Below are 60948 nucleotides of genomic sequence, written 5' to 3'. Positions count from 1 at the left end.
AATGCGTGCGGGTGTGTTCGTGCGAGGTGAGGTGAGGGGGACGCGGGGTCGGTTCCGTCGCTTGGTGGTGGCGAGGTCTTAGATGGGGCGCCTGCTGAACGGCTTCGTGGCGGCGGCATGACATAGCCCCCCGAGGTGCTGGTCCCCGTCCCGGGTTGACTGGAGCACCTTGCTTGAGCCGCGCCCACGAGGAAACGCTGCGGGGTCCGGGGGGTCCGTCCGGCCCTCGTGGCTGGTCTCGGGGTGGGTGGCTCCGTCCTCTGCAGCTCCTGCGGCGGCCTCCTCCTCCACTCCAGCGGCTCTCCCTGTACCTCGGTACCTGCGGGCTGGGGTACAAACTCAGAAGCGGAGGGGTTTAGGGGCCGTCGTCCGCGCCGTCCCCTGGCGGGGTCGGGGCGTCTCGGGGGCCCGGCGGGGCCCATGTAGGGTGCGAGGCCCCCCAACACGAGGGGTGCGGGTACTCCGGGATTACGGGGCCTTCGAGTGACGGGGTTCTCTCTCGCCAGGGCCGCTTTCCACGGTTTTAAGCGGCGGACGTTGACCACCGTCTCTCGATCCCTCTCCCCGCCATAAATTAGTACCGTCCAGGGGGAGATCTGTCGCACCACGGTCCAGGGTCCCCGCCAGTAGGTCGTCAGTTTCCCCACCTGCCCGGCCCCGACGCGAGGGGTGTGTAGCCACACCTTAGCGCCTGTCAGGAATAAGGGGGGTACCATGCGGGGTCGGGTGCCCTGTTCCTGCCGCCGATGCGCGGCTTCCCCTTGCGGGTATGCTCGACCTCGGGCTTCTCGCAGGGTCTCCAACAGGTGTTCCACGGGGCGGCTTCCCTCCTCCGGCTGGGGGGAAGGGACGCCGAATAGCAGATCTGCGGGTAAACGAGACTCACGGCCGAACATCATTAAAAACGGGGTTTGTCTCGTCGACGTGTGTACGGTGGTGGCGTAGGCGAAAAGGGCGTAGGGGAGGTGTTCGTCCCAATCCCGTTGATTTGCGGCCGCCATACGTTTGAGTTTCCCCGCTAGGGTCTGATTCATGTGCTCCACCATACCGTTCGCTTGGGGGTGGTACGCTGTGGTTCGGTCCTTCTGGATTCCGAACTCTCGGCACAGTGCCTGGAACAACTCGGCCTCGAACTCGCAACCCTGGTCGGTGAGGACTCGTTCTGGGATCCCGTGCTTAAGTACGTAGTGTTCCACGAATGCCCGGGCCACCACCAAGGCCGTTTTATCAGGGATGGCCACTGCCACGGGGTAGCGGGTGAAATACTCTACTGCGACTAGGATATATCGGTTGCCTCGATGGGATCGCGGGAATGGCCCCTGTAGGTCAATCCCGACCAGCTGATTCGTGCGGCTGACGCGGAACGGCCTTAGGGGTACCTGGTATCGTGCCGGTTTCGGCCCGCACTGCTGACAGGCGCGGCAGCCCTGTACCCAGGCCGCCACGTCTTGTGCCAATTTGGGCCAGAGATACTGGCGACGCAGGGTCTCTCGAGTGCGTCGTTCCCCATCGTGGCCCCCGAGTGGGTGGTCATGCACCAGCCGAAGCAGCTGGGGTCGCACCTGGGCAGGAACACAGATGCACCCCGGCTGGCCGGCCTCGGTTAACTCCCGTACCACTCCGTTCTGCACACACAACCGGGCATACAAACCGCTCCAGGGTCCTGGCAGGGCGCTCTTTTCCTCCCGCAGTGCCGCCTCCACTGCCGCCAGATCGGGATCTCGCTGCTGGGTCTGTCTCAGCTGCTCGTCGTTCAGGCCCTGGAAGGCGCAGCCGACGTCCTCCTGGATCCGTCCGATCGGGTCCCGAGCCGCGGGTCCCGCGCTTGCCGTGCGGTCGACGGGATCCTCGGTGCCACCTGTGAGGGCCTCTGTGGCGCACACTGCACTCTCTCTCGCTGGGGGGGGGTCAGTGGCCGCGGCCGCTCGGGGGTCCGTTGCCTGCCGGCAGCGTCCCCCCGTGAAGCACGGGCAGGCCTCCTCCGCCCTTGTCTCAGCGTCCACCGTGGGTCGCCTCGACAAGGCGTCCGCGTTTGCATGCGTCCGGCCAGCCCGATACTCGATTTGCAGGTTGTACTCCTGCAACTGCGCCAACCACCGGGCCATCTGCCCCCGCGGCTCCTTGAATGTGAGAAGGAACTGCAGAGCATAATGGTCAGTGCGTACGCGACATTTCCTGCCGTACAAATACGGCCGGAACTGCTTACATGCGAAAATCACGGCGTACAACTCTTGGCGGGTCACGCAATAGTTCAGCTCGGCCCCACTCAAGGTCCGGCTGGCGTACGCGATGACTCGTTCCGTCCCATCCTGTACCTGTGACAACACCGCGCCCAGCCCGCTGCTGCAGGCGTCGGTGTCCAAAATAAAATCGGTGGTAAAATCGTGGAAAGCGAGGGTGGGGGCGTGGGTGAGGTGGTCTTTGAGAGTGGTGAAGGCCGTCTGGCAGGCCCCCGTCCACTGGTAGGGGTGCTTAGGGGAGGTGAGTTGGGTGAGGGGGCGTGCAATCTCGCTGAATCCCTTTACAAATCGACGATAATAGGTGGCGAGCCCCAAAAATGATCTGATCTCCGTCAGATTCCTTGGCCGTGGCCACTCCACTACGGCGCGTACCTTCTCCGGATCGGTGTGCACGCCTGCCTCGCTGACGCGATGCCCGAGGTACCCCACCTCGCGTTGTGCGATGTAACACTTACGTGGCTTGAGCTTGAGATGAGCCGCTCGCAGTCGCTGGAACACCTCTCGTAGCCTGGACCAATGCTCAGACAAAGATCTACTGAACACTATCACATCGTCCAAGTAAATCAGGCACTGTTCCCATTGCAAGCCCCGCATCACCAACTCCATCAGCCGCTGGAACGTCGCAGGCGCATTGGTGAGTCCGAACGGGAGTACTCGAAACTCGAATAGTCCCATCGGGGTGGTGAATGCGGTTTTCGGCCGATCCTCCTCCGCCTTCTCCACCTGCCAGTACCCGGACGCGAGATCGAGGGTGGAAAATTATCGCGCTCCGGCGAGGCTGTCGAAGGTGTCATCGATGCGGGGTATGGGGAAGGCATCGCCGAGCGTGACTGCATTTAGTTTACGGTAATCGACGCAGAACCGGGTTGACCCATCCTTTTTCGTTACTAGTACCACTGGGGCTGACCAGGGGCTCGCCGAGGGCTGAATTATGTTATCGCGAAGCATGTCCCCAACTGCCTCTTTGATTTGGGCGCGTTCGGGGGCGCCCACTCGGTACGCAGGGAGTTTGATGGGTCGGGCTGCATCGGTGTCAATTTGGTGCTTAACAAGATCGGTCCGACCCACGTCCGAGTCGTGCTCACTGAATACGTCGGCATACTCCCGCAGTAACTCGCGCAGCCGATCGGCCTCTCCCTTAGGTAAATCCGCCCATGGTACATGTAACGCGTCGAGCAGGGGAACGACCTCGGCTCGGGGAGTCGGGCCGACTCGCCAGGCCAGGTCCTGGTCACCCTCAAGACGCCCGGGGTCCTCAGGCCAGAGTGCGAACACCGAGTCGTTAGAGTGGCGTGCGTGCAGGGGGTGTACGGTGGCTATCGGGGTGCGCCGCCGCAGTATCGCTGGGGTACTGTGGGGGTTAAACATCCGCATAAACAATCGGTCCCCATCTGCGTTTACCAACGTGGCGGATCCCACTATCCCATACCGTTTTGCCAACTCCGGGTGAGGAGTTAGCATTACCTCTCCTGATGGTCGGAGCGCGGGGTCGGTGGGGGATGTTGCCACCGGCACCAGCATCTCGGTGAGCGGGCCGATGGTGACTGCCGTCGCCAGGATAGCGACCACAGGTGCAAAGCGGGGGCGCGTTGGTTCTCGTCCCAGGAACGGTATCCGCTCGCCGTTGCTCTCCATGGTGGCGCATCGCTGGCGGGGTTGCACGTTGAGTCCCAGCCGTTCTAAGAGGTCGGTACCTGCGATACACTCGTGGCACAACGCACTCGACACGTAGAACTCCTGGGTGCACACCTGACTGCCTATGCGGACCTCTAGGGTGGCTCTCCCCAGCAGCCCCATTCCGGCTCCGCTCGCCGTGTGCAGCGCGCGGTCCGGTGCCTGCAGGTGACGCACGTCGACCCCGATCGCGCTGCAGTGCGCTGCGCTCACGAGCGAGGCCACCGCCCCCGTGTCCAGCAGAATTCGGGTACGCACTCCGTTTACCTCCCCTTCCACCAGCGACGTGGCCCCCGTGATCCCCGCCACCAGCTCCCGCAGCCAGTCGCCAGGAGTCACCGTTTCCGTGGGCGTTGTTGCTGGAACCTGTGTGGAGATCACTCGCTCGCCATTATTCTCACAGCTGGTTTGGGTCGGGTCTACGTCGATTTCATCCCCCGGTGGTCCCCTCTCTAGGGGGGCCTTAGTGTTTGACCTTAGCTCTTGTCTAGCTCGGGCGACCTGAGGACAGTCCCTCCTGAGATGCCCTCGCCGATCGCACACATAACACGTCCTGGGAGGGGTGGCGGCTCCGTAGTGGGCCCCCTGCCCGCTCCCTCTCCCTGTACGCAGTTGTTCCAACTCGGACTCTAATTGAGATACCTTCCCGGCCAGCCCCCCTACTGTGGAGTGTAGTTCACCCATCTCAGACTGGATGGTCTTCACATTTTTATTCGCTTCCTCGCGTGCTTGGGTTATCATATTTCCCATACCGGCCTGTAACTCGGCTACCCACCCCGGGGTGGTCTCGCTGGGTCTCTGGGGCTCCCTTTCCCGTCCCCTTACTGCGGTGGCGCGCTCTTCCTCGTCGTCGGAGAGTAGGCTCGCTACGGCGCACTCTCGTCCCCTCCCTCGAGGCTGCGCGCGCTCACCCGAGAGTTTCTCGCATTTGCGCGCGCGCTCGACGAGGGTGTTAAAGGAGAGGCGTGCACCGTCGACATTCGGCTGCCACCACGGGGTTTGTGCCAAATATCGCTGGACCTTCCCGGCGGCGAGGCCCTCAATTATTTTTGACTCGTACTCCGGGTACGCGAGCTGGGTCAGCGTGCGCACGTCCTCAGCGTAATCTCGCAAATCCTCGCCGGGTCGGCGATGGCGTGCCTCTAATGCTGCCTGCGCCTCCTCCTCATCATAGGCGCCGAAGCGTCGTTCGAGTTCGCACATTAATTCTTCCCACTGAGTTTGTGCGCTTGCGGGCAAAGCTTCCACAAAGTCAGCTGCCCGCCCATCTAAATGTAGCTCTAACTGCTGCAACGCCTCCTCATCTGACCACCCATTAACTTTTTTAGCCCCCCTGATGCTGCGGGCAAACGATTTCCATGATGGAATCCCTTTGCCCGTAAATGTGCATTTGATTTTAATCTGGGTTGGGGGGCCTCTTTCCCTTGGGGGTGCGGGGGATCGTCCCGTTTCTGACACCAATATGTGAGGGTCGCTAGCCCCCGAGATCCCTCCCTCGGTACCCCTATCGGCCGGGTTAACCTCATTACTCGCCCCCTCGCTGCTAGGCGAACCGCTGCTGCGTTCTTCACCCATGGGGTGAGAGCCGTCGCTCCAGGATTCCCCTCCCCCGCGGGTCCGCGTAGTAGGCATGTTTAATTACGTACGCGCACACCCACACACAGCTCTGCGCGGCACTCACTCAACCCTGACCACTCACGCTAGGATCGCGCACCTGTATTATACACGTCGTGAACGTGCGCGCACACACGCATACAGCTCCACACGCGATACCCACTCTTGCGCCGCTCTGCGCCGCGCTCGCCGCTCACGTTATGATCGCGCACCTGGGGTACGCTGATTACGCACGCCGCGAGCTTACGCATACACAGTACCACACGCGTTCACACTTATAACACGAGATCACACGAGGCCACGATCAGCTATTAATGATTTATTGTCTGCTACGTGGGACTGGTTGTTGAGTCAGTATGAATCGACGAGGCTGCCTACTCTACTAACCCGGAACCTATTCCCTATTTATCGTTCACGAAACACTTTTACCTCCTTACTCACGGTTTGAGGCACTCGACGTTCCGTGGGTTTTCCTCGCTGCTTGCCTCGACACGTCGCACGGACGTCCGGAGGGCAGAGCTGGGGCAGTCCTGGACGTTGGCTTCTCGGAGCAACAGAGCGATTTCCCCTTTGCGCTCCCCATTTATCCTCCCTACCTCAAAGGGAATGCGACTCTGGACAATAGGCTCGCGACCCTCTCGCATGCGCACCGCCGTTCCGGGCGCTTTTGATATGCTACTTAATGCTAAACCTGCGCGGCGCAAATTCCAATCAATCCGCTTTTGATATACTAATTAATGCTCAACCTGCGCGGCGCAAATTCCAATCAATCCCTTTCTCACGCAGCCCCCCCCCCATTATCGCAGTTTATGCGGCGGCGTCCGTCACAAAGGTGCGCCGTGGGAATTTGTGCACGGCTCCCCGCGTGACCCCGCTCTCCCGATTACTCATACTAACAGCCTTATCCTTTAACTCCCCTAACAATGGTGCCTGCGTGATGATGCTCCTCCATCACAATGCTTATTCCCTCTGCCTGCCCCGTCGATACTTGCGTGTGTGGGGTGTGTGAGATGCGTTTCCCCCGCGGTGGCCGAGTGGCCCCTCGCTGCGACCTTGCAACCTTAAGGCCGGTCGCAGCGCCGCGGTGCAAAGTAGCGTCGGGGGAGGTCGTCCAATTCCCTGGTCGCCGGAAACCGTGAAAGTTTAATCCCGATAAGGGCTTCTCGGATAAAAACCGGTCGGCCAGGTGACCTCCCCACGAGCTCTATGGGGGGGGGGGGGGAATGCGTGCGGGTGTGTTCGTGCGAGGTGAGGTGAGGGGGACGCGGGGTCGGCTCCGTCGCTTGGTGGTGGCGAGGTCTTAGATGGGGCGCCTGCTGAACGGCTTCGTGGCGGCGGCATGACAACTGCGACAATGGAAACCTAGACATTATATTGCTGACAATATACTATGTTATATCATGGGACCTTTTTGCCAGTATCAATGTATGAAAAATAAGAATTGGTGTTACCCTTTCTGGCAGTTTAAAGAGGTGTTAAGATGTTCAAACACCAAATAGATACAGTTTTGCAAGGCATCAAGTCTGCATTATCCACAGAAACTTGTGGAAAAACATGCAAACAAAAATTGTCTTTTGAACTCAGCCTACATTACAGACAGCCCTCTTCATAGCTTAGTCTCGCCAGTGTTAGACTAGATAGCGCCAAAAGGTGAACAGTACAAGACAAAATGCGCGTATCAGAGCATTTATAGATACCTGCCAAAGGTATGTATTTGATGTTTGAACATCTTCACACATCTTTTATTGTCAGAAAACGTGAAACTTATTGTTATTTTTCACACTTTGATACTGACAAAAAGTATCCCATGTTAAAGCTGCTCACCCCAGCTATAAATGCTCTGAAACATACTATGTTTGCTAACATACTGTGAACATTTCCAGACGTGTTGCTAAAAATCCTATTCGTTATACCTAACATGTGCAGTGACTGACTCAGAGACACTAAGAGTAGGAGGCACTCTTTTTATTAACACGGCCTGACAGTAACACTTCGTAACTACGGTTCCCAGTCAGGACAGCTGGTAGACTGCCTGACTGGCGACGCCGAGATGGTGAAGGCGGAGATGATGGTGAAGACTTCAGCAGCACGACGGGATCCCACTCCAAACGACAGCCCCGAGGTCCCTGCCCAGGGCCCCTCTTACACTGTCAGCGTGGCCTGGCTCCGCTCCTGGCCACGCCCCCTTCTGGAACCTACTAGCGGGTGCTCGATCGCGCTTGGTCACGGCGGGGCTTACGGCATGGTACTTGGCTATTTTTATTTTACGTCAACCACACCGTTGGAGAGCCAAATCCTCCGAAAGTGCGGGAACACACAAATAAACCCACAAACCCCGCCACAAACCCACACACAAACAATTTGACTTTTATATAGATAGATTGTGTGGTTTTAAATAGTACTGGGGTTTTAAATACTACTGTGCTCACCATTGATGGGTGTTGAAAAAAAACCCACATCAAATCGTGGAGGGACGTGTACAGCATACCAAAGTGACGAAAAATAAGCTTTAATCCTCGTTTATCTCTCTCTCTAGCTCTGCTCACGTAATTCCAAGTCGCGGGCCCCTGCCGTGTTTCTATTAATATCACCCTTCGGAAATCCCCGCGTTTGCAAGGCGCAAATAGGGCATACTACACAGGTAATGTGATGTAACACAGACACCGAGAGACGCCGTGGCGACGCTGGGTGTGAGCCAAGGACGCGTCATGCGCGTTTTGCTTGGAACTGTACTGCGAGAGGAGACGAGAAACGAAGAATAGAACCAGCGAGATTACAGGTGAGTGGGAACAAGGAGACACGGGACAGCCGAGGAGGCTGGGGCCTCTGAGTCCTGAGCAGAAGCGTGATACAACATCGCAAATCCAAGGGTTACTGAGGAGTATGAGAATAGGTTTTCCCCTTTTTGTTGGCAACAAAACAGGTATAATATTTAGACTTAAAACTTTCGTGACTGCAGGAATTAATATTCTTGGTTCTTTCGGTAAAGTCACGTAAATAGAAAAAAAACCCCCACGACGTTTCGATCGCAACACAAGCGGTCTGATGAAGACCACTTGTGTTGCGATCGAAACGTCGTGGGTTTTTTGCTTTAATTTTATACTTTATGTTTTCTATTTACGTAGCTTTACCGAAAGAACCAATAATATAGGTGTTAAGATGTTAAAACACCAAACTGAAACCTTTTACAAGGAATAATGTCTGCATTAACCCCAATACCTGTGGTCAGGATGCAAACAAAAAATATACTCTGCTAATATATGCATTGTCTTTGAAACGGACGCCAAAAGGCATACAGGAGTAGTTAATGAAGTGTTTTTTTAATGTGCTGAATGTTAATGAGTAGTTAATTATGGGGTAGTTTATGCGTGTCGATTGTCAACGTATATAGTTAACACGTAAGTAGTTAATCTGTGATGAGTAATGCGTGTTTTATGAGTGCAGAATTAACTAGTGAGTCGTTAATTCGTGCTGAGTAATGAATAAGTGGTTAATGAGTGCCTAACCTAGTGAGTAGCTATCCAGTGAATTGGGGGTTGATGCTCGAGTCGTTAAGTAGAGTGGTCAGTGCGCCTGTTCCATGTTTCAAGTGATCATGTAATTGTCATCTGCCCATAGCAGTATACGAATTTTAAAACTCTCCAGTAGTAGTGGTGTGACTGTGGTCATGCAGAACAGACTGAAGTACAACGTATATCGGATGATGCAATGCCCCCAGATCCACAAATACGAAAGATACATCACAGTGGTCCTCACCTGGTAAAATAAAAATAGTTCATAGCAGTTCGTTTTAACTTCCTACAGTTCATCTTCGTGTAAAAATACCATTACGATCTATATTTACTATAACCATCTACCTTATAAGTGATACTTTAACAATGCGAACTCAAGCTTGGAGAGAGTTGAATGGAGTTCAAGAGAACTCACAAACGCCTCCTGGTTGTGAAAAACCCAACGCAGAGGTTCCCTGGGATTGATCTTCCATAAATCTGCTCATTGTCCACCCTCGCCCGCACACCCCATGGCAGCAGTAGATGCGGATACCCGATGCACAAATGGGAACTTTGAAGCTCTCCAGCAAGTGTGCGACTGTGGTCATCCAGAACAGAGGCCGTAGTATGGCGTAAAACGATGTGATGCTCAGATCCACAAATATGAAGGACATCGCAGCGACGACGATGATGAGACACTACTTCGCTTGCTCCTGACGCAGCGGTTATCTGGCTTGGCCATCTGAATGGCTAATTATAGTTGTTGCGCCTCCTTTACATCAGCACGCCATACACGAAAGAAGAACAAGTTGGTGCACGTTCCTCTCCTGCTCCGAGTCTCACGTGACAATGTAATGCTCGGAATCCACCCTCCCACATCGCGAGGCGACCAGAGTGAACGAAGAATAACACAGCAACCAATCGCATGGAGACAAAGAGCTTGTCCAGCACGCTGATTGGTTGCCTGGTAAAATAGGATTTCCATGTTTGTGTGTCTTGAGTGTTGGTGTCCTTCCCCCACACTTCTGATTAGCATGGTTGGCTACGTACGGTGGTGCATAATACGTTCAATACACCGACATAAACACACAAAGATCTATAGACTCGCACAAAGATCCATAGACTCGCACAGAGGCCCATAGACTCACACAGAAACACAAACTCACACAGAGACCCATAGACCCAACACAGAGACCCATAGACTCACACAGAGACGCATAGACTCACACGAAGACCCATAGACTCACACAGAGAGCCATGGTTTGTTGTCCTTTCCCCGGACCTCCGATTAGCACGGTTGGCTACGTACGGGGGTGCAAAAAAAGTTTAACATGTGTAGTGAGCGACTTCCGAGACAACTTATTTATGTCTCACACTTTAGGCACAATCACTTTGACTACATATATATACATACATGGCTACGCATAGCTGACTCATCTACACAGCCCCATCGTCGGCATCTAACTATATAGCTGGCTGACTAATATAGTGACGACGACGATGGGAGCAGTGCAGATGATCGGCCACGCGGCCGGACAACGAAGAGAGATGACGACGAAGACAGCGATTGCAGCCAGGACTCGGACCCCACGACAGCCCGAACTTTTGGTCACATATCCCTTATATACTTTTCAGCGTGGCCAGGCCCCGCCTCCGGCCACGCCCCTTTCTAGAACCTTTGAGCAGGTTCCCAGATCTTCCCGACTGATTGCGCCTTTTACCTTTAACCCAGTTACGCCCCCTTCTAGTTGGTTATTATACAACGCACCCATACTCGTGATTACCCCTACTGGTGTGAGTCTATGTAGGTAGATGTATTAACCCTACTGGTTAGTACACCTACATACATAGACTCACACAGAGACCCATAGACTCACACGTAGACCCATATAATCACACAGAGACCCATGGTTTGTTGTCCTTCCCCCGCACCTCCGATTATCACGGTTGGCTATGTATGGTGGTGATACATACGTACATAGGAATCTGCACTGACAAGCACTGCCCAAAGAGAGAGCACGCTGCATATTTGACACCGATGCAGACCGCATACGCGTTTCAGACAACTTTGCAACGCGGATGTTGGTGGACAGAAATTAGTGCAATACTCATACACAGACTGTTTATTTCTTTTAACACGTTTTGAAGTCACGTGTTTCAACCCAATGCATTGTTGGATATCTAAGATTATTGAATTCGACTGTCTTCCTTGTGCTGTAGAGAATGGCCAATGCATTAAATGTAAACGAATAATTCTAACGTGCGTGTCTATGACCACCATATAAATAAACTTAAGATTGGAGAACCTTTACTGATCCAAGAGATGCCAAGAGGTGCTCCCCACTAATTATACATAAACCAGCGCCAGGGTTGAACGAGGAATTACCGACGCTGGAAACACCACGGATAATTCCTCAGCACGGGCTTGGCTGGCATAATGTAAAGGCCGAGAGCCCTGATGTTCCACTTCCTGACAGCCACTCCAGGAAGCATATGGATGAGTAAAAGACCAATGGTTCAGCCGTGGAATAAAAAAAACTAAACACAAATATTAACTGTTTAAATTTAACTAGGTAAGGCCCCACTTAGCTATGTAGCTCTTTTTCAAAAGGTACCTGGCTATCACAAATGATAGCAGCAAATACTCTAAACGCGTGATGTTGATTCTGAATGTGGAGGGAAAAACCGGAGGACCCCGAGGCGAATCCATGCGACCACTGGAAGAGAGACATCGCAAACTCCAAATATACAACAGGTGTCAATGTCGGGAGTTAACCTACGAGCTCCTGTATACCAGGCAAGGTAGTTAACATCTTTCAAAATTTAAAGAGTTAGAATGGGAAGTGAAGACGGTTAGAGGGTGGAGAAAGAGATGACGATGAGATTGGAGAAAGAAGGAACTTGGAGATGCTGGAAGGTTCAGGAGGAGGGGGAGATATTAAGGGCGCGTGATGTGAGCACGTACCTCTTACGGAGATAACGGAACTGAGAGAGATGTGCAGTGAAACAGAGTTGTAAATAAGAGTGCAGTGTCGTGTTAAAGACTCTTGGACGATGTTCTGCTATAACGCGGTGGTATTTGCGTTCCTGAAGAACACCACGTTATGTAAAAATCGTGTAAAAGAAATCATATATAATATATGGTGAAGCACAGTCCGTGATAACACGCGAGATGCGTACGCAGGCTGAACAAAGACCGAGGCACGTCGGTAGCATCTAGAAGTATCCAGCAGCATCCCAATGCCTTGTATGATGATGCTATGTCAAGGCATAGCGCGACGTAGTTCTGTTTACTCGATCGCGCTCTATCCAATTCGCATCCGCGTTATAAATGTAAAGGTGTAATTGGGTGAAGACGCGCCATCCCCATGCAGTTAACCGGTAGTAACGGCTACATGCCAACAGGGGGCAAAAGAGGGGCTGAGCTCCAGTGCTAAGAGACAATGGCCCATGAGGGCCCAACGGTTACCCTATGGAAGGGTATGTTTAAAGGGACAGACCCCAGACCCCAGGAGGGGAGCTGAGGGATGACATCACCCCCATATCCTTCTCGAAGATTCGGGAAGGAAGGTGTGGCCAGGGCGGGGCAAGCCACGGCCCTGCATAAAATCTGGACCCTGATCGGTCCCGGCAGTCATCGTCCAGCTGAAGACAAGAATCCTCCTGAAGAGAAGAGCCCAAGGGCAGAACCATAGCCCTGGCTAGGGTTGGCTCTAGCTGTAACCAGTGAAGACTGAAGAGAAGAGCACAAAGGGCATAGCCATACCCCTGGCTAGGGTTGGCTCTAGCTATAACCAGTGAAGACTGAAGCTTCCCTCAGTGAGAGGCGTATTAGTCTGGAGGGCAACCTCCATTGTGTATCGGGTGTGAGGGGCCGTTGCCCCTTTGTGTTAAGTGTTAATTGTTAAATAAATTCCGTGTTGCTTCAGAAACTCTCTCCTTGTCATTCAACTCACTACAACTGGCGTCAAAAGTGGTCAAATCTACGACTATGGAAATAAAAAGAGTTTCCCAATACATTCATCGCATCCAATTGGTGTAATGAAAACAAACACACGGCATTATATGAGAATGGAGACTGTAGCCCTCCAAGGAATCGACGTGTGGACGTCTTTTACACAACAAAAACAAAGATCCCCCATATAGACTTAATAGACTGTTGGGGCAAGTGCTGTTAGCGAGCACCTATGAAGGCTGGAACAACACAGGAGGGGTGGGTGGCCAACACCACGCCCGGTCGCCTTTGCCTCCTGGGTGGCCCAGGACCGGTACAAATAACCGTCACTGGTGTTGGCCGTGAGCGGGAATTGAACTCGGGTTGTCAGGTTCAAAGCACAGCGCGCTAACCACTACAGTAACGCTCCCCATGGACGTCCTTTACACTTAACGTTAAATCTGGTTTAAATAGGTGGTCACCATTTCTCCTGCCTATGCCTTAAAAACTGCAATCCTCCCTTGGTTGACATTGACAGCAGCAGGAGACAGAGAAAATGGGAAGATGGGTCAGATTCATATATATATTTGTATTCCCATTGACCCTCTTCTTTTCGTTATATTGGGTCACGGTTGTATCCTCGAGTTACTTGCAGTTACTTGGGCAATCTCGTTTGTAAACCTCTGCAGGTGGCTTAGGTAGTCTTGTCATTGGGGATATGGCACGAGGAGGCGTCACTTAAAATGTAAATATTCTTTTCTTTTAAACAAATGCATGGGTAGCCAGCACAGATATGGAGTTCATCATTACCTTACCCGAAGCATGTTGATTACCACCTATCAGAACCAGATTTACCGTGAAGTAATACAGTTGATCGTTTTTGTTTAGCGCTGGGTAACTGTAACAGGTGACTACATAATAAATTATTTGTGAAATCGTTTATACTGGATAGTGTTTTCACGGCAGTGCCCAGGACTTGAAATATTTAAATATGCATTCCACTACCTCCGCTTATGTCACTGTCATGGAAACAGTGAGAAAGTATGTTCAACGGAGTGTCCGACGGGTTATTCGAAGCTATCCGCTAGTTTAGCTTTGTCACTGAGCGTTTAAAGCAGCGCGTTCGCCTCCAAAATCAGTGCTACAAAGGGACCTCCTTCCTGCGTATTTGCACTGCTTATGCGTTCAAACGGATTGTGGCTCTCCTCTTGACGGATCTGAAACCGTGGATTGTTTAACATATAAATTATAATCCTGCAACATTATCATAGCATAATCATAGTAGTATAATTAGTAATTGTATTGATGGTTTGTGTGTGGAGTACTATGTACACCAGGACATCTCAGAGCACCGTGAATACCATGAGAAAATTACACCACTTCTTCTCATCTCGTCTCAAACATCTTCAAAGATTACCCCTAGAGCAGTGCTGCTTTTTAACCTGGGGTGGTGCATGATGCCCTTTCAGGAGGTGCGAGACATGGCCAGATTTTTTTAGAAGGTAAATAATCGAAAACACAAATCGGGCATTAAGTACAACTATTTTTCGATTTAAAGCTTTCGTGACTGCAGGGATTCATCTTCTTGGTTCTTTCGGTAAAGTCACAGCGAAGGGGAAAAAAAAATAATGAAATTATTTTATTATGTTTTATTTTTATTATTTTATTATTTCCCTTCTACGTGACTTCACCGAAATAATCAAGAAGATACAACTATTTTGTTTCATCAAACCCTATCTATTCATTAACATTATACATTTTTATCTTGACTTAAAGCTTTTGTGACTGCAGGAATTCATATTCTTTGGGTCTTACGGTAAAGTCACGTAGATAGAAAAAATATATCATGACGTTTCGATCGCAACACAAGCAATAGTCATCAGGTGAACAAATTTAGTGGGAGACCTGCTACAGCAGGATGTTATATAGGTTTGAGATGGGTGCAGCCCAAGGGTAAGTGTGGGGGGGCTAGAGATGGAATTTGCGTGACAATGTAATATCGGAGAGCTGATATACCTCCACGACTACGAAGCTCTGGAGGTGGCCATTGTATTGTGAGAGATTAGCATGTCAATCTGTTAATGTAAGATTAGCATGTTAATGTGTAGTGAAATTGTGGATGTCACTGTGGGGTGCCGGCCCGGGAGGGCCGTGGCGTTCAATGTACTTACGAAATTCAACCCTTTAGCTAGAACCGATTTTAGGCTGTCAGAAATTTGGCTGTTACTCTGATTCATTGTTATCAATTGATTGTTATCAATAAGAGTAACAGCCCAATTTCCGACAGCCTAAAATATGTTCGAGCTAAAGGGTTGAATTTCGCAGTCACCCCTAAACACATCCCAGTTGATGATATCATTGCCCAGGTCGACGTAGCACTTAAGGGTTTGGAACACATTCCTGCAGACGTGGCAAGATGGGAAATCGCTGCAATCCTCAAAAACGCTGGGACACCTATTTGCAAAATCAGCAAGGATCAGCACTTTGAGCTTTCTCAACTAAAAAAGAGAGATGACATAGTCAATGCCACTGTCATCATGGACAAAACCACATACAATATAAAAATTCAGGACCTACTTAATGATGGCAGCTATACCAAAATCAATATAGATCCTACCAACCCCCTGGTTACAAAAACTAACAATATCATCACTGATTCGACATTTTAATATAACCAAACAAGCAGCTCTCTCTAAAACCCTCAGCTGCTAGACCACCCATTTTATATGGCTTACCAAAAATCCATAAAGAAGGTACACCACTCCATCCTATCGTCTCCACCATTGACTAACCCACCTACAAACTGGCCCGATTTATGTCTGAGACCTTACATACATTCACTGGTAAGATCACCTCAGCTGTACTTAACTCAGCTAACTTAGTATCTCTAATTAAAGACATCTCACTATCTCAAGATGAGTTGCTTGTCAGTTTCTACGTAGTATCTTTGTTTACCAAAGTTCCTGTGTCTGACACCATTGCAATAATTGAAGATTTGGTCCAACAAGGACTGAATGCTGATGTGCATGTCCTGGTTAGACACTGCCTCACCAACACTTACTTCACCTGGAATGGAACATTCTACAAACAAGTTGGGTTCTCCCTTGTCTCCAGTTGTAGCCAATGTTTTCATGGAAAATTTTGAGACTGATGCCATCCAGGCATCCACACTACGTCCTTCCTTGTGGAAGAGATAGATATATGACACGTTCGTCATCTGGTCACATGGCCCGCCAGAGCTGGGCCAATTTTTCAACCACATCAATTCCATACACCAGCCATCAATTTCACCATGGAGGTGGAAAAGGATAGCAAGTTACCATGCTTAGATGTTTTAATCGAAAATAAACCAGATAGCTCAATGGGACACTCTGTCTACAGGAAAGCCACCCATACGGATGCCTACCTAAAACCTGACTTCCACCACCATCCAGCCCAGAAGAATTCCCTCATCAAAACTCTACACCATAGAGTTCGTTGTATTTCCAACCATCACCACCTAGCCAGTGAACTGGAGCACGTACACCAAGCCATCAAGATGAATGGATATCCGGACTACACAATCCGTAAAGCTATCACCCCAACCGTTGGGAAAGAACCATCTGAGTTCCCAATCAAAACCATCACCTTGCCATACATAGCAGGGGTTACCAACATTTTTTCCAAAATCATGAGCAAACACAAGATCCAATTTCGATTCAACACTGTACGTACAATTGGTGATCTGATCCCATCTGTGAAGGATGTGATCAGTGACATGCAATACCCCGGTGTTTACAAACTAAGCTGTGTCTGCAGCAGTAGTTACATTGGGAAAACTATGTGACATGTCTTGGACCGTGTTCTTGAACAGACGGCAGATCTGAAACACGGTAGGGCCAATACCTTGGCCGTGGTTGATCATTGTTTTAACGCTGAGTACCATGACGAAGGTACTCTGCAAACCCACTCGCTATTAACAAGATTCGTTCATGAAGCCATCCAGATATATAAACACAGACACATTTTGAACCGAGAAGATGGATACAAACTGAGCAATCATTGGAAGGACTATTAACCAGTTTAAGTCATAACTGGCTGTGATGTTTCCATCCTACCTGCCGATGTTAACAGTTATTTCCAACTCTCTGAGTTACATTACCAGGTTAAATGTCTTCACATTAACAGGCTAAATGTAAGTTGTTGCTTGCGCTGCCTGTACTTTATTTGTGTTTCCATCATTTACCTTCTAACAAAAAATATGGCCACGCCTCGCCCAGGAAGAGCATATCGCTCCCCGAGGCAGTGCTTTGTGCACCTCAAGTTAAGAAGAAGCACAGCAAGCAGTGAATGTACAGCAAGCAATGAATGAGCGACCGCTGTCACTATATAACTTACTCATTTGGAATATAAGACTCGGTGAGGATACCTGTGTAAAAACAAACGTAGACATGACAATACGTAATACGAGTATGTGTATCATGTTAAATATGTCATAGGCTGCCTATTGCACAACACGGTTAATCCACACTAATATCACGACACATGTGGAACTTACGGAGTCAAGTAATGGGGTGTGTAACAGCAATATACAAATATTTGTGGGGAGTGCAGCGGTTAGCGTCCTGTACTACGAACCCGGCGACCCAAGTTCGATTCCCGATCATGGCAAACACCAGTGACGATTATCTGCACCAGACCTGGGCCTCCCTTAGCTCGACTCAGTCTCAAATGATTACCTAGTGGGGTGTGTTGTAAACATCGCCACTCGGGAGACAAAGACGGCCGGGCGTGGTGCTCGCCACCCACCCCCTCGTGTGCCACAGTGCCGACCCTCATAGGTGCTGCTACTTGCGAACAGCACGTGCCCCAACCGTCCGTTCCAGGTTATACGGGGGGCCTTTGTCTTTGCACAGCAATATGTGAGGTGTCACTTGTGGGTTGTAGCGTGCCGTGCGTCAGGTGACTATGACGAGCGAAGTGGAGCAATACAAGCGGCTGGTGAGGAGCTGCTTGGATGACATCAAGAAACTCGACAACAAGTGAGTTGCTGAGAGGGGGAGAAGATTTTCGTGAGATTCGGACAGCTGACACTCCCAACTTCCGTGCTGATGAGTCACAATGACATACCGTCGCATCATTCCTTTCATAAACAAGTAAAATGTTTTCAAACACAAAAAGCGAATTTGCTGTCAGAAAGGCGGGTTCTCTCTTTAGAATGAAGCCGTGCATTTGAGCTGTATGAGGAGGCCCGCTCACGATGAGGCAACCTGGTGGCATCCCGTGGGGACTGCTGCACTCTGGCCAACGGCATTTCTGTAATAAATGATAACCACGCAAATCACTTCCCCTTTGTCTGCATTCGGCATCTGTTCTATCTGCTCAAAGACTGTCTCCTCATCACAGTCGTGAGCATGTTGGCCTGTGGACTTTATTGGTGACTAAATCGGCTGGCTGGGCTCTCAGTTTAACGAGCAGCAGTCCATCGCTTCTTTGATTAGTTTTGATGACACTCCTTGCTGTTTCATCATCAGAATAAATATGAGCAGACCAACATGAACGTAAACGTTTACGTTTAGAAAAATGCCCAAAAATAAATAAGCCCACTTTGTTGAGCTGGCATTTGTAATGGCCAGGTTGCTTCTGAAGAATAAGTTAATACTCAGTGGAATTTTCCTGGTAGGATGGGGCTGGTTTAGTTGTATTTGTATGTGTTTTGGTGATTTATTTACCTTTCTTGTATTTTGCACTCATATCGTGTTTGTGTGTGTTGTGTTTGTTGTTGTAACGTTCTTACCTCGTGCCCCGACTGGACATCTGTGATAAAAATCTGTATTGCTCATCGGATTCCACCTGCGGTTTAAAAAAAATATTTAGATTCTGATAAGTTCACTAAATAACTGAAGATATCTCTCAGAAGGAAACCTGTAAAATACGACAGAACGTATGCCTAGGGCAGCTATTAATTGTGATGATGCTACATTGGCAATGCTGCACACGCACCAATAACTCAACACAATCGTAAATAACACCAACCCTTTAAGGACAAATAGATAATAGGTGACATTTTACGCAATGACCTTTCTTCGAAGCACATGACATGAAATACAATGCAATGACTAAGTAAATATACTTTTTAAGTTTATTGTATGTATCTTTTTGGCAACCCTGCAAGTGGATTATTTGATCATTATATTTCCAATGGTGATGTTTTTTGCTTTATTACGATAAATGTGCAATTAAAGTTTATTGAAACATTTATAACCATATTTCTTATCAAAAGAACTAAAAACATGATAACTTCCGCTTGGTGTAAATTGACATCGAATGAAAAAGCAACGTAAGTGGTGAGTGGTCGCTGCGGATGTACAGCAGGGGGCTCTATCCAAGATCTGGATACAGTGCCATTGGCGAGCTCCTCCGGCAGGCAAGGCTGCGTCGGCTGGGTCATGTAGTCAGCATACCCAGCTGCCGCATGCCCAAACAGCTTCTGTTTGGCCGGATAGAGGGACTTAAAAGGGCGCGGCACGGGCTAGAGAAGAGTTGGAGTGATGTGGACTTGCCGGAGACTGGTACCAGTGGTGTCAAGATCGGCCTCTGTGGAGGAGGCTCGTGAAGGATGCTACTGGGTAGTTGGAGGCATTTTCCCTCCAACAACAACGGGGGGCAGGGGAGCGACGCTCACATCAACAAGCGTAGCGCTGGACCACTAAAACACAGCAAGTTGGCACAGTGGTGGGCATAGGTGGTGCATCAGCCATTTATCTATATCAGTCAATCGTTGACACCTGATTATGTTCTGTGGTCTCCTGTCAGTGAGCCTTCACGCAGCCTCGGAGTGCACCTGGCCTAGTACAAGCGCCGTGATGACGTTATTGTCACTTCGAGGCGAATGGCAGCTGTTGTTGTAGGATCAAACGCCCCTACCCTTCTTCGTCTGTACCTCGCAGGCTGGACATGACCACGTTCAACCCTCCTATGCAGAAGCTCCGTGTCATTAATCTGCAGCTCTTGATGCTACCCAAGAGCATAAGCGAGGAGGTGGCAGATGTGATGGCGCAGCAGGGAGCAGCTGGTCAGTGATATAGCACACACACAGCTCACACACTGCACACACACAACACAGCTCATACACACAGCACACACAAAGTACACACACAGCAAACACTCATCGCACACACAGCTCACACACTGCACACACACACACAACACAGCTCATACACACAGCACACACAAAGTACACACACACAAGTCACACACAGCACACACACAGCTCACATAAACATAACACACACACACGATATTTGTAGAAAACATTCACATTAGCACTAGTCTCAGCTGATACACAAGCAGACGCATGAACAGGTTTACACAGACACGATTACATTCATACGCATACAAATATGCATCTACAAGCATGTGTACAGTGCCATGTCGTCATGCATGTGTAGTGCTGAACTTCACGCGACAGATTCTTGCTTTTCCGTCGTCACTTTATTTCGCTAACACCATACAATTCAACATCGTTTCAGCATGCTCTCCGTTCGCTTGCTGCGTTCCGCCGGCCTCGCTCGCTCCGCTTCTCCGTCTACGTCAACTCTCCTCTCTGCTTCTCGTGCACAGTTCAGCCGCTCTCCTGCAGCTTCTCCGTCACACTCCAGCCGCTTTCTATCGGCTTCTCCGTCACACTCCAGCGCTACGCTGTGCGTCCCTCACTCCACTGCTACCCTATACTTCTCTCGCTCCACTGCTTCGGCTCCGACCGTCTTCATCCACTCCCAGGTGCGAACTCCCCTCAGCTCCCAACACCCCTGTATTTATGCCCGACCCAATTAACTCCCAATTAATTCGTTGGCGACCCCCTCGCCCCTAGCCCCCGCCGCCACCTGTCTCTTTTTCAAGACTCCGCGGCGCCAGTTCATGACAACAACTACCAGCCAATCACGGTCCCGTGTCCTTAATTGCCCCCAACCCGTCTCTGGCCTACCCCTTCGAGCCCTGGCAACAACGCTCGTCTTCATATGCCCCCACTGTACTCTACGCACACGTGCTCACAATCTCCCGTGCATGGCGCGTGTTTAAACCACTACACATGTGTAATGAAGCAACTTCTGAGACACGAATTGTAGAGGGCTCCTTCTTAATTTCACGACACTGCACGGTCAGGGTCACTGAGTAACATACACACTGTGCTACGTATAACTGACCCACTAATATAGCCATATCGGCGATGTATAACTCCATAGCTGACTATACAGCGACGATGGGGACTCTATAGTGGATCGGCTATACGGCGGCGATGACGATGAAGAGATGGAAGTGAAAACAGCGACGGCAGCCCGGAAACGAACCCCCACGACAACCCCGAACCCCCAGTTGCCTCTCCCATATATATCCCCTAGCATGGTCAAGCCCCGCCTCTGGCCACGCCCCACCTCTGGAACTCTCCTGCAGGTTATAGGAGCTTCCTGATTGATCCCCACCTCTGACCCTTGGCCCAGTTACGCTCCCCTTATGGTTGGCCGTTGTATACCACACCCATACCCATAGTTAGCCCCCATGATCAACAGATGGCACCCTGTCACTACACATGTACACTAACATAGTTAACATGTACACAATGGCATGTAGTCATGTGAGTGAACTTACGCAGGGTAGCGGTCTCCTATAGGTGTTGACATCATCCAATTACTCACGAATTTTACACAGGGAAGACGAGTCACGTGACATCCTAAAGTCTCTGTTTAGCAGCTATACGAAGAGATGCATTGCTGTTGCTCTGGAAACGAGGAGACCGATGATCATCGATGTTCGGTCGCCGTGTTGATGGCATTCTCACTTAACAACAGAGTGGGTCCACGTGAAGGCTGCTATCTTTCACTGCTCCTGACCCAGTTATCTAGGCATGAACACCTGAATATGAAATTTCAGTTGTCGTTCTGCATCTACATCAGCGGCCATAGGAAATAAAGAGAACATTAAGAGACGCATAGATAAGTGGTCCTCATGAGCACTACATGGGGTAATAATGATGGTGGCTATGATGGTGGTGATGATGAACAGATGGTGATGATGATGAGTTCTGGGCCCTTTGTTCGCGACCACTCTCAATCTATCAAGATCACTCAAGTTGTCTATACTACCTTGATGGAATGCCTCCTAATGTGTTAGAACGAGTCCTGAAACTTGTGTGCGGATGAGGGGTGTTGTGTGGTGAGTGTATCCCCCGAATATGCGTAGGAGGAGTGTCAGGCGCAAAATCTTGTTTTGAGCTTGCGAGATGCTCGCTCGTTCACCACTATTGCAAACACTAGATTGTCTCTCTGTTGTATATGTCTCTCTTCTTCCTTGTCCCTATGTATCTGTGTCTCATTCTGTCAATGTCTCCGGGTCCGTTTGTGTGCAATGTCTTATTATCCTCATTAAATATCAATGTCTGTGTCTCAGTGTCGCCATACCCTTAAGTCCTCAATTTCCCATCCGTGTGTCCACATGCATCTGTGTCTATGTCTGCATGCCTCTACGTCTTCATGCCTGTGTCTTCTTCTGTCTCTGCCTGCGTCTGTATGTCTCCGAGTCTATGTCTGCATTCCTCGTTGTTCCCACGTCTCCCTGTGACTTGTGTCTCTTGCGTCTTCTCACAGAGCTCTTGGCCGAAGTGCTCACATCGACATCGGACAAAGACTCCCCGGCACCAGAATTGTACCTCACACTCATCGAAACAACTGTGAGCGTTCTGATGAGCTACACAGACAAGAGCCCAGCGTTTGGTGAGCAGCACCAAGCGAGGGTGGTGGGGCACAACAGCACTGCCTCCAGCAAGGCAAAAGGGAGGAGGTCGGAGTTAAAGTGCATCGCACAAAATAGGGAGGCGCAGTGGTGATTAGAGTGGAGTAGAGAGTAGTTATTGGTGGTGATAAAGGAATGAGAGAGTGGTTGTTAGTGGTGATAGAGGAGTTGAGAGTGGTTATGAGTGGTGATAGAGGAGTATAAAATGGTTGTTAGTAGTGATAGAGAAGTAGAGAGTGGTTATTAGTGGTGATAGAGGTGTAGAGAATGTTTTTTTGTGGTAATAGAGGAGTGAGACAGTGGTCATTCGTCGTGATAGAGGAGTAAAGTGTGGTTAATTTTGGTGATAGCGGAGTGAGAGAGCGGTTATGAGTGTTGATAGAGGAATAGAGAGTGGTTATTAGTGGTGATAGATGAGTAGAGAATGGGAGAATAGGTTTCTCCCTTTTTTCTGCCAACAAAACCTAAACTTTTTTACGAGCAATCATGTCTGCAGTAACCACAATACTTGTAGTCAGAATGCAAAAAAAATACTCTGATAATATATGCATTGTCCTTGAAACTGATTGGTCTACACCAGAGACAGCTTACTTTTGAGCCTAGTCTCAAATGGTGTTCGACCAGAGGACTCCAAAAAGCGTACAGATCTAAGATAATGTACTATCAGAGTAATGAGGGCTCGGGGTAAGCATCTACATCATGAGGCATCCTTTGCCAATACAAAAAATAGGAAAAACCTATTCTAATTTCAAGGACAATGCATATATTATCAGAGTATGTTTTTTTTTGCATTTTGACCAGAAGTAGATATTGTTTATTAGTGGTGATATAGGAGTATAGAGTGGTTATTAGTGGTGTTGGAGGATTAAATAGTGGTTATTATTAGTGATAGAGGACTAGAGAGTTGTGATAAAGGAGTGAGAAAGTGGTTATGAGTGCTGATAAAGGGGTGAGAGAGTGGTTATGAGTAGTGATAGAGGAGTGAGAGAGTGGCTATTAGTGTTGATATAGGAGAATAGAGTGGTTATTAGTGGTTATAGAGAAGTAAACAGTGGTTATTCGTGGTGATAGAGTAGTAGAGAGTGTTATATTCTTAGGTTTTTTCGGTAAAGTCACGTAGGTAAAACATCAAAATTAATGAAAATAAAATAAAATAAAAATCACGACGTTTCGGAGGCAACACAAGTCTCCGTCATCAGGTGGGACCGTCACAGCCGAATTAGCTGCATCAAGTGAGGCAATGATTCAAGAAGTAATACCTTATAAGCAAGTTGAAGGGGGGAGGAGAGGGGGGGGAGCTCATCAGAATGTGGTAGCCAATGAATGGAACGTATCGGGAGGGAGGGGGGCGGGGCTCAAAGACAGCACGGAGTGCTAAGTACAACGCATCGGGAGGGGGAGGGGGGGGGGCCAAAACAATGGACGACGGCTTGGACGCGGTTGCTGCTGCACACGCCAACACAATGGACAGAGCGGGGGGAGGGGAGGTCTGATACACATGATAGACAAAAGAACGAAAATGCCCATGTTTATACCAATGCTGGCTGAACAATGAAGAGAGCACTGCCAAAAAATAACTGGGGATGTTAACACTCGGTGAAGTAAAGTAAAATAGTGCCTGTCAGATAAGATGGTCCAAAAAAGTGTAATTAAGTATTTTTTGCGTGGTTGATAACATCTTTCCAATGATTACTAAGTTTGTACCCATCATCACGGTTGAAATTATGTCTGTGTTTGTATATTTGTATGGCTTCGTGTACAAACCTTTGATGGTAGCCGGGAGGTTTGCAGAGAACCTTGGTCTCGGAAAAGACAATTTCATGAGAGCCCACCGAGTTGTAGCAATGATCGGCAACGGCAGAAGAATCAGTTCTGCCGTGTTTCAGATCTGACTTGTGCTCACGGACACGATCAGAAACATGACGTTTCGTTTCTCCAATGTAGCAATCACCACAAATGCAACTCAATTTGTAGACTCCAGGATACTGTAAGTCAGGAACGACATCCTTCACAGATGGAATCAGATCACGGATTTTATGCACTGTACTGAATCGGACTTGGATCTTATGTTTGTTTAGAATTTTGGAGATCTTTTTGGTCACGCCTGCTATGTATGGTAACGTGATGGTTTTGGTTGGAGTTTCAAGTGGCTGTTTCTGTGTGGTGGGAGAGACAGCTTGGCGGATAGTACGGTCAGAGTATCCATTCATCCTGAGGGCCCAATGTACATGTCTTAATTCACCGGTCAGGTGGTGTTTGTCAGAAATGCCATGGGCTCTGTGGTATAGCGTTTTGATGAGAGAATTCTTTTTGAGAAGGGTGGTGGTGGGAATCCGGTTTCAAGTAGGAATCTGTGTGGGTGGCTTTCCTGTAGACAGAATGTCCCAAGGATCCGTCAGGCCTCCTCTCAAACAGAATATCCAAGAATGGTAGTTTACCGTCTTTCTCCACTTCCATGGTGAATCTGATGGATGGGTGTCTATAATTGATGTGGTCCAAGAAGTGGTTCAATGCTGGGAGGCCATGTAGCCAGATGACGAAAGTGTCATCCACATACCTCTTCCACAGGGAAGGACGCAGGGTAGATGTCTGGATGGCGTCTGATTCAAACTTTTCCATGAACATGTTGGCTATAACTGGTGACAAAGGGGAGCCCATAGGGGTACCCTCATTCTGTTTGTAGAAGGTGCCATTCCAGGTAAAATAGGTGTTGGTGAGGCAATGCCTAACCAGCGCAGGTGCATCAGAATTCAATCCATGTTGGACTAAGTCCTCAATTATTGTTAGGGTGTCCGGTACTGGGACTTTGGTAAACAAAGATACTACATCAAAGCTGACGAGGATGTCATCAGGAGATAGTACCATGTCCTTAACCATAGAGACTAATTGGGTTGAGTTGAGTACTGCCGAAGAGGTCTTGCCTGTGAAAGGGAGCAGAGTATCTGATAGAAAACGGGCTAGTTTGTACGTAGGAGAGTTTATCGTCGACACAATGGGTCGTAGCGGGGTGCCTTCCTTATGGATTTTGGGAAGACCGAGTCTGGGAGGTCTTGTCGCCGATGGTTTTAGAGAGGGACGTTTGCTTGGTTTGATTAGGGAAGTCGAACTCGTGATGATACTGTTGGTTTTCGTCGTTAGGCTAACCAACAGTATCATCATGGAAGTGGAGAAAGACGGTAAACTACCATTCTTGGATATTCTGTTTGAGAGGAGGCCTGACGGATCCTTGGGACATTCTGTCTACAGGAAAGCCACCCACACAGATTCCTACTTGAAACCGGATTCCCACCACCACCCTTCTCAAAAAGAATTCTCTCATCAAAACGCTATACCACAGAGCCCATGGCATTTCTGACAAACACCACCTGACCGGTGAATTAAGACATGTACATCGGGCCCTCAGGATGAACAGATACTCTGACCGTACTATCCGCCAAGCTGTCTCTCCCACCACACAGAAACAGCCACTTGAAACTCCAACCAAAACCATCACGTTACCATACATAGCAGGCGTGACCAAAAAGATCTCCAAAATTCTAAACAAACATAAGATCCAAGTCCGATTCAGTACAGTGCATAAAATCCGTGATCTGATTCCATCTGTGAAGGATGTCGTTCCTGACTTACAGTATCCTGGAGTCTACAAATTGAGTTGCATTTGTGGTGATTGCTACATTGGAGAAACGAAACGTCATGTTTCTGATCGTGTCCGCGAGCACAAGTCAGATCTGAAACACGGCAGAACTGATTCTTCTGCCGTTGCCGATCATTGCTACAACTCGGTGGGCTCTCATGAAATTGTCTTTTCCGAGACCAAGGTTCTCTGCAAACCTCCCGGCTACCATCAAAGGTTTGTACACGAAGCCATACAAATATACAAACACAGACATAATTTCAACCGTGATGATGGGTACAAACTTAGTAATTATTGGAAAGATGTTATCAACCACGCAAAAAAGACTTAATTACACTTTTTTGGACCATCTTATCTGACAGGCACTATTTTACTTTACTTTACCGAGTGTTAACATCCCCAGTTATTTTTTGGCAGTGCTCTCTTCATTGTTCAGCCAGCATTGGTATAAACATGGGCATTTTCGTTATTTTGTCTATCATGTGTATCAGACCGCCCCTCCCCCCTCTCTGTCCATTGTGTTGGCGTGTGCAGCAGCAACCGCGTCCAAGCCGTCGTCCATTGTTTTGGCCCCGCTCCCTCCCCCTCCCGATGCGTTGTACTTAGCACTCCGTGCTGTCTTTGAGCCCCGCCCCCCTCCCTCCCGATACGTTCCATTCATTGGCTACCACATTCTGATGAGCTCCCCCCCCCCTCTCCTCCCCCCTTCAACTTGCTTATAAGGGATTACTTCTTCAATCATTGCCTCACTTGATGCAGCTAATTCGGCTGTGACGGTCCCACCTGATGACGGAGACTTGTGTTGCCTCCGAAACGTCGTGATTTTTGTTTTTATTTTATTTTATTTTCATTAATTTTGATGTTTTACCTACGTGACTTTACCGAAAAAACCTAAGAATATGATTCCTTGCAGTCACGAAAGCTTCAAATCTAGAATTAGTAGAGAGTGGTTATTAGTGGTGATAAAGGAGTGCGAGAGTGTCTATGAGAGGTGATAGAATAGTAGAGAGTGGTGATTAGTGGAGAAAGAGGACTTGAGCGTGGTCATTCGTGGTGATAGAGTAGTAGTGAGTGGTTATGAGTGGTGTTAGTGGAGTGAGAGAGTGGTTATTAGTGGTAATAGAGGAGTGAAAAAACTGGCTATTAGTGGTGATAGAGGAGTAGAGAGTGGGTATGTGTGGTGATGGAGTAGTGGAGAGGTGCGGGGGAAGGACAACAAACTAAACACAAATGCGGTTCTAAACAAATTAGTTTTCAATCTGTATGATTTACAAGTTCATACTTCCAGTGTCATCCTAATTTTGGAAGAGCATTCTAGATGGCGCAGAAGTGCATCTGCAAGTGTGCTCTGCAGTTACAATCTCTGTTTTATGGCTCGCCAATTGGCTCCTTGACGAGATCAGCAAGGTATTGTGGTTTATTTGTGGCAAGTCCTTTGTGTGTAATGAATGTGACCTTATAATCTATTCGTTCGGCAACCGGATGCCAATGCAGCTTGGCGAGCACTGGACGGACATTTTCGGATCTTGCAGTACCCCATCACAACACATGCCAAATGATTTTGCACACGTTGAAGCTTGTGTAATAAAAGACTTGACCACGATCTCTGGCTCAGTGTCCTTTATTTGGTCCGTACTGTATTACCCACATGGCTGTCTCTTCTTTGCTCAGTCCCCACAGTGCCGACTCCGATGTCTCTCTCTTCTCCACCAGCAGCCCCTCTGTTGGCCTCTGTCGCTCCTGTAGCCCCCACAGCAGCTCCGCTGCTGTTACTCACTCTCAGCCCCCTTGGCTGTAATCGCTGCTGCTCACTCCGCAGCGCTGACAGCCTCGTGCTGTCTCTCTCTCTCTTCGTCGCTCCTGCGACTCTCTGCAGCCACACCGCTGCCTCTAACACACAGCCTTCCTGGCTGTACTCTCCTCTCTCTTCGTCGCTCCTGCGACTCTCTGCAGCCACACCGCTGCCTCTAACACACAGCCTTCCTGGCTGTACTCTGGGGTCGGCTCCCGCTGGCCGGCGGTGCCCCCCTCCTCTCGTTCGCCCTCGTGGCCTCACCCTTTTCCATTCACAACCCGACTGACTTCTCTTTCCGGTTTACCCACTTAAGGACCCCAACCTTTCACCCACGTCACCTGGCTCCGCCTCCCCGTGACGTCACATCCGGAAGGTCGCTCACGCCCGCATTACACCTGGTAATGTTTTTGCCAGATGTCCCATAGATTAGCGAGTTGCTGTAATCGAGCCTTGTCAATACTATGCTACACATCACGGTGTTGGCTATGCAACGACGTAATAGAGGTCAAATGTGTCTTAGAGACCTGATATGAAAATTATATGAAAATTAACGACATATTCTGGTCAAGTGTGGTGCTAAAGGTCTTTAGATGACTAGAAAAAAGTATCCCGGTGACTGCGACCGCCGCCACGCCTGATCTTCCCACACATTTTTTTGCCTGAGTGCCAACCAGCAACGACTCCGAATTTTCTGGATTAGATAGCATTTAGAATTACGTGCAAACCACATATGCACCACTCGCGTGCAATCTTCGAGCTTACCGAGGCTCTCCATATCTCTCTGACTTCACCACTGTGTATAATTGTGTATCATCAGCATATTGATGGAACTTGATGTCGTGCAATGAGATTACATCGGCGATTGGAGAGATGATTGTTGAAAATAGGAATGGCCCAAGGACATACCCCTGTAGAACACCAACTAGGCACGGCATAGACGATGACTGTTTATCACCCAGCTTGATGAACTATGATCGCCCATGTCGGTATGACTCAATCCACCCCAGTTCTGTACCCGATACACCAAACCTTGACCTTAGCCACCCGATGACTATCTCATGGTCGATGGTGTCGATGGCTTTTGAGAGATCGAAGCTAACCAACGCTTCAATGTACTGATCATTAATGATCTTGTAGAAGTCATTGGTGATCTTTAGTCGAGCCATCTAAGTGCTGTGGAACTTCCGGTATGCCAACTGCAACGGGTTGAATATGCCCATCGCAGCAACGTGGATAAGTGCTTCAGACACAGACGCTCTATGACCTTTGAAATCGTACTCAGGTTTGAGATTCGACGATAGTTTGCGGGGTCACTGTAGCTCAAGCCAACTTTTTTGAGGAGCAGTGTTAGCTGCGCCATTTTTAACCAGTTTTGGAAACAGCCCTCGCTGAATAAAATATTTTCTAGGTGGACAATGAATGGCACAAGCACGTCCAAGCATGATTTGAGAATGGACGTGTGGATGTAGTCGAGCGGCGATGTCTTATTTGGCAGCCGTGCAATGAACATTAACACCTCTGCCACAGATGTTGGTGCCAGGGCCTCGAGTTTTGCATTGGTGCCAGGTTGATGAAACTCAGATGGCAGACTGGGAGAATGTATTGCCTTCAAGTTACAAACTGGCATCTTAATCGTCACTATTTTAGTGATATACTGTAGTTGTTTTCGTGCTTGTATTAGTAGTAGTAGTTGTTGTTAGTGGTAGTTCTATTGGAAAGTGGTTGTAGTGGTGGTTGTGGTAGTTCCAGCGGTTGTTTTAGACGTTGCTCTAGTGTTGGTGTTTTGAGTGATGAGTATTGCTTAGTCATTCACCCCTGTGTTCTGCTCCCGATTGTTTTGCTAGGTTGTAGATGCATCACAATAGCATAATTAGGCCATTTTGTTTGTCACCGTGCTGTGATGTGACGGCCGTGGTGTTTTTCTCTGGTCGTGGTTGAAGTGGGTGCGATGTGGTTTATTTTGACGTTGTGGTTGATTTTGTGGTTGTTGTGGTTCTGTTAGGCCTTGCTCTGGGTCAGTGTGGCATCGTCAAGTATCTCCTGGACATCATGAAGCACCAGCCACTGTGGGAGCGCAGCAAGACCAATTCGGTACAGGGACATGGAGAAACATAATGCGGGACACTTGGAAATATGAGGACACGAGAACACGCTGGCACACGGGAGCCATGTGGGTATATGGGTATATGGTGGAGAAGGTACAAGTATTCCTGCGAAATGCTACTTTACTGGAAATTACTTAAATTAAACTCTAAATTTCCCATAGACATGATGTTAAAATCAGGGTTTGAGTTCCTAGCCGAGATTTCTGTCGTGTACAAGTACATGAGCACACACACAGTTTCAACGCACCGCACTCGAAGCAGCACAGAGTTCTGGGTATGAATGGTGCCAGATTAAGGCAGTGGTGTTCACTACTGGGTGCTTTTTGTGTCCCCAGATTGCACGCACTCTGATGGTGGTCACAATCTGCCTGCTGGCGAACCTCTGCCGCGTTCCGCAGAACCGCACCTGCTTCCGGCAGACCAACGCTGTTCCCGTGATGCAGGAGCTGCTCAGGAACGACCGGGCGAACATCAGGATATCTTCCCTGAACGTCATCGCCCTTGTGCTTGAGGACAGCGACCTCGACCCCCTTGGAGAGACGGGTAAGTGACTCACGATGCGGATCGCTCGCTCACTCACCACTGCCCACACTCAACTCTCAACTCACTTTGAACTCACCTGCCAAAAATACTTTAACCAGATGAGAAATATTCAGTCGATCATCGATTATCCAGCAGCTGGGGGGGGGGGGGACGCCGGACTTTCAAAAACGCCGAATTATCACTACATCATCATTATTATTTAAAATAGATTATTTTGTACATTCTTGCATGACCTTGTGTTTTTAGGTGTTGTGTATGTGTTTTTTGTAGTGCTTTACATTCGTTTACTTTGTGACATTGGCATAAACATTTGAATAGACAAAAACATATTGTAATGTAAAAAGTGACTTTATTTACTCTACCCCCTCCAATCTCAAAGACTCTGCATCATGGGATGATGTAGTAGTACAACTATGCCAGACTGATGCAGTCTTTAGACTGATGCTCCAGCTAACGCTGAATTACACAATGCACTGTATATTTTCTGTTTTGATTAGTTATTAGTCATGAAGAATGTATATACGTGCAGTATTTTCATTGTTTAAGTTGTATGTGGTGTATAATGTACTGTATCGCCGGACTGGCTACAGCCTTTGGAGTTGTTTTGCCGGTTTCGCCGGATCGGCCTGGGACCGTTGGATAATGTTGGAAGAAGAATAATCGATGATCAACTTTAAACGTTTCCGTTTAAAGAGAGAGAGGCACCATGATACCCAGGGACGTGAGGTCACCCCACAAAACAAGGAATGTTTAATAGGGTTTATTTTGAGAGATGTTAAATCAATAGAAACCCCTAGTAATCTACCAATACATCTTTACGTAAACTCGACCGATGAAATAACTCACGTTGCCGGAAAACTTTACACAATTATGCGGCTCTTCCTTTTAACACTGCTGACTTTGGGCCATTCTGAAATTATGTGCGAGTAGTGGCAGAATTTTTTCATTGCTGTACGGTATCAGTTGTCATTTCGTAATCAACTTCTTTGGTAGAGTGACAGCCACAGTAGCTATGTGAAGTAAGTTTCATGTGTGGGCGTGGTGGTGGCAATGATGCCATTTAATACTGACTGTTTCTGAGAGGGCAGCCCTGTCTAGAGTGGAGGTTCTTGTGGTGTTTCCCCAATATACTCAGTCGTGGGCACAGGTATTCCCATCACTATGCCAGTGTGGGAATCATGGGGGTTATGATGCTACGTGATGGAAAGTGAGTTCTAATCACCCGCGTGTCTCATTACAGACACCATTAACGAGTTGCTCAAGACCATTGGTAGGCCCAACATGTTCGGCCGATACAAGAGGGTGGACGAGGTAATTTACCTGGCCGAGGAGCTGCTGGAAGCGCTGGCCATGCTGTCCGTGTGCTGGCCCGTGCGCAGGAAGGTGGGCCACTCGCACCGCCACACTGACGAGTCACCAGTGTGAGAGGTGCTCATTTTCAACATGGGAGAGAGAGAGAGAGGAGTTTGGATAGATTTTGTCTTCCATGCAATTCCACCAATATTTGTGTAGGGCATCAATGCGGATTTTTAAGTGCGCTTTAACAGAGACAGAAAGAAGGACAATAACTAGATCTGGAATACAAAGAATCTTAATAAGATTTGGAATGTATTAACCATGCTTTGATTCGTTATGCACTATTGTCACACTATGCACAAGCACGCGAACCAACTTTGGCGGATAATAGTTTCTTGACAACCAAGTACAACGAACTCATCAACACTCTCAGGCGACAGTAACAGCACACATTTACATAACCCCGAGGTTCACAAGTTCAGCACAGCGACTCTGCGTGTTGACAATCACAGAACACTGCTACAAGAAAACAGGTACAGAACACCGCGCCGGCCGTTCACACAAACCCTTACACACACTCCACTCCTGGGTGATGAAGCAATTCCGCAGAAGCCCAGGGTATGTCATGGCAGTCTCGGGGCTCACGACAGCGCTCTGAGTGACTCCACGGAGCCGCAGTCCAGGCTACCGAGCCACCCGTACGTCAGCAGCTCCTCGCAGCAGCAGGCACCCCGCGGAAACCCACTGGCACCTGCGAACGACAACCACCCCGGCCCCTCATACACTGGTAGTACTCACTTAAATACACAAATATGGTCCCACCCTCACAGCCACTGATAATCAACTTACCTCTTGTAGCGCCCCCCCCAATCAGAACCCCGGAACTTCGTTACATAAGCCATGAGATGGGAGCTTTGTGGGATTTTCCCCCTATAACTACCTCATGTAATCTCGGCCACCCCACATCAACCCGGAGCGACAGCATTTGTCTGTACTGTTACAACTAACATTCACATTGGTTCTGGGCCTGTGCTATGCCGTTTGATTTGTCCCTTGTTCTGCGCTGTTGACAGTGGTGGGTGTTTCTTCATTTTAATCATCGCTTTTGTGTCAGATCATTGTCTGACTCCATTGCGATTCCATTGCGAGTTTGCTCCCCTGTTGCTTCGAAAGTTCATTTAGCTAAACCTCGTGGAACGTGTGCTGGTCACGTGATGGTTCGCTCTCATCAGATCTATGAGGCGGGGGCCGTGGTTCCACTGGTCCAGAGCCTCAGGGAGGGACGAGCCAGGGAGAAGCTGCACGCGGTGATGACACTGAACAGACTCAGTCGGGACCCTGGCACCTGCTCACAGATGAGACAGGGTGAGAGCAACACTGCACACTGCATACACGCATCGCATAACACGCAGTATATACGTACAGGACATATTCTGTGAGGTTAGGTACCCACATTTGGCATGACATTACAGAAGAGTCCACCAAGGTAAAGTATGGTGCAGGTCATAGCCAAGACAGGGCAGAGTAGTAACTTAACAAACCGGCATAGAGACCGATTTATGGGGTATGAGCGATTTATTGCAGCTCTAACCAATGCTGGAATATTATAAAAAAATTCATGCACGCATAATACAAAAGTGAACCCGTTCATATTCTTAGAATAGCTCTCCACTCATATTGTTGGCCAGGTCGAGTATTTCCTGCACACACAAATACCTAGTGAATACGCAAAGGAAAAGATCCCCATACAGCCTTAACAGACAGTTGGGGCAAGTGTTTATAGAGATCATCTATGAAGGATGGAACGGGAACACGAGGGGTTGGTTGGCCAGCACCACGCCCGGCCGCCTTTGTCTCCCTAGTGGCGATGTTTTACACGCCAAAGCAGGTACTCATTTAAGCTGAGTCGATCTAGAGGAGGACCATGACCGGTTCAAATAATCGTCACTGGTGTTGGCCATGAGCGGGAATCGAACTTGGGTCATTGGGGTCAGAGTGCAGCGTGTTAACCAGAGGAGCTCACTAACGAGAATGTGTCCAGATCTTTCAAGGATTTGTGAGCTCATCACTTGGAATGTAATCCAGTCAAATACTCTAAACGCATGTTCCTAAACGTAGAGAGAAAAACCGGAGGACATGGAGAAATATCCACACGACCACGGTTAGAACATGCAAACTATAAATATACCCCCATCAGGCTTGGGATCGAAGACTGGTACCAGCGGTGCTAATATCGGCCTCTGTGGAGGAGGCTCATGAAGGATGCTACTTGGCAGTTGGAGAAATCCGCCCTCCAGCAAGAACGGACGGCAGAGGAGCGATGCTCAAAACAATGAACAAAGCACTGGGTGGCTAAAATACAGAAAGTTAGCACAGTAGGGGGCACAAGTGGTACATCTGCCAGTCATCTCAGTCAGTCAACCTATGGCACCTGGGTCTGTCCCGTGACTGCCTGTCAGCGAGCCTTTGACACTTCACTTGGCCTCGGAGTGCACCTAGCCTAGCACAAGCGCCATGATGATGTCACCAACACTTAGTGGCATATGTCAGCTGTTGTTGTTCTGTTAGTGAATGTGTTGCTGTGTCTGCATTTCAGAGGGGCAGCTCCACTGCCCTATATGGAGCACGAACCAGAACCAGCTGAGAGAGACAGGGACCGGATCCTGGGCAAGCGTGAGAACCATCACCTCCTATACTCCTTCTCTCACATTCTATTTATACTCTACTCCCTAACATCTCCTCTACTCATCAATTCCTCCCTCTACACCTCCTATATCCCTCCTCTACTACTCCCCCTCATCTTATCCTCAGAAACTGTTGTGAGGCAATCGCTTATTTTAGTTTTGGTGACAGATTGGACACCAACAGTTTGTTTCAGTTGAAGTATTTATTTGACATCGAAGCGAAATGTACAGCAAAACACTTCTCTCAACAACGTCCGGTGGAAAAAAACACCGATCTGTCTCTGTTAGCACCGGAGTTACTTTATGCTTACGCCAAGTGTCCACGTTCGTGTTCTAACTGTGTAGAGAACACCCTGATCCTTGTCTAATACATAGGCTTTTGTGACCAACAATAGGTATTGCGATTTCTTGCACACATAAAAACGGCACGATGAACAGGCATGGTGTGCATGCATAACGTATGAATATCCCAACTGGTAACGGATATCCATTGTAATTTACCTGACAACATTAACCACCCCCCACTGACCTTCGTACCTGATTGGCTCACAAGTTACGATATCACATTTATCCCTCTATTTATGACTGAAACAGGAGGAGGATTTCTCCACAACTCTGGCTATTGCCTGATGATGCTCGTTGTATATACAGGTGAAACGTCGTACTCAAATTGCAAATGTTGTGGATTGACTCTCCAACACACCTGTGTGCTGAACTAGTAACGAACTGGCACGTTTTGTTCACGTGTCAACCCTCACTATTGTCGTGTTCGACACCCACGCGATCATGTTCCCCCCTATGTTCCGTTTGGAATTGATTAAAGCTACCATACTGCCTCTACTTGATTACTGTGACATTGTTTATAAATCAGCCCCAAGTACTGTACTGAAGAAGCTTGACTCAATGTATCACTCGGCCTTAAGATTTGCATTGAACTGCCCATATAGGACTCACCACTGTGACCTCTACATTGGGTCAAACTTAACATCTCTGAATGTTCGACGGCTTGTGCACCAGATCTTATTTATTCATGATGTACTTGCAAAAGAATCTGCAGATTACCTGCTGGATCTCATCTCTGTTTCAAAGAACAAATTTGACCTAAGGTCTACACTCATTTACCAGCTTAATATTCCCTATTGCCGTACATATACTGGAGGAAGGGCCTTTGCTATTGATGCCCCCAGGGTCTGGAATGCTGTTGCCAATAAATTGAAACTTGAGTCACTACCTATGAGATCTTCACTCAAAACTGCTCTAGAGGAGTTGTACACCCCTAGCTGCCAGTGCTATTCAGTGACCTAAAATAAAATGTTTCGCTCCGGATGATCGCTACAAAGTATGACCTGTGTTTTGATTTAGTGTGCTGATCTTAAAGGTGGAGTGACTCATGCAGCCAGCTATGGCTGCAGGGTTTTGGTAGTACATGTTGTTTATGCCATTTATTGTGAAAATTCTGTCACAGTTCCTATGATTGCTTTTTCATTGCTTTCATGGCTTTATTTTGGTGATTTCGAAAAGTGTATTGGTTTAGCCATGTTTGTTTGTTGTAGTACAGAGTTAGACTGATGGCCTTAATTTAAGCTGTCTTGTGGTTGTTGTTGTTGTTGTTTGACTTGCATCCCACTGGGATTTTTGCACACAGCGTTGGTGTACGGTGTTTTTTCTGCAATATTTTGCTGTCTTTTCTTGGATTTTCTGTTTGCACTTAGTCACATATTCACTTTAAGATGTTTTTTTGTTCATGTTTTTGTTTTTTGTTTGTTGCGGTTGCACCCGATTCAAGAGCTGAATGGCTCACAGGGCTATACCTAATAAATGAACTTGAACTTGAACTTGATGTACAATGCCTCGGTAGTCGCGATGCCGTCACAAGTCCGGTTGCTCCACCTCGTTGGCAACCGGACGATCGTAGTCACCACCGCAGGACAGTCCGATGAAAATGAATACCAACACTGTCACTAAATTCATCCCTTCTCTCACTCTGAATATTTACGTTGAGTTAGGCTCTTAAGACATAGGTAAATAGTTTTGTCCATTTTCAATTGCACATAGCCGTTGCATCAATGTGTCTAAGCATCTACAAATATTTTTGAAGGTATGAAGTTACAACAAAACAGAATCACTTGCACTTTCCGACCTGTTCGCATGTGAGGTCTCAGCTGCGCTGATGTCTCCTCCTGGCAACGTTGAATGTTACTCTCTGAATTGCTGTTCATATGGGTGAGGTTACATAACACACTTACAGTGACATCACTATCTCATTACGCTCTCATAGTGACATCATTCTCTCGTTACATACGGTGACGTCACTGTCTTGTTATACACTCACTGTGACATCACTATCTCCTTAAGCGCTCGAAGTGACATCACTATCTCGTTACGCACTCACAGTGACATCACTATCTCGTTATGCACTTAGTGACATCACTATCTGGTTACGTGCTCGCAGTGACATCACTATCTCGTTACACACTCACAGTGACGTCACTATCTCGTTACACACAGTGACATCACTATCTCGTTACCCACTCACAGTGACATCACTATCTGGTTACACACTCACAGTGACATCACTATCTCGTTACACACTCATAGTGACATCACTATCTCGTTGCCCACTCACAGTGACATCACTCTCTCGTTACGCACTCACAGTGACATCACTAATTGTAACATCACTAATTGTGACATCACACCCGCGTCCGTTTCTCAGGCCGTGTTCCGCATCGTCAAGGGGTTCATCTCGTGCTGCTCCTCCTCCAGAGCCAATGAGGTGCAGGCTCGGCTGGCAGGTAACAGTATAACCTAGGCAACAGCAGCCCCTAGGTAACAGGAATCCCTCGGCAACGGTAGACCCTAGGTAACAGGAATCCCTAGGTAATAGCAGCCCCTAGGCAACAGCATCCCCTAGGCAACAGCAGCCTCTAGGTAACATCAGCCCCTAGGTAACACCACTCTTAGGTAACAGCATCTGCTAGGTAACAACATAACCCAGGTTAACAGCAGACCCTAGGAAACAGCAACCCCTAGGCAATAGCAGCCCCTAGGTAACAGCAGCCCCTAGGCAACAGTAGCCCCTAGGCAACAGCAGTCCCGAGGCAAGAGTAGCCCTAGGTAACAGCAGCCCCTAGACAAAAGCAGCTCCTAGGCAATAGCAGCCCCTAGGTAACAGCATCCTCTCGGCAACAGTGGCCACTAGGCAACAGCAGTCCCTAGACAACAGCAGCCCCGAGACTACAGCAGCCTGGCAGCAGCAGTTCCAAGTGCATATGAACAGAAGACATCTGGACATGAATAACAGAAGTGTACATTAAAAGGGTTACCCGATGGTATGTTGCATTGTGATACATGATTCTCAAGTTGCTTGTTGACTTGCTCGTGTTGATTACCCCGCGTTGGTTGAATGGATGTTGCCGTGTGCCGTGGCTTGCCCTGGCAACCAGGCGTGCCCAAGTGGAACGAGGGGGACGTGCAGGCGTGGCTGGAGGAGAGCGGTCTGGCCGCCTATGGGAGGAACTTCACCGAGGTCGATGGAAGCATCCTCCACTGCCTCCTGGAGATCCGCCAACAGGTCGCCCGGGGATGCGTGAGAGCGCAAAGTGACACACAGCACAGAGACACGAGACACAAAGTGACACACAGCACAGAGACACCAGGACACAAAGTGACACACAGCACAGAGACACGAGAACACAAAGTGACACACAGCACAGAGACACGAGGACACAAAGTGACACACAGCACAGAGACACCAGGACACAAAGTGACACACAGCACAGAGAGAAGCATGATGGCACAAAGTAACGCACAGCATAAAGAGAGACATGAGTACACGTACAGTAAACACAGAAATTCTCATACGAGTTCAGCTGGAGACACGCACACGCGTCTGTGTCTACATGTGCTACATAATGGGAATCCAACACCAATGAGTGGAGTGTGGATTGTCTGGGACACTGGGACACGAGTTGAGAGAACGTGGAGATGCAGCCGCGTACGGGCAGTCGTCGGCACGACTCCGACTGAGGTTTGCGAAAACAGAAACCCCAACTTGCGGAGACTCCCTCACGGTAGAGACCCCAACCTTAGAGCTCCTCACCTCGTCACGCAGCTCCTCACCCAGCTGCTCACCTCGTCACCCAGCTCCTCACCTCATCACCCAGCTCCTCACCCAGCTCCTCATCCAGCTCCTCACTTCCTCACCCAGCTCCTGACCTCGTCACTCAGCTCCTCACCTCGTCATCAGCTCCTCACCTTCCTACCCAGCTCTTCACCTCGTTACCCAGCTCCTCACTTTCTTTGTCTCACATCTTCTCTTGCTGTCCCCAGGCCCCGGAGTTCTTTGCGATGGTGGCGCGCGACGTGGGCGGCTTCCACTGCCTGGAGGACTTCCTAAAGTTCCTGGATGCTGTCGAAAAACTGGGCTGACGGAAGTTCAATGCCCATCGGATTCCCACCACACAGCTCCCATGGTGAACACCACCCAGCTCTCACAAATCTCACTCACACCCCTCACACCCTCGCCCATCTCCACTCACAACACTTTGCATTGGGGGGCTCTGTGGTCAAAGCGCCATTGCTTGCCCAGCGTCTCACTACTGATTGCAAGTTGAGAAGTCGGGAACGGAGCAGCTAATGGGAGCTCAACCCCACACGTGATGACAAACACATGGCACCGCTCAACCACTCAACTACAAGTCCACCCAAACCTTCACTCTGCCTATATCCTACCGAGCACTGGTGACTCTGCCATGCATGATCAAACACACCTGTAACTCTACACCATGGCATTTCCACTACAGAGTAACTTGAACCTCTGACAGCCGAGTGTGCCACATAGGTGACGCAACAGGTAACGGCTTGCTTAAGTCGTCTAACAAGTATTGGACTGAACCTTGAACAGGACCTGGATGGTCAGCTATAGTCACTAATGCTCATGAACAGGCAATCGTACTAATGCCTTCAGACAATAACAGTGATGGATTATAACGCGGGTAGCTTTGAATCTGAGATAGGACAACACTAGCACACACTGGCACATGTTCCACAATGCTCTCATCGGCTCGCATGCGATAATAACAAATGCTCATTTACATCGATTTCCAACGGTTGCCTGTGTACTTGGAGGTCATCAATTTTCTCCACCCTCTTCTTGTATCTGTTTTTCGGGGTTCCCTCTAATATTTGTCTCACGATTCTCACAGTTATTCACAATTGATCTGATCAGTGTTGTTTGAGGGCGCTAGAGTGGCGAGATGTTAACTATATCGCCTGGTATGCAGTAGATCGTGGGTTTGATCCTGATCCTGACCCTGACGCCTACTGTATTTTGGAGTTTGCATGTTCTCCCCGTGGTTCGCGTGGATTTTTTTTATGGGTCCTCACTTCTGAAAAAATAGCTAAATCGCTTAGTGGGCCTTACCTGGTAAAATAAACAAAATAGTTCAGTTTATTCTTGATTTGAAGCTTTTGTGACTGCAGGAATCCATACTCTTTGGTTCTTTCGGTAAAGTCAGTAGGTAGAAAAATAAAAGATGACGACGTTTCGATCGCCACACAAGCAATCGTCTTCAGATGGGAGAGAGAAACAGGTTGCTGAAACAAGTCCTTATATACTCTTGGTTATTTCGGTAAAGTCAAGTAGGCAGAGAAAATAAAAATAAAACAAAACACGACGTTTCGGGCGCAACACAAGCATCCGTCATCAGGCGGGGACAACCACAGCGAAAACAATTGCTAAAGTATGCCAAAGAGATGACTGTGTCATGGGATTATATAGCTGAGGGGGGGGGGGGGGAGCCAGGGTGAGTGTGGGGGCGGGGCGTGGGCTGGAGGAGAGCGGCAAGGATGTTCCTAAAGCTCGACCTAAAGGGCGACCTAAAGCTGTGACACGTTGGGGAGGGGGGGTGTTTGGGGGAGAACTCTGCAGACTCCAAACACTGCACGGAAAATTTCCAAGTGATGGGAGTGAGCAGGGCTGGGAGTAAAATAATGTAGATGCGGATATGAATATAAGCTATAAGGCAGCTAAGGTTTAACTTGGTTAATAACATCGTTCCAATGATTGCTCAATTTGAATCCATCTTCTCGGTTGAAGTTATGTCTATGTTTGTATATCTGGATGGCTTCATGGACAAATATTTGGTGGTATCCAGACAGCTTGCAGAGCACTTTGGTATCGGAGAAAACAATATCATGAGAGCCCACAGCGTTGTAGCAGTGATCAGCCACGGCGGAAGAGTTCATCCTGTCGTGTTTCAAATCTGCCTTGTGCTCGCGAATACGGTCTAATACATGTCGTTTCGTTTCCCCAATATAACAATCACCACAAATGCAACTCAGTTTGTAGACTCCAGGGTACTGCAAGTCAGGAATGAAATCCTTTACGGATGGGATCAGATCACGGATTTTGTGTACTGTACTGAATCGGACCTGGATCTTGTGTTTGTTTAAGATTTTGGAAATATTTTAGGTAACGCCTGCTATGTATGTGTAATAACAGCCATAGAGGGTTCACGTGGGGATTGGCTTGCCGGTCCTGCTTGTAGCCAATAAGGGTTGAGATAGGGACCATGGCCCAGGCGTGATCACGACATGTCATCAGGAGTGATTGGCCTAGCCATTCGGGGCCCCAGCTAATGGGGAGCCGGATGAGGGGCGTGGTCCCGGGATTGACAGGGAACCATCGAGAATGGTCGAAGCTGTCCATGAACGATTGGCTGGGGGGACCACGTGACGAAGGTATTAAGAGAGAGTGAGGGAGAACGATCGAGAGCAGACTGAAACTGACAAGAGCAGGGTCACGCGCGGACGGGGCTCTGGGTGCCACGTGCGCGGTGGGGACTTAGTGCGAAGTCTGTCCTCTCTCCGTTGTCTGCCAGCAACGGAGAGTGAGTGAGCAAAGTGTATTGTGGAGTGGAAATAATAGGACTGATCCCGAAGCCGTCTCAAGAAAGATTATTACATATGGAAACGTGATGGTTTTGATCGGAGTCTCAGAGGGTTGTTTGTCCATGGTTGGAGAAACAGCTTTGCGGATAATACGGTCCGAATATCCATTCATCTTAAGGGCCCGGTGTACATGTTCTAATTCACTGGCCAGGTGGTGTTGGTCAGAAATGCAGCGGGCCCTATGGTGTAGTGTTTTGATGAGGGAATTCTTCTATGCCGGGTGGTGGTGGAAATCAGGTTTCAGATAGGAATCTGTGTGGGTGGCTTTCCTGGAGACAGAATGTCCCAAAGAGCCATTAGGCCTCCTGTCAAACAGAACATCCAGGAATGGTAGCTTGCCATCCTTCTCCACTTCTATGGTGAAATTGATGGATGGGTGTATGGTGTTAATGTGTTCGAGAAACTGGTTCAATGCTGGCAAGCCATGTGGCCAAATAACGAAAGTGTTATCCACATACAGTATCTCTTCCACAGGGAAAAACGTAGCGTGGATGTCTGGATTGCGTCTGTTTCAAATTTCTCCATGAAAACATTCGCTACCACTGGTGACATGGGGGAACACATGGGGGTACCCTCATTCTGTTTGTAGAAAGTACCATTCCAGGTGAAGTATGTGTGGGTAAGGCAGTGCCTAACCAGAGCGGGAACATCAGGGTTCAGTCCATGTTTGACCAAGTCTTCAATTATTGCTATGGTGTCAGGCACTGGAACCTTGGTGAACAGAGAGACCACATCAAAGCTGACGAGGAAATCATCCGGGGACAGTGAAATGTCCTTGATTAGAGAGACCAAGTGAGCTGAGTTAAGTATTGCTGAAGTAGTCTTGCCAGTGAAAGGAAGCAAGGTGTCAGACAGAAAACGGGCCAGCTTGTAAGGTAGGTGAGTTGATCGTGGACACGATGGGCCGAAGTGGAGTGCCTTCTTTATGGATCTTGGGAAGACCATAGAATCTGGGTGGTCTAGCAGCCGAAGGTTTTAGGGAGAGCCGTTTGACTGGTTCGATTAGAGAAGTCGAACTGGTAATGATATTGTTGGTTTTTGTAGTTAGGCTGTTAGTTGGATCTTTATTGATTTTGGAGTAGCTACCATCATTGAGCAGGTCCTGTATGTTGTTGTTATATGTGGTTTTATCCATGATGACAGTAGCATTGCCCTTGTCAGCCGAGAGCATGACTATGTCATCCCTCTTTTTCAAATTTGCAGGTTCAGAGCGCTCGTCTTTGCTTATGTTGCTAATGGGTTTCTTAGCATTTTTGAGGATAGTGGCAATTTCAACTCTAGCAACGTCTGACTGGATGTGTCCCAAGCCTTTGAGGGCTACATCGACCTTATATATAGAGCCGAGAGGGGGAGAGGGGGGGGCGGTTACATTGAGATTCTAATCTCTCGCAATACAATGGCAACCTCCTCAGCTCTCGCTGCTCTCGCATTACCCCCCCCCCCCCATCTCGGTTCCCACCTTTGGATTTCCCACTCGCTTATGCCCAATCTCTAGCCCCTACCCTCTTGCCCGATGCTACAAACCCCCCTCCACCCCTCTCGGCTCTATATATATAGGGACTTGTTTCAGCTGCCAGTTTCTCTCTCCCACCTGAAGACGATTGCTTGTGTGGCGATCAAAACGTCGTGATCTATTATTTTTTTCTACCTATATGACGTTACCGAAAGAACTAAAGAGTATAGTTGAGTTTATATCTGGGTAGTATTCATATCAATGCAGTGGCTCTAGCTGAGACGTCAGTACCGGCACCAGGCATGAGACACAGGTGTTTATATCCAGCAGAGGCAGGAGGAGCGAGCCCCGGTTATGGTTGCTGGATGGGGTGGGTCCTGCGTCCAGATGACGAAAGGCAGTGCCGGTGATTGCAGGGCACATGCAGATGATTCAAGACAAAGCCTGGTGGAGCCAAATAGTGATCTCATACTCATCTCTCATCCCTTTATATATAAAAAAAAAATTGCAATCAGATACGGTAGATACGAGTGTAACCATTAACGTTTGGAAACGGTCGTCTGTGATTCCAGCTAGCAGAGTGGCCCTGGCCGCTGTTCATAATGGTGGGAGATCTCTGCTGCAGTTCTGCAGATGCATACGAGGCACTGGGTAGCATCAGGGGTTCGAGGGAGATGAAGGATATCATCTGGAACAACAATCTGTTCAATCGGTCAAGAACCCCCATCAAGCATTTGCAGCAGTATTCGTATTTGGGTTACGGAGACGAAAAGGTTGAGAGCCTCTGCTCTATGTCAGATGCCTGCTGTGGTAGCCTTTATTAGAACCATCCCAATCAAGCACAAGTTCAATCCTCCCACTCCCATAAATAGAGGTTTTTGGTTTAGATCGCGTAAATATATAAATATGTGGTTGGCTGTTTTGGATGGTGGAGGATTTTAACGACACACTTAAATATTTACGCAATCTAACCCAAAAACCTCTATTATGGATGATATTGGTCGCGAAAGCCTACGTGTTAAACCTCCCACTCCCATTTCAAAAAGAGCCACCCATGTTGTGTTATAGGGTTGGCGGGTAAGGGATAAGATTACATGATGTATTCTGTATATTATTCATGATTATTAACCGTTTTAAGTTTAAATTGTGTATGCATAACTCGGTGTTAAATCGCACTGGTCTACTCTTTTTTTAGACGTCTGCTTCAGAGATTAAATGTGCTGTTTGTTATGTATTTGATGTGCTGAATTTAAATATGACAATTAAAACAAGTGATTGGCTACCGTTCCCAATATATTTAAGTGTTTTTTTTATATTTTACATCTATGTATATTGTGTAGATAGAGTTTTACTCATAAATTGTAAACCTAGGTCTTGTCACGTGTTTATGGTTGCTTTACATGATAATACGTCCCCTGTCCTGTTCATGTAACACTTAAAAAATCAGCAAAAGGATTATATTAATACAATGTATTATCAAACAAAAGGCAAAAGACGATTATGTAAAAAAGTATATAGTTTAGTCCTCATTCATTGTCTACACGGCGCTTCTTGGCTTGTCTCTTGTATGCATTAAATGAGGCATCTCTTGTCACTGTCCAGCAATAGTCTGCAAGCATTTTCCCTGACAGCGTTTCTCCATTGTTGCAATGTCCTGGATGAAATCGCTCGTCACTCACTGCTCCGCAGTTCGGTGGGAAAAAATCTAGATGAGAGTGCAAAAAATGTATCTTTAGTGACATGTTGCAACGAAGGCATTGTTATGCCTTGAGGTTTTCCACCAAATCCCTGTAGTTGTCTGCCTTGTTCTTTCCGAGAAAATGTGTTGCCACTAACTGGAAGACTTTCCATGCCGTCGTTTCCTTGCCATGCAATGCACTGTCAAATGCATCATCTCGAAGAAGTTTACGAATCTGAAGACTATCAAAGACACCTTCCTTTATTTTAGCTTCACTTAACCTTGGAACTTTTCCACGGAGGTACTTGAAAGCTGCTTGTGTTTTGTCCATGGTTTTGACACAATTCTTCATCAGACCCAGCTTGATGTGTAAGGGTGGTAACGAAATCTTCCCTGATTCAACAAGTGGTGGATGCTGGACAATTTTCCTCCCAGGCTCCAATGACTGTCGGAGTGGCCAATTTATCTTGATGTAGTGAGAATCTCATGCACGACTATCCCATTCGCAGAGAAACCCGCAGTACTTTATGTATCCGGTCTGCAGACGAAGCAAGAGAGCAAAACCTTCAAATTGCCACAAAGCTACCACTGATATTGGTCATTGTTTATGCACCTCAAAAGTTATTTCATGTTGTCATAGGTTTCCTTCATATAGACTGCATGTCCAACTGGAATTGATGGCTAAACATTGCCATTATGCAGAAAAAACAGCTTTAAGACTCATCTTCGATGCATCAATGAACTGTCCCCACTCATCTGGAACATGAGCGATGTTGAGGCCTGCCATTACACCATCGATGTTGTTGCAGGCTACAAGATCACCTTCCATGAAGAAGAATGGGACAATATCTTTTTAAAGGTCACGGAATATGGAAACCCTAACATCACCTGCCAGGATATTCCACTGCTGTAGTTTGAAGCCCAACAGCTCTGCCTTACCTTTGGGTAGTTCTAAATCCCTCACAAGGTATTTATGTTCACCTTGTGTTATGAGGTGTGGTTCAGAAGAGAAGAATGGGAGAAAATCTGGGTTATGTGACCTTGATGGTTCAGGACCAGAAGTTTAATCCTCTTCCTCGTCTGACTCGAGTGAGAATGATTCTGGTTCATCGGGAACCAGCAGTCCTTCTCCGTGGGGTACTGGGCGTATAGCTGATGGAATGTTTGGATAATGCACTGTCCACTTTTTCTTCTTTGACATACCTTTCCCAACTGGAGGCGCCATGCAAAAGTAACAATAGCTGATATGATCATTTGGCTCTCTCGAAATCATTGGCACTGCAAAAGTCAAAGATTTCCTGTTCAACTACTGGCGAAGATTTGTTGCACAAGTGTTGCAGCATAAAGGTGATAGGCTTTTTTAAACATAGTGGTTATACTGCACATGTGTGATGCAAATGTCACTTCACCATTAAACATAGCAGAATTTACCTGTTTTGTTCACACAAGTACGAGGCATCTCTGTTCACTTTGGCTAAACAGAAATGTCTCCCTTTGCAAAATCAAACACTGACAAATGAGAGAGCACGATACGGTATGATTTCTAGAGCTGAAATATGGCAATTTGTTCAGCAGAGGGGTGTAAGCCTAATTATTATTACATAATCCATGACTTATAGGAATAACATGATGCAATTCATATCATGTACGGTGCAATACCAGGTTCAGATTGCATCATTCATTGGTTTGCTCTTAAAGCAAGTACTTTCCAAACCCAGTCATATATATGTAATGGCAGGGTGCCATCTGTTGACCAGGAGGGGTTATCACGAGTTTGGGTGCGTTATATAATAACCAACTAGAAGAGGGGCGTAACTGGGTTAAAAATAAAAGGCAGGGTGAGTCCGCAAGCTCCGGGAACCTGCTCGAAGGTTCTAGAAGGGGGCGTGGCCGGAGGCGGGGCCTGGCCACGCTGGGATGTATATAATGGGGACGTGATTGATGGTTCGCGGCTGTCGTGGGGTCCAGGTCCTGGCTGCCATCACTGTCTTCACGTCATATCTCTTCATCATCCGGCCGCATAGTCGATCCTCTGCATGGCTCCCATTGTCGTCGTCACTATATTAGTCAGCCAGCTATATAGTTAGGCGCCGACGATGCGGCTGTCTAGGTGGGTCAGCTATGCATATATATATATGTCGCCCAGTGATTGTGCCTAAAGTGTGAGAAATAAATAAGCCCTCCACACGTTGTGTCTCGGAAGTCGCTCACGACAGATGTATTTATCGATCCAGTCAAATATGTATGTTAGTCATTTCTGGTTTATTTTGAGATCCCTTCCCTTATAACTCACTTATCCCCCGCCATTCCCAAGTCAAAGGTCGTATATACTGACCCAGTAGCATATCTTGAAAACTAAAGCCAATCAACAATTGTAAACATAATTTTCAATTCATAGTGACCCAGAATTAGTCAAGTTGGACTACAATTATTTCGGAAGAATTTTGGCTATAAACCAGTGTAATGTCTCCATTAAACATCTGTTGCAGCCCTTCCTCGTGTCTGTTGTCAGGGCCTTGTGCTGTAGGGTTAGTCTTTATGAGACTAATTACTTGTATAGACGTTATGAGGATGTCAAACTGTTGCCATGCATCATCACAAAACTAGATGGGACAGATCGAGCCAAATCAGGTAAGCAGATACCCAGCGATTCTGACTTGCGGCTGCAGTTGATTCAACAATATGGTGCGTGATTAATGTTGTTAAATTCCAACGACAAATCACCCAAGCAATTATCGGAGATACGTCAAGCTGCAGTCATAATATGAAAAGGTAATTTAGGGGCTAGAGAAGGGCATTATCTGTTGAATGTTCACCCCGAAACCCTGATTGCATGGGGTCAGAGAGATTGTGTGTTTTTACGTGGTCAGTCAAGTGAAATAAAATAATTCTCAAAAATGTTCCTGAAAAAGGGAATATTTGAAACGGGAAGAACATTTTTAAATCAAGGACCGGTTTTACGTTTGTGATTGCAGCTAAATGTTTCCGCAAGTTACGATTTTACCCATAATAATTTTGTTTATACTCGCCAAATTTTCGCAGATAAGACGAGTCGCATTCTAAATTATTCCTAAAACCCGCAATTATCTGCATATTTTAAACGAAAAGAATGTGCCATGATCAAGGCTAGATCACGACACAACACAGACACACATACACTCACAGAGACACGCAGACACAAATAGAGACCCGCATAAACAGGCAGACATGCAGAAATGGAGGAACATAGAAACAGAAATAAAGGTAAACATACGGAGACACAGAGAGACAAATAAAGATACACATAGCTCGCCCGGATAGGCTTAACAGATGCTTGGGGAAAGTACTGTTATAGTGAGCACCTATAAAGACCAGGACATGACACGCAGGGGTGTGTGGACAGCACCACGCTCGGCCACCTTTGTCTCCCTTGTGACGATGTTTACACACCCCACAAGTATTTGGCGAACTTGGCTTCATTATAATCATCTCCATCTGACACTCCCTGTAACCTTACTCCCTGTAACCTGCCAATAAGATTCGCGTATCCCACTGCCTGTAACTTGTCGATACACTTCCTGCATCAAACAATGTACCTGAAAACTCAGCCCCAGGACTCTCTCTCTCTGTCTGAATTACTCTGGGCACTCTCTCTGCCTGTGAATCACGTTGCTCCAGGACTATGTCTCTACCTGAATGACTGAAACAATCTGTGAATAACGTTTCCCTTGGGCTATCTCTATTTGCGAAAGGACTCTGACACAACATTGTGATAGTACGGGTGTTCAATGTGCAGCAAGTAGGGTGTCCATGGTGCAGCAAATAGGGTATCCATGGTGCAGCGTGTAGGCCGTAGGGTGTTCATGGTGCAGCGAGTAGGGTGTCCACTGTGCAGCGTGCTAGTCGACGTTGTTTTCAAGTTGTAGTGTAAGATGATCCCACTTCACCATAGATCAAGATGGCGACAGCGCCGCAGCTGGCTACAGTCCCGGGTCGCTCTCACAGTTTATCAACTGTAAACACACCTCATACCTTACCCACGTCCTTCTTCACTCACCACCGCTCTTCTTACTTTCATCTTCCACTACATTTTTCTTATAATTTATTTTGTTTTATTATTTTCATTATTACTTTGGCGTCGCCATAGTTTTGGGTGGTGGCAGATCTCTGCACCCAACTCCGCCTGCCTCTGTGTTCACTGCACATGCCCCGCGGCGCTACAACTGCTGAACAATGCCAGCTGCTGCAGTATCACACAACCCGGCTTAACTGCCGCATCGCACAGCTGAGGGGCAGTGCGGGGAAAACGAGGCCTGCTGCTCCGACTCACGAGGCTGGAGGACGCTGGCTGCATTGTTCATGCAGTGCGGCTTAACAGCGGCCCTGGGTACTGTTCCTGCCAGCAACGTCCTCACAAGGCACCTCTTCCGGCACTATCAGTGAGTGTGAGCTTGGCGTGCCCCAGCATCACCAGCAAGTGGGAGCTCGACGTGCTCAATCCACTGTTCAACACCATCAGCGAGTGGGAACGTGAAGCAGACTGTCATCTCCTCAACACGAGAGAGTTGGCTTTTCTGCTGCCCAGCACCACCAGTGAATGGGAGCTCTGCGAGGTTTGTCTACCCTGCTGCATCACCTGCGAGCTGAAGCACAGCGCGTGGTCAGCTAATCCACTGGACCTCGTATTCTTCTGGCTGCTCCATTGTACGCCCCGCCTGCATGGTTCTGTACGCCCGTGTACGCGCTCAACGAGTGTTTACACGGGCGTGTAAGCATCCACTACGTACGGGGAAGTGCTTGCTGATGGCGTGGAGCTTGGAAAACGCTACCTCGACTTGCTGCTCCGGGCAGCAGAGCCGCTGATTGGAGTCCACCCGAATCCGGGCCCCTTCTTCAGCACCATCGGTACAGCATGGGCTGATATAATAGGGCTTCGACATGCACCATCTCTTCATCACCTGCACCTGGAACCCGCGCTTCTGAGGATGCTCTCCGGCCTCGGGCTTCTTCGATTATCAACGTCAGAGACTGCATCGGCACCGTGGTTGCAGAGGTGGTAGGGGCCGCCGTTCACAGGTCAACCATCAACCAGCCATCTCCTCTATATCCCTTGACGCCTCACCTCTACGGATCTTCACATCCACCTTCACACATCCGCCTCGGCCTACTCAACTCACCCTCCATTACCAACAAATCAGCCCTGATTCACGATACCATCTCGGACCACCACATCGACCTTTTGCTCATCACTGAGACCTGGTGCAGGCAAGTCTCCCCACCAGCCATCTCTCTGGAAGTTGCGCCCCCGAGATAAAAGGTTCTTTATAAACCTCGCGCAACTAACCAGCGGGGTGGTGGCTTAGCGGTAGTTTACAATGCACACTTGAAAATTAAAGAGCTCTATCTACCGATGGCTCCTACCACCTTCGAGGTCCAGTTTGTATCCCTCACTACTAACAACGAGTGTTTTTCCATCATTTCCATCTATCGCCCTCCAGATGGCAGCATCAATACCTTCTTAAACGAGCTGTCAGAATTCCTTTTATCTGATTCCTAACCCATCTCACAGGCTCGTGCTTACAGGTGACTTTAATTGCCCTGGAAATACCCCAGCCTCCATCGATAGCCACATTGAGTCAACTTTGGCCTGCCATAACCTGATCATCACAAACTCAGGCCCCACCAGAGCTTCCTCAACAAATGTTGAGAGCATGCTCGACCTGGTTCTGGAACCTGACCAGCACCGACGCATCACTGCACTGGGAGTTTTCCAAACTGGTTACTCCGACCACCGCCTCATACTTTTTTCCCTCCAAATTCCCAAGCCAATCACCATCAGATTCACCAGCAACTCGCGTAATTTCAAGGGTATCGAGTGTTCTGCTTTACGCCACCTCCTTGCAAATTAGCCTTCAATGTTATCCCCATCATCGGATCCAAACCGTCTGCGCATTCCAACTAGAAGCTGACATAAGGGTGGCTCTGGACAAACTGGCTCCATTAAAATCACGAACCGCTAAGCAGTCTTCCCATGACACTCACCGGCTTTCTCAGAGACGCCATCATTGGTAAGCGAACCAGGAGGCGCCTTGAAAGTATCGCATCCCGTAGTGGTCTACCTGCTGATCGACTTGCCTACAGAGTTGCCTGCAGGAAAACTAACAAACGTATCCTTGTCTCACGTTCCTCCTACATTGAAGAACGCATAAAAACAGCAACCGGAAAACCGCGTATTCTATGGAAAACCCTCAAAAATCGTCTACATCCTGGTAGCACCATGGTCCCTCACCTTAACGATCCCCTGGCCTCACTGAAACTTGCCACTTCTTTTAATACTTACTTCACCAAAAAAGCTAATCACCATCACAAACTTTTGCACGTCTACTCACACATCGGCACTATTGTACCCCGCTCAAATTACCTGAAATTGTAAGCACTCACCCAGACACCTTTCTAACTACGCTAAAGCCGGTGTCTACAAAATACGTTTTCTATTTAATTGAATCACTTAAATTGAAGTCATCTCCCCTCGACGTGCTCCCAGGTTCCTTCTTCAAGTAATGTGCACCGGAACTCGCCATCATTATCAGGAACATCGCAAATGCCTCATTCTCTATGTGGTGTTTTCTGTCCAACCTCAAATCTGGCCTGGTTTCTCCCTTGTTAAAGAAACCAACTATCGACCCGCATGACCCATCTCGTTATTATCCCATCACTAATCTCTCGAACATCTCTAAACTCCTTGAACGACTAGCCCTCGCCCAGCTAAAACCACACATCACTTCCTCCGCAAACTACTGCTGCTTCCAGTCAGCTTACCATCAAAACTACTCCACAGAAACAGCACTCACTAGAGTGCTCGATGATATTTTAACGATCATTGATTCCGGCTCCACTGTGCACTTGTAAGTCTGGACATTTTGTCAGCCTTCAACACCATCAACCACTTACTTCCCTCCTGAAATCCGACTTCGGTATATGTAGCTCAGCACTCAAGTGGATAGTTTCGTACCTTTCTGACCGGCAATCTTCAGTCAGGGTGGGCACGTCCACATCGCCTGAAACAAAACCATTATGCGAGGTTCCCCAGGGCTCTGTACTAGGTCCCGTGCTCTTCACAGCCTACACTTTCCCGATTGGCCGGCTCATCGCAAGTTTCAGTGTTAAGCACCACTCAAACGCGGATGACACTATTCTATTCACCGCCATCGATTCTAGCAATGCATCTGGATTCGAGAGGCTCTCGGAATGTACCACCGCCTTGCAACAGTGGTTCACTGCACACAACCTAGCCCTTAACCCGAAAAAGTCAGTGGCCATCATGTTAGGTACCAAGCAACGTCTCAACTCATCAGCACTTCCAACACACATAAACATCTTTGGTCACAGCATCAGGTTCACCGATCACTTCAGCTACCTCGGTGTCATCCTAGATTCAACTTTATCCTTCGACCGTCAAACCAACCACATCATCAGTTCATGTAACTTTCACCTGAAGGCTCTCAGACACCTATGTCCTCTCATCTCCACTGAAATTGCCAACACATTGGCATGTTGCATAGTTGGGTCTCGCCTTGACTATTGCAACTCCGTCTTAGTCCAGACCTTCACTACAAAACAACCTAGCACGCGTCGTCATTGGCCACACTCATCCCCGTCTCGACTCACTAGCCTGTCTCCGTGCCCTCAACTGGCTACCCATCGCCAGTAGGGTCATATACAAGATCGCCTGCCTCTGCCACAATGCCTTCACATCTGCCTGCCCGCCGTACTGTTCTTCATTATTGACAACTTGCAGCTCAGCACACAGCAGATGCCTGCACAGCGCGACTCACGACCCCCTCTTGATACCAAGATCCAGGATGGTCATGTATATTCGCCGCTTCTCGGTGGCAGCCCCAACAGTCTGGAACGATATCCCTCTGCAAACCCGCAGCATCACCGCAATCGCCTCCTTCAAGAGAGACCTATAAACTCACCTCTATAACCACGCTTTCGAGCGACTCTGAGCTTGGCTCCGCGCCTCTAAGTTACGGCCATTACGTCCGCAAATTTGCGCGCGTTATAAATTACATTATTATTATTACTCAGGATGGTCCGGTAACAATAAAACTATGAAATAATGACGTAATAACGGGAAAAATCACAAAGCAACGGCTCACACCCCCCTCACGCCGTAGCTCCGCCCCTTGTCTCAAGCGACGGAAAGAAAACGGCTCCGCCACTTTTTCCGAAATGGAGTTCATCACGAACACAATCTGATAAAGGAGGTTGTTGCGGTTTTCTTTTACAAATTAGGCTAAATATGTATTTTATAAACCCTTTTTTTTTCTATATTTTGAACTTTGCATACCTTTTTTTCTATTTTGTGTATCTCAAATTGTATTGATGCAACGTTTACGTTCCTTTGTTATAGTAAAAGTTCGCCCCTATAACACATACACTGTGTCATGAGACCTCTTTTGCCAGTACCAAAATATAAGAATAGGGTTTTCCCCTTTTTTCTGGCAACAAAACTGAAACCTTTTTACAAGGAATCATGTCTACATTAACCACAATACTTGCGGTCAAAATGCAAACAAAAACACACTGATAATATATGCATTTCGATTTAAAGCTTTCGTGACTGCAGGGATTCATCTTCTTGGTTCTTTCGGTAAAGTCACGTAGAAGGGAAGTAATAAAATAATAAAAATAAAACATAATAAAAATTCTCACGACGTTTTGGCCACAACGCAAGCAGCCGTCCTCAGGTGAAGAACAGGTCTGTCGAGAAGACAGAGTCTGAATGACAACCCCAGGCTTGGAGCGTCTTTTTAAGCTGGGTTGGAGGGGGGGAAGAGCGCCTTGACAAAATAATTTGCATATCAAGAGGAATTTAGCATATATTTAAGCTGGGTTAGAGGTGGAAGAAGAGCGCCTTGACAAAATAATTTGCATATCAAGAGGAATTTCGCATATTTATGGGAAATGCGGAGGAGGTGGGCTGGGGGGTTTCAAAGTCATATTATGCCCATGCATTATGCAGGATTAGCAGCATCAAAGGGAGGGGGTAGGGGTAGCATTAACAAAGGGAGGGAATCTTAATAGTATGTAGAAGCAGGAGACCCGCAGCGGAGCAAATAATGCATTCCCTGTGGAGAACACAAGATACACAGTCAATGCCAGTGAGTGGACTGCGGTCTGAAAGTCACCGTAAACGTGAACAACAATCAGTTAAGATCCGAAAGGGTTTATTACGTCCTTCCAATGATTGCTGAGCCAGAATCTATCTTCTCGGTTGAAATTGTCTCTGTGTTTGTATATGTGGATCGCCTCATGAACGAATCTCTCATGGTAGCCAGATGGCTTGCAGAGAACCTCCGTCTTGGAGAAGTCAATGTCATGTGAGCCCACTGAATTGTAACAGTGATCTGCCACGGCTGAGGTGTTTCTCCTACCGTGTTTTAGGTATGCTTTATGTTCACGGATGCGGTCCGAGACATGTCGTTTGGTTTCTCCAATGTAACTGCTACCACAGAGGCAACTTAGTTTGTAGACGCCAGGGGCCTTCTTTTTTAAATCCTTTATATTAAGTTCGCTTGCTTGCTTGCGTGCTTGCTTGCTTGCGTGCTTGCTTGCTTGCGTGCTTGCTTGCGTGCTTGCTTGCTTGCGTGCTTGCTTGCTTTCGTGCTTGCTTGCTTGCGTGCTTGCTTGCGTGCTTGCTTGCTTGCGTGCTTGCTTGCGTGCTTGCTTGCTTGCGTGCTTGCTTGCTTGCTTGCTTGCGTGCTTGCTTGCTTGCTTGCGTGCTTGCTTGCTTGCGTGCTTGCTTGCTTGCGTGCTTGCTTGCTTGCTTAGGACCGTGCAAATCTTTCGCTCGTTTTTTAACCCACTTCCCGTGATCCAATCGAGCTGACATTTTCCACACAGACTCGTTGTGCCAGACAATTATTGTTCGTGAAAAAAAATTCCCAAAATGTTACACTTTTTAGGCAAAATTTTTTTATTTTACATATATTCAAATAGAACTCATTCATGGCTTTGGCTGAACGTCAGAGTGTAAGAGCCCAGAGCGTAACCCCTCCACAGGCCGTGGCGGAGTAGCGCAGTTGGTAGCGCCCTCGCTTCCCATGCCAAAGGTCGCGGGATCGATCCCCGCGTCCTCCACAGGCGAATATATTTTTAAATCCTTTATATTAAGTTTGCTTGCTTGCTTAGGACCGTGCAAATCTTTCGCTCGTTTTTTAACCCACTTCCCGTGATCCAATCGAGCTGACATTTTCCACACAGACTCGTTGTGCCAGACAATTATTGTTCGTGAAAAAAAATTCCCAAAATGTTACACTTTTTAGGCAAAAATGTTTTATTTTACATATATTCAAATAGAACTCATTCATGGCTTTGGCTGAACGTCAGAGTGTAAGAGCCCAGAGCGTAACCCCTCCACAGGCCGTGGCGGAGTAGCGCAGTTGGTAGCGCCCTCGCTTCCCATGCCAAAGGTCGCGGGATCGATCCCCGCGTCCTCCACAGGCGAATATATTTTTAAATCCTTTATATTAAGTTCGCTTGCTTGCTTAGGACCGTGCAAATCTTTCGCTCGTTTTTTAACCCACTTCCCGTGATCCAATCGAGCTGACATTTTCCACACAGACTCGTTGTGTGTGACAATAAATTTTCGTGAAAAAAAATCCAAAATTTTACACTGTTTAGGGAAAACAAATTAAATATTTAATTACCAATTCTTAATGGTGGCAGACAATCATCTGACCCATAGGTGGCAGCCATCTCAAGCCAGAGGACGAGAGAACTCTAGCCGCCACGCATATAAAGGATTTATAGTGAAACACTTTGTTTGTACGGGTTTACTTGTAGCCTCGTCTCAAACGGTGTTCGACCAGAAGACGCCAAAGGGGTACAGCTCAAAGACAATGCACTATCAGAGTGATGAGGACTCGGGGTAAGCATTTACATCATGAGACCTCCTTTGCCAGTACCAAAATATAAGAATAGGGGTTTTCCCCTTTTTTCTGGCAAAAAAAAACTGAAACCTTTTTACGAGGAATCATGTCTGCATTAACCACAATATTTGCGGTCAAAATGCAAACAAAAAACACACTGATTATGAGGAAGCCACTGGAACTATGCCCTTTTAATTCCAGGTGGAATATTCATTTCATTTGAACTGCTTTTTGCGTTTAGTTTGTTGTCCTTCCACCCCCTGTCTCCGATTAGCACGTTTGGCGACATACGGTGCAAAATAAATTATACGCACAAACAGAGACTTACAAAGACCCATAGACTCACACAGATAACCATTGTTTGTTGTCCATCCCCCTTACCTCCGAACTAGAATGGTTTTCTATGTACGGTGGTGCAAAATAAGTTCAACATTAAATACACGATCTTGATTTGAAGCTTTCGTGACTGCAGGAATCATACTCTTTGGTTCTTTCGGTAATGTAGGTAGAAATAAAATAAAATAAATCACGCCATTTTGGACGCAACACAAGCGTCCGTCATCAAGCGCTTGTGTTGCGTCCGAAACGTCGTGATTTATTTTATTTTATTTATACCTACGTGACTTTACCAAAAGAACCAAAGAGTATGAAATACACGGCCCGCTGTCGTGGTTGCTGCACCTTCGCCCTGTCCGCATTAATAGTTGACAGGCACGAGGGGGCGCTCACGCGGAATTCGAAAGCTACCAGTTATGATTTAGATTATTTAGCCAGGAAAGCATCACTGTGCTCTAAGAAGTTTTTTGTTTGCTGGAGGTTCCTGCGAGGTTTTTGTTTTTACAGTAGATGGGCAGTGGTTGCTGTGTGTAATCCCAATTTAGTACAGTAATTTGCGATGGCAAGTTGTTAGCTACCTCGCCTGGTATACAGGAGGTCGTGGGTGAGATCCCGACCCTGACGCCTGCTATATATTTGGAGTTTGCATTTCTCTGTCTCCCCGTGGTCGCATGGGGTTTCTCCTGGATCTTCTGGTTTTCCCCTCCACATTTTAAATCAATGGGCGTTTTGAGTATTTGAATGCTATACATTTCACGTAATCCACTTAATTGGGCTATCATGTTTAGCCAGGTCGCATCTGAAAAAGAGCTATATAGCTCAGTGGGTCTTACCTGATTAAAAACAAAAACTTGTTTAGATACTTTATAACGTTGCTTGGGGATTATGATACACAATAGGCTTTATCCTTTTCCGGGAGATATACATTATAACAGCTCGGCCGGATCTATTCATGCTTTGATATTTGCAATACCTTTTGTGCTATTCGAGTTTTGGTGTTGTTCTCTGGTTTAACACCGGTACAGAGACAAGGCCATCAAGGAGGCTGTAGCTTTGAAGGCCATTCCGTTTCAAGGACAATACATACATTATTATATTTAACACGTAGGCTTTCGCGACCAATATTGTTCATAATCAACGATTTTTGGGTTTAGATCGCGTTATAACGCGATCTAAACCCAAAAATCGTTGATTATGAGATTATTATATTTATCAATGCATGTTTGTTTGCATGTTTTACCACAAGCATGATGTGTGGTTCATTCAGACTTGATACATTGCAATAGGTGTCTATTTGGTGTTTGAACATCTTCACACCTCCCACACTGTTTCTGGAAGACTAAAGCCGATAATTTTGTCATCCTCTTGATAACGGCAAAATAGTTGCCGTACATATTGATTGGGATGTTTTGCAAATACCGCTGCCATCGCACGATTTTTGTTTCTCGCTCATTTCAATAACAACAATAATAATAACAGACATGATGGTGTCATCATTAAGCTTTGAGTAAAAAATATAATTCCAAAATCTAGTCAATACAGCACCGGGTGGGACCCCCCCCCCCCCCCCACGTGTCAATCACGTGGATTTGTTTGACCATATTTCACGGTTCTGGTCAGTGCAGTTTATTGAAGAAACAGCCGCCTCTTTGTTTGCCTGGCCTTTCAAAAGCAGAAGTGTATTATTGAGTACAGTAAAATGAAACTCAAAGAGAGAAGTTAAAGTATCCACCTTAACATTTTCTTTAATGGTATCAGACACTTCGCACACACGTACATTATTACATGGTTGGCGTTAAGCATACACATAAAGGATATTTTAAGTGGGGTGCCAATGTGGCGAAATGTTAACTTTCTCACGTGGTAAACAGGAGATTTTGGGATCGATTCAAACACTCACGCCTGCTGTATATTTTGGGTTTGCGTCTCTCTACCCATGGTCGTGTGGATTTTTCTTCAGGTCCTCCGGTTTTTCCCTCCACATTTCGAAACATGCGTTTCGATTATTTGGCTGCTATACATTCCCACATGATGATAAGCCACTTCGTTGATCTGCTATAGTTTGTGATAGCCAGATCGCTTCTGAAACAAAGCTATATAGCTCAGTGGGGCCTTTACTGGTTAAAAAACATCGTTTTAGTTTAAATGTGCGGCCATACAATTTCCTCGCAACACCACTGTTGGCAGAAGGGACTCCACTCTAGAGGCTACTTTGCAGAGGTGTGGACTCGAGTCATGTGACTTGGACTCGAGTCAGACTCGAGTCATGAATTTGATGACTTGCGACTCGACTTGGACTTGCATAACAATGACTTTGTCCCACCTATGAGATGTGGACTCGAGTCATGTGACTTGGACTCGAGTCAGACTCGAGTCATGAATTTGATGACTTGCGACTCGACTTGGACTTGCATAACAATGACTTTGTCCCACCTCTGCTACTTTGGTCCACACTGTCTTGGACGATATGGAAGTAGCCACACTTTAACCGACCACGTGAGACCTGCAGATCGACTGTGTGTGGTTGCTACCCGTGTTTCCTACCAGGTGGACAGAGGTGGAAAGGGGGGTTTGAAGAAACGTGCCTATGGATTGCAAGTCCAGTGTCATAACTATGCCATGCATATATGGTAGATATTCCAAAAGCCATGCTTCCTTTGTTTTATATATATAAAAGGGAAATTTGTGAATGTGTGTCTTCGAAATGTTTAGCATACTTCCCGACATGCAACAAACTTGAAATTTGGCATGTGGGTAGCTTTGTATTTTGGGGGGGGGGGGGAGGGGGGCGCAATAATGCATATATTTTGCACGGCAAGTGAGCGGTGATGTCACATCTGTCATGTCACCCGCATGCGGCGGCGTCACGCAGTGTGCCTGCGGACGTCACGCATGCCCCCCCTCCCCACCCTCCGGGCGAAGCCGGGTAGTAAAGCTAGTGATCTATAACATCAACTAAACTATTTAAAATATACATTTGTATTTCTTATTTTTACCACGCGAGGCACCCTGAGCTATGTAGCTCTTTTTCAGAAGTGACCTGTCTATCACAAGTTATATCTCAACAAAGTGGCTTATCATGTGGAAATTTATCGGAGCCAAATACTCTAAATACATGTTTCTAACTGTGGAGGGAAAATCCGGAGGACCTGGAGAAAAATCCACGTGACGACAGGGAGAGAGACACGCAGACTCCAAATATTCAGGCGTCAGGGTTGGAATATAACCCACGACCTCCTGTATACCAGGAGAGAGAGCTCACATCTCGCCCCTGTGGCACTGTTTTACCCTTGTTGGTTCAAATGTACACGATTGTCGGAGTATCTCTTACTGTTTATGTATCGTAACACTGAGGCGACATGGCACTATATCAATATATATTGTATAATATGCATCATTAAATACAAAACGTCTGCCACAAGCTATTTTGATTTATGCGTCGGTCTACCTGATTGCTATGGCACATTCCAGATGTAACGTGTGTTTGCTTTAGGCTGCGTCGCATTAACTTGCAAATGCTTCATTTACACACAGAGTGCTTGTGTAGGGTTGTTACGGGAGGGCTGTAGGTGCATGGGATCCAACGGGGAATAAACACAGTGGGCGGAGCTCCGGGAGTACACGGGGGGGGTGCCCGCAGCGACGTCCGCATCAGGCAGCCTGGGGGGTTGTGATCCTGACGGGGGGTATAAAGGGGGAGGACAGAGAGAGCTCGGGGCTCAGTCTGGGAACGAAGGAGGAAGAAGGAAGATCTTCTAGTTAGAAGCCCTGGACTCCCCTCGACGCCGCCCTTGTAAGGGCTGCGGAGGATCGAGCCAGAGGCGTGGTTCCGTGAACCAGGGTCAGTACCCTGGGACTCCGGAGACCGTAGCCCGACTCACCAGTGTCGGGCCAGTTAGCCTCCCCTAGCCCGTTAGTGGAGGACTTGGGAGTAGATCAGGATTAGCTAGAGTGTATCCCCAGTTATCCGGGTGAGGGGGCCGCTACCCCCTCTAGTGCTGTCCTGTACTGACAACTTGTAATAAAGATACGTGTGCCTCAACCTGGGTGTCCAGCGTAATTACCGGTACTTCATCTGGTGTCAGAAGAATTACGGACATGGAAACACGTCAGACAGCTCGAGCCAGAGTACCGGACGAGGACACTGCTGAAATCGTTGAGCCCGAGACGGCTCACCAAGACATGGTACAGCCGGGGCCTGACGCGTTCCTGCCGGGGCATCGGCATGAAGAGGGGCCGCAGCCAGACGCGCTACGGTTGGCTCACGAGAGGCTGGCGGAGCTGCTGTATGCCGCTGCCGCCACGCTGGAAAACATCACGCGGCTGGGGGCTGGTGGTCCACCACGGGGCGAGGGGAGTCGACGACCGGAGCGCCTTCCCGCCATTTCGGAAGACTCCAACTTTGAATTTCCCGCCATCGCCACGGCAGCTGCAGAGGGCGTGGCCGGGCTAAACCTTGGGTCCGACACCGCTCTCGCAGGGACAGCCGCATCATCGCCAGCGGCGGGAGCGTCATCACGGCTGCGACAGGCGATTCCATCTGCCATTCGCGCCGACGCACAGCCGAGTCCTGGGGATAGCAGCCTGCAGACTTCCAAGGCGAACGCTGCGCTGCAACAACGGCTGCCTCCGCTGAAGGAATTTGTTGGCGCGGAGGGCGACTGGGGCGGCTTCCAACGACGCTTCATCGCCCACCAAGAAATGGCAAGGTGGTCGGACGACGAAGCCCTCTGCGCGCTGCCGGCGCTCCTCGACGCCGACGCGCTCGCCGCCCTCACATCGGCGCCAAGAGAGAAGCGTTCTACTCTGCCGAGGGCGCTAAAACTGCTGGCT

General features: G+C 48.0%; 1 protein-coding gene across 2 annotated transcripts; it reads left to right on the top strand.

Moving 5' to 3' along the window:
* Window positions 1–7745: 7745 nt before the first annotated feature.
* On the top strand, window positions 7746–40561 carry LOC144733851 (uncharacterized). Of its 2 annotated transcripts, none has more exons than XM_078615858.1 (12): window positions 7746–8307; window positions 17880–17974; window positions 19883–20007; window positions 22577–22702; window positions 30153–30241; window positions 30591–30798; window positions 32039–32109; window positions 33327–33459; window positions 34691–34767; window positions 37495–37573; window positions 38225–38352; window positions 39111–40561. In XM_078615858.1, the coding sequence occupies exons 2-12, from the start codon at window positions 17901–17903 to the stop codon at window positions 39207–39209; spliced, it is 1209 nt and encodes a 402-aa protein (XP_078471984.1). In that variant the 5' UTR covers window positions 7746–8307; window positions 17880–17900; the 3' UTR covers window positions 39210–40561. The 2 variants fall into 2 exon arrangements, with proteins under 2 accessions (XP_078471984.1, XP_078471983.1); XM_078615857.1 differs by having other exon boundaries at window positions 7747–8307; window positions 32039–32181.
* Window positions 40562–60948: the final 20387 nt, after the last annotated feature.

Source organism: Lampetra planeri, chromosome 48 (assembly GCF_965212315.1).
Source record: "Lampetra planeri chromosome 48, kcLamPlan1.2.h2, whole genome shotgun sequence".
NCBI classification, from domain to species: Eukaryota; Metazoa; Chordata; class Hyperoartia; order Petromyzontiformes; family Petromyzontidae; genus Lampetra; species Lampetra planeri.
The sequence above is the reverse complement of the archived record's forward strand: the minus strand, read 5'-3'. Positions and strand labels throughout refer to the sequence as shown.

Excerpts from the sequence above, each read along its gene's own strand:
- LOC144733851 (XM_078615857.1), top strand. The coding sequence starts at position 17,901 with ATGACGAGCGAAGTGGAGCAATACAAGCGGCTGGTGAGGAGCTGCTTG. Across the intron at positions 33,460-34,690 it reads CTGCTCACAGATGAGACAGG|AGGGGCAGCTCCACTGCCCT; the intron begins GTGAGAGCAACA and ends TCTGCATTTCAG. Across the intron at positions 34,768-37,494 it reads GGACCGGATCCTGGGCAAGC|GCCGTGTTCCGCATCGTCAA; the intron begins GTGAGAACCATC and ends TCCGTTTCTCAG.